Source organism: Panicum virgatum, chromosome 5K, assembly GCF_016808335.1.
Source record: "Panicum virgatum strain AP13 chromosome 5K, P.virgatum_v5, whole genome shotgun sequence".
In the NCBI taxonomy this organism is placed as follows: domain Eukaryota; kingdom Viridiplantae; phylum Streptophyta; class Magnoliopsida; order Poales; family Poaceae; genus Panicum; species Panicum virgatum.
This window is the reverse complement of record NC_053140.1, coordinates 5,811,360-5,878,209: the sequence shown is the minus strand read 5'-3', so window position 1 is coordinate 5,878,209 and position 66,850 is coordinate 5,811,360. Positions and strand designations below refer to the sequence as shown.

General features: G+C 44.5%; 8 protein-coding genes and 1 non-coding gene across 16 annotated transcripts; 5 read left to right on the top strand and 4 right to left on the bottom strand.

Annotated features, from left to right (window-relative positions):
- The first annotated feature begins 14,863 nt into the window (after positions 1-14,863).
- Positions 14,864-17,321, top strand: LOC120710454 (probable staphylococcal-like nuclease CAN1). Its single transcript, XM_039996137.1, has 7 exons — positions 14,864-15,147; positions 15,610-15,702; positions 15,784-15,971; positions 16,053-16,112; positions 16,196-16,355; positions 16,743-16,811; positions 16,948-17,321. Exons 1-7 carry the CDS (start codon positions 14,980-14,982, stop codon positions 17,047-17,049), a joined length of 840 nt encoding a protein of 279 aa, XP_039852071.1. The 5' UTR covers positions 14,864-14,979; the 3' UTR covers positions 17,050-17,321.
- Positions 17,322-17,812: 491 nt separating this feature from the next.
- LOC120705892 lies at positions 17,813-21,083 on the top strand. Of its 4 annotated transcripts, none has more exons than XM_039990436.1 (6): positions 17,813-17,968; positions 18,302-18,596; positions 18,875-18,959; positions 20,006-20,060; positions 20,497-20,635; positions 20,712-21,083. In XM_039990436.1, exons 2-6 carry the CDS (start codon positions 18,345-18,347, stop codon positions 20,883-20,885), a joined length of 705 nt encoding a protein of 234 aa, XP_039846370.1. In that variant the 5' UTR covers positions 17,813-17,968; positions 18,302-18,344; the 3' UTR covers positions 20,886-21,083. The 4 variants fall into 4 exon arrangements, with proteins under 4 accessions (XP_039846370.1, XP_039846369.1, XP_039846367.1 ...); XM_039990435.1 differs by having other exon boundaries at positions 17,818-17,968; positions 18,292-18,596; XM_039990433.1 differs by having other exon boundaries at positions 17,828-17,968; positions 18,277-18,596.
- Positions 21,084-30,098: 9,015 nt separating this feature from the next.
- LOC120705891 (putative protein TPRXL) lies at positions 30,099-31,298 on the bottom strand. Its single transcript, XM_039990432.1, has one exon. It carries the CDS (start codon positions 31,234-31,236, stop codon positions 30,445-30,447), a length of 792 nt encoding a protein of 263 aa, XP_039846366.1. The 5' UTR covers positions 31,237-31,298; the 3' UTR covers positions 30,099-30,444.
- Positions 31,299-37,615: 6,317 nt separating this feature from the next.
- On the top strand, positions 37,616-37,697 carry TRNAS-UGA. The gene has a single exon. It is a non-coding gene; the product is annotated as a tRNA-Ser (tRNA).
- Positions 37,698-38,191: 494 nt separating this feature from the next.
- LOC120705890 (proactivator polypeptide-like 1) lies at positions 38,192-40,938 on the top strand. 5 transcript variants are annotated; one of them, XM_039990430.1, is made up of 6 exons: positions 38,192-38,478; positions 39,016-39,111; positions 39,451-39,611; positions 39,701-39,898; positions 40,004-40,063; positions 40,479-40,938. In XM_039990430.1, the coding sequence occupies exons 2-6, from the start codon at positions 39,021-39,023 to the stop codon at positions 40,626-40,628; spliced, it is 660 nt and encodes a 219-aa protein (XP_039846364.1). In that variant the 5' UTR covers positions 38,192-38,478; positions 39,016-39,020; the 3' UTR covers positions 40,629-40,938. The 5 variants fall into 5 exon arrangements, with proteins under 5 accessions (XP_039846364.1, XP_039846365.1, XP_039846362.1 ...); XM_039990431.1 differs by having other exon boundaries at positions 40,004-40,057; positions 40,476-40,928; XM_039990428.1 differs by having other exon boundaries at positions 38,235-38,478; positions 39,367-39,611; positions 40,004-40,057; positions 40,476-40,938.
- Positions 40,939-41,153: 215 nt separating this feature from the next.
- LOC120705888 (mini-chromosome maintenance complex-binding protein-like) lies at positions 41,154-45,340 on the bottom strand. Its single transcript, XM_039990424.1, has 14 exons — positions 45,062-45,340; positions 44,546-44,659; positions 44,357-44,464; positions 44,117-44,242; positions 43,981-44,028; positions 43,506-43,619; positions 43,243-43,401; positions 43,057-43,131; positions 42,830-42,943; positions 42,478-42,677; positions 42,189-42,324; positions 41,849-42,073; positions 41,636-41,703; positions 41,154-41,546 (listed from the first exon to the last, which is right to left on the bottom strand). The coding sequence occupies exons 1-14, from the start codon at positions 45,248-45,250 to the stop codon at positions 41,435-41,437; spliced, it is 1,788 nt and encodes a 595-aa protein (XP_039846358.1). The 5' UTR covers positions 45,251-45,340; the 3' UTR covers positions 41,154-41,434.
- Positions 45,341-45,721: 381 nt separating this feature from the next.
- Positions 45,722-49,559, bottom strand: LOC120705889 (UDP-xylose transporter 3-like). The gene is made up of 8 exons (XM_039990426.1): positions 49,386-49,559; positions 49,099-49,294; positions 48,290-48,474; positions 47,931-47,998; positions 47,726-47,858; positions 46,851-47,012; positions 46,488-46,760; positions 45,722-46,203 (listed from the first exon to the last, which is right to left on the bottom strand). Exons 2-8 carry the CDS (start codon positions 49,220-49,222, stop codon positions 46,078-46,080), a joined length of 1,071 nt encoding a protein of 356 aa, XP_039846360.1. The 5' UTR covers positions 49,223-49,294; positions 49,386-49,559; the 3' UTR covers positions 45,722-46,077.
- Positions 49,560-56,289: 6,730 nt separating this feature from the next.
- LOC120705887 lies at positions 56,290-57,471 on the top strand. The gene is made up of 3 exons (XM_039990423.1): positions 56,290-56,761; positions 56,856-56,984; positions 57,096-57,471. Exons 1-3 carry the CDS (start codon positions 56,399-56,401, stop codon positions 57,252-57,254), a joined length of 651 nt encoding a protein of 216 aa, XP_039846357.1. The 5' UTR covers positions 56,290-56,398; the 3' UTR covers positions 57,255-57,471.
- Positions 57,472-57,522: 51 nt separating this feature from the next.
- LOC120705886 lies at positions 57,523-66,803 on the bottom strand. Its single transcript, XM_039990422.1, has 21 exons — positions 66,748-66,803; positions 66,487-66,555; positions 66,221-66,243; positions 65,933-66,102; positions 65,659-65,763; positions 65,073-65,085; positions 64,862-64,992; positions 63,352-63,447; positions 62,833-62,887; positions 62,178-62,259; positions 61,610-61,808; positions 61,355-61,514; positions 61,235-61,272; positions 60,533-60,614; positions 60,350-60,454; positions 60,199-60,224; positions 58,833-60,105; positions 58,637-58,746; positions 58,409-58,560; positions 58,060-58,119; positions 57,523-57,926 (listed from the first exon to the last, which is right to left on the bottom strand). Exons 2-20 carry the CDS (start codon positions 66,526-66,528, stop codon positions 58,063-58,065), a joined length of 2,919 nt encoding a protein of 972 aa, XP_039846356.1. The 5' UTR covers positions 66,529-66,555; positions 66,748-66,803; the 3' UTR covers positions 57,523-57,926; positions 58,060-58,062.
- Between the last annotated feature and the right edge of the window lie 47 nt (positions 66,804-66,850).

Here is a 66,850-nt window from a genome sequence, read left to right as displayed (position 1 = left end):
TCGTTGGTAAAGGCTATGATTGCGGAGGCTTGTTTCGCTTTTCTCTTACTGAATTTTGTAATAAGTCGGTGAACCATATTTGTGGCAACGTTAGCGATGATGCGAGTGTTTGGCATTCACGTTTATGTCATGTTAATTTTGATTTGATGTCTCGGCTTTCCAGCATGTGTTTAATTACGAAATTCACCATTGCTATAGGTTCTAAGTGCCATAGTTGTGTGCAATCAAAGCAACCTCGGAAGCCTCACAAGGCTGATAAGGAGAGACACTTGGCACCTCTAGAACTCATACATTCTGATTTATGTGAGATAAATGGTGTGTTGACAAAAGGTGGGAAAAGATAATTCATGACGTTAATTGACGATGCGACTAGATTTTGCTATGTTTATTTATTGCGAACTAAGGACGAAGCGTTAGACTACTTTAAAATCTATAAAGCTGAAGTTGAGAATCAACTAGAGAGAAAGATCAAGCGTCTAAGGTCAGATCGTGGTGGTGAGTATTTTCCCAAAATATTTGATGAATTCTGTGAGGAGCATGAAATTATTCATGAGAGGACGCCTCCCTATTCTCCCGAATCAAACGGGATTGCCGAGAGGAAAAACTGCACGGTGACTGACTTGGTTAACTCCATATTAGACACAGCTGGTCTTTCTAAGGCATGGTGGGGGGAGGCTGTATTGACTTCGTGTCATGTCTTGAATAAAGTTCCAAACAAGAATCAAGATCAAACTCCATATGAGATGTGAAATAGGAGAAAACCGTCACTTTCTTATCTGCGCACGTGGGGGTGCTTAGCGAAACTTAATGTGCCTATTCCAAAGAAGCACAAGTTGGGACCTAAGACAGTGGATTGTGTCTCTCTAGGATATGCTCAGAGGAGTATTGCTTATAGATTCTTAGTGGTTAAATCTGAGATACCAGATGTGCATGTTGATACTATTATAAAATCTCGTGATGCAACATTTTTTGAGAATATTTTTCCTATGAAAGATATGCATAGCAATTCTAGATTTTCAACAGAGATAACTTCTCAACCTGCAGTACCTATCGAGTCTTCTGAACAATCCGATGAACATGAGCATGTCCTAGAGAAGGATGACAGTGAAGCTCCTAGAAGAAGCAAGAGACAAAGGATTGTAAAATCCTCTGGTGACGATTTCACTGTGTACCTTGTGGACAATACTCTCACGTCCATTGCAGAGGCATATGCATCTTCAGATGCAGATGATTGGAAAGAAGCAGTCCAAAGTGAGATGGACTCAATTCTTTCTAATGTAACATGGGAGCTCACTGAACGACCCTATGGTTGCAAGCTAGTAGGATGTAAGTGGATATTCAAGAAGAAGCTTAAGCCTGACGGTACTATTGATAAGTACAAGACTCAGCTTGTTGCTAAAGGGTACACACAAAAGGAAGGCGAAGACTTCTTTGATACTTATTCACCTGTCGCTAGATTGACCACTATTTGAGCATTAATTTCCTTGGCTGTCTCATATGGTCTTATCATTCATCAGATGGATGTTAAGACAGCTTTCCTAAATGGAGAGTTGGATGAGGAGATCTACATGGATCAGCCTGATGGATTTGTAATGAAAGGTCAAGAAAACAAGGTGTGTAAGCTTTTGAAGTCTTTGTATTGGTTGAAACAAGCACCTAAGCAATGGCATGAGAAGTTCGACAGAACTTTAACTTCTGCGGGCTTTGTCATTAATGAGGCTGATAGATGTGTGTACTATCGCTATGGTGGGGGTGGAGGAGTGATATTATGCTTGTATGTAGACGACATACTGATTTTTGGCACAAACATTGATGTGATCAATGTGGTCAAGTCCTTTCTTTCAAAGAGCTTTGATATGAAGGATCTAGGAGAAGCTGATGTTATCCTTAACATCAAGCTTATTAAGGTTGAGAATGAGATTACTCTTTCACAATCCCATTATGTGGAAAAAGTCTTGAGCCGTTTTGACTATATCGACAGCAAGCCTTCTCCAACACCTTATGACCCTAGTGTGATGTTGAGAAAGAACATGAAAATTGCCAAAGATCAATTGAGATATTCGCAGATTATTGGTTCACTCATGTACTTAGCTAGCGCAACGAGACCCGACATAACTTTTGCTGTGAGCAAATTGAGCAGGTTCATGTCAAACCCGGATACTAATCATTGCATGCACTTGAAAGGGTTATGCACTATCTAGCAGGTACTATGAGTTATGTGATTCACTATTCTGGGCACCCTGCTGTGCTTGAGGGATATAGTGATTCAAACTGGATATCTGACGCTGATGAGCTATATGCCACGAGTGGGTATGTGTTTACCCTTGGAGGTGGTGCGATATCATGGAGGTCTTGCAAACAGACCATTTTAACGTGGTCAACCATAGAAGCAAAACTTACTGCTTTGGACACAGCCACTGTTGAGGCAGAGTGGCTGCGTGAGCTCTTGATGGACTTGCCTGTGGTTGAGAAACCAGTGCCGGCCATCCTTATGAACTGTGACAATCAAATGGTGATAGTCAAAGTGAACAGTGATAAGGATAATGCAAAGTCATCAAGACATGTTAAAAGACGACTGAAGTCTGTCAGGAAGTTGAGAAACTCCGGAGTGATAAGTGTGACTTATATTCAAACAGACAAAAACCTGACAGATCTCTTTACAAAAGGATTATCACGGAATGTGATAGATAGTGCATCAAGGGAGATGGGTATGAGACACGTATAAGTTGCCACAGTGGTAACCCAATCTATGTGATCAGAGATCCTGTGAATTAGGACTTGGGGAGAACAAGCTGATGGTGAACTGAGGAGAGTAATGGTTAAACCCTCTCTAAGAAAAGATGCAATACTCTCAGTTGCTGTAAGGCAGGTTGGCTATTTGCCTTAATGTGTTTCTGTTTGCTCTAATGAGCAAAGGTGCTGTCCTACAGAGCATTCTTGAAAGAACACACCTATATGAGTCTGACTATCTAACGTCGCAGTCTGTGAGATTTGGGTGATCTCTAGTAAACTCATGAAGAGACCAGCGAGTACGATGTATATACTCCACCCGCGGAAAAGGCTACTGGCAGCCATGTACTGGTTATGACTTTGAGTGAAACTTGTTCGCACCAAACTTACAATTCAAGGCGTAGTCTATTGTTTAAGTTGTGGATAAGTGTAGCTTGGAGCTTTAGGTGAGAGTTCAACTTAACAGTCTCACTAAAACACTGGTATATCAAACAGTAGTAAGAAACAGGCAAAATCTATAAATGGGTATTTGAGATCTGGTGGGGGATTGTTAGATTTATGGGCTTGGCCCATATAAATAATCCTAATAAATCTCAAAGGCTCATTAGCGCTAAGAGGAGGTACACTATCTATTAGTCTCGTATTGCTAATGGACGAGGGTGTAAGAGATTTTTCTCCCTTTAAATATGGACCACCTCCCTCATGGAAAAAATGCACCATAGATCGTTATACGTGGAGTCCCCAAGGTTTGGGAATTCATAAGATCTAATCTGAGTTAGGGTTTTTCCTCCTCTCGTTGCTGCGCCGCCACCGTAGTCTTCTCCATCCCGAGCGCCGGCGTGCACCGGCGAACGGGAGAGTAGGTCTCCGGAACCGCTCGCTCTTGTGATCCTGCACTGGGAGAGGGCGAATAAGGTTTTTGGAAAGCGCTAAGCGCGACTGCTCATCTTTTTCGCCACGGCTCGTCCTCAGTCCAAGTCAGGAGCGGCGGCGTACCGTCGTCTGCAACGCCGGTTGCTGCGCTCCGTTCGAAGGACCGTCTTCGTCTCGTCTGCACCTTTCGTCTTCCCGGCGGCTCCCGCATAGTACGTATTTTGTGATCAGATCTGTTTCATAATCATATTTTCTGAGATCATATTTATGATATACGTACTTTCTAGTATGTTAGAGTCATGCATGCTAGATTTAATTCTCGTCATGATAAATTTAGTTCGAAATTTAAACTTAAAGTTGTCTATTTTTCCAACATTGTAGCCATGAGCAGCTGATTATTTTATTTGAGGTACGGTACGGTGCAGCCATTTTTTAGCACAGAACCATTAAACTGAACACCATCGTAGATTGTGCAGTGTCTGTATGTGTACGCGGAAGATCCTAATTGCAATTGGTTACTGTAATTCCTAATTGCAAATTGTATGGTCATATGGGATTAGTTGTACAATCGTAATAGCGCCATTGCTAATGCTGTGAGTCATGAGTAGAGAAAACTGAAGCCTGCATAATGTATTGTTTGGAACTTGGAAGTCCTGTTGTTGAACATTATCGATAATAGACTGTCTGAATGCCTTTGTTCTGTGATCATATACACATTTGCCCAGTGCTTCTTCTATGCTATCATAAACTACGGATCGAAAATTCAATCCATATTTGCCGATCCATGAGCCTTGTATTACCCTGACATGGTGCTTACACCGCAAAAAGAAGAGCAGCGGCGGCGCCTCCTCACTACAGAGAGAGCAGCTCTACGGGCATACGGGAACCATCCAAAACATCTGGCGCGCGGGAAGCGGAACGTTCTGGTCTGGCCCTGTGATCTCACGAGTGCCCTCCCTGAGGTCAAAGATGTAGAAATCGTTGGTCTCCCCGAAGAAGTCGAACGCAAAGTACACGCTCCGCCTCTTCAGACCATGCTCCCCGGCCGAGCACGAGGCTGCAAAGCTATGGGGACAAGACGAAATGCTCTGTCGCTGATGTCAGTCGCCTTGCACCATTATTTCAAGGATTAATTGGATCTATACCATTATAATTATCATGTTCCAGAGATATATCATTACTATTCGCGATATTGGGTTCATAACATTACAATTTCACACTTTCTGAAGATAAGTCATTACATAACCTTTTAATGTGTTTATAAAAAAATTAGGCCAAAATGCCCTCATCTTCAACCTCCCACCCCACCTCTTTTCTCTCCCATCCTCGATCGTTGGAGTGGCCTCGGGCCACAGCAGCCCCGCGCACTCGGCTCCTGCCCGGTGGCCGCGCACGCGCCGCCTTGTTGTGCCACTCAGGGCGGGAGTTCTTCCGCCGTCAGTGTAACGACCCGACCCAGGATAACGGCTAAGATCTACTTTACATGTTGAGTAGACCACATCTGCTAAATAACTCTCTTGCCCTTTCGTCCTCGCTTCGCGCAAAAGGTTCGAACCGGAGTTACTAGCTTCCCAGGTACCGGCTATTTAAGCTGGTTCGGCTCCCTCTCTACTTTCAGTTTGGGACAAAGGAGCTGAGCTCCGCGGTGCTACAGTAGCTTGCGCTACAGTAGCCCGCGCAGCCCAGTCGGCCCGTGGGCCGTGACAATCTCCCCCGTTAGAATTTGACGTCCTCGTCGAACCAGCTTACCCATACGGGACAAAAGGAGCAGGATCACCTTTCTTGGGCCACGTCCCATACGTCTAGTGCTACGATCCCATATGCCACCGTCCACATGCTGTTGGCATCTGTGTTTCCACGCGTCGACTCTCTTGGGCCACGTCCCATACGTCTAGTGCTACGATCCCATATGCCACCGTCCACATGCTGTTGGCATCTGTGTTTCCACGCGTCGACGTGCTCATGTACGCGCACTTCTACCCGTACGTGGCGTGAAACCGCGAGAGTATGGCTCTGATACCCCTGTAACGACCCGGCCCAGGATAACGGCTAAGATCTACTCTACACATTGAGTAGACCACACCTGCTAAATAACTCTCTTGCGCTTTCGTCCTCGCTTCGCGCAAAAAGTTCGAACCGGAGTTACTAGCTTCCCAGGGACCGGCTATTTAAGATGGTTCGGCTCCCTCTCTACTTTCAGTTTGGGACAAAGGAGCTGAGCTCCTCGGTGCTACAGTAGCTTGCGCTACAGTAGCCCGCGCAGCCCAGTCGGCCCGTGGGCTGTGACAGTCAGGGCATTGCTGGGCCTCATGTCCGAGGCCAGCGTCATCAACATCATCCCGTTGCTCCACCCCCTGCCCACAGAGAAAAACCGGACGATCTGGAGGCTCACACTGGAGATCCAGTCCCCGGTCCTCCAGCTCGCCAGCGGGCACCGCCGGGCGGGGGAGGAGCCGAGACCAGCCGCGCACAGACGACTTCATGGTGGACAACTGCAAGAACATCTACTTCGCAGGGCATGAGACGAGCGCGGCCACCGCGATGTGGTGCCTCATGCTCCTAACCACACATGTTGGGCTCTTGTGGCCTCTTGCTGTTGGCGTGGGATCGCTGCTCCTAACCTCCGCGCTGCCGGCTCGGACGCGGGGCTCCACACCGGTGGCGGAGTAGATTCGGCGGAGTATGAGCCGGACGCCTTGGAAGAGAGGAGATAGGGGATGAGAGGAAGAAAAGATCATGGACATTTTGGTCTATAAATTTTAAGAAATACATTGAAAGGGTACCTAATGGTGTATCTCTAGGAGGTGTCAAATTGTAATGGCATGCTCCCGATATCAGGAATAGTAATGGTGTATCTTCGAGACGTGACAATTTAATGGCATATATATCTAATTAACTCTTCTTTCAAACATTGTAACAATAGAAAAACTTTATATAACAGTAATATAGGTCCAATCTCAAGATGTTCAAACATTATGAACAAATGCCAGAAAACAAAATGCACTGATGCAGTCCACTACGCTCCTGTTCCACATACAAGCAATTACAAGCCAGAGCCCAGGGGCAAACAGCGCACTATGCATGCAAAATGTTTGGAGATAGTAGTGTCGCAATGACAGCCCAAAAGGTTTACACAATTTATTGCTTAAAAAAGTTGATGTCAGACTAGTAAACTTCATTTCTGTAACAGTAGGCATTCAATGATTCTGTGCGACAAACGACGATAGATCCGGTCAAAAGATTCAAAAACATCTTTGATCAGCTAACAGATCCAACAAAATAGAAACATTAAGAGGACATTAATTATTTAAATTATTCTTGGCTTCATAAATCGGGTTTCTTAAAACCTGCTCCCTCCTACTCGCACGGCTGCAACTCACGGAGCACTCCAGCCCTCCGACATCAACACGTAGATCAAAAAGAGCAGGAACCCCTCACATGCTCGGTTTCCATGCAAAACATACATCCAAATAAAAAAATACTCTATTTCACAAACTAATTATGTAAATTAAATTTTGATTACACTATTGTGTTTCTTGCATTGAGATCTTCAAAATTGAACTACACTTGACTATATTTAAATAAATTTTTTATAATTTTTTATTTATTCCAAAATAATTTCCTTTTCTAAAATATTTTATCTTGTTCCAAATTATTGTTTTTACTCTTGAAACAACTTTTATTTTTGACGGAATACATTCGGAACATTTCTTTCTGATGAATATTTTATTTTTGAATAATTTATATTCTTTAGGTGGAATAATATTTGTAATGAACCTGAGTCATGTTCTACGTATCATGTTTCTTTGCTTGCATCATCGGAAGTGTAATATGAGATGACTAAGAATAGTACCATTCCCAAACACAAGTTGACTTGCCTTTGATGTTTACTTTTGCAGGTGAGATGCATGTACATAAAGAGCACCAAGAGGAAGCCAACATATTATTCTAAGTTATTGCGGTCGAGGTATTTCCAACCATATATCATGCTACTGTGGAAGTTCTAATCAGAGTGTTTTTGTTTGTGATCTTTATTTATCTATGTTATATGCAAAAAAATCAGAATAATGTTATCTCTATGTGAACTATTGTCGCTACCATCAATAGGAATAATACCTTGATTCCTTAAATTTGCTCCGATGTATTAACCTTTTTGCCACATATATATGTGTTGCGCGTCTTGGGTTAACGAGTGGAATTATGTGCAAATGTTAGGTTGATCCGTTCCAAATTTATCATACCTCAACTTTGCATCTGTATTGAAAATTGAATCCATATGTATTTACTTATTCTTCTATATATTATATATAGCTAAAAATATTAAGAACGCGATAGGGCGCTCTTTACACACGGACAACCTTGGCGTGAGATTCCCCGCATCTCCTCCCTGCACGTAAAAGGAAACAAAGAAAAAATTCTGAGAGGAAAAGAGGAAAGCGCATGCAAAAGGGCACCGCTTTCTCTTTTTTTTTAAAAAAAATGTGTGCCGCTTTTGTCCACGACAGCAAGGCGGCTAGACAAATCCTTGGGTTCATGGGTCTCTCGCGGAGCCCCCCGCCAGTCCGCCAAGCCAGAGCCAGAGCAACAATAGCTTCCGGCCCACTAACATACTACCACTCACTGGTAATATACAGTACATGGTGCCTGCCTGCCACCACCGTCACTCCATCCCATCCGTCCATCCACCCATCCCGGCTCCGCCGATCATGGCTCAAGAATCCAACGGCTGCTGAGAACCAATGCCGGGGCACAGCAGCCCCAGGAGGAGGATGCGTGCCACATTGCCCTAGGACCGCAAGCGGACGTGTTTGCGCAGGTGATGTGCACAACACACGGGGCGAGATCGTCAGACCGGTGCAGGTTCGTGTTCCAGCACGTTGCCGTTCTCTGCCCATGCCCCAGCACAGGATAAGTCACGGTGGTCGGGACCACTAGGGATCCCCAACCACTGGGGCCGCAGGCGATCCGCTCGACCGACCCAAGTCTTGCGACTTGCGAGCCTGGCCGGCTCCACGAGTTGGAAAGCAGGCTCCGGCCCCAGTGAAGCTGTCGAGGACTGACTCGCCGCCCGCGGGTGTGCCGAAGCCGCCAGCTCGATCAGCTTGTCTACAATCGCACGACCACCAAAGCTAACGGTTCCTGTTCCTGAGAAGGACGGTCCTCCTCCTGCTATCCTGCACCAACTCCAGGTCCCCCCCCCACCCCTACCCCCAAACTCCACCATGTTCCATGGGAGCGCACAGGGAATCTTTGTCCCCATCTGCTAGTTGCATTAAGAGCATACTAGCGTAGCTGGTTATTGCATTGACTAGCAGCATAGAAACAAAAGACACTAGTGCCTTGAGAGTTGAGATCAGTGAATTGATTGGTGGGTGTAAGAAACTTTGTTATGTAACAGTGACACATAGCTATGGATGTTGACTAATTGCACAGGATCATATTTACAAGGATGTTGCTGCAGAAAGTATGCAAGGTAGCACATAAGAAAACACAAATACCTCCCTAAATTGACGGTTACCGACTTCTCAACTGCATCAACAGGTGTTAATGTAGTTAACAGTCTATAGTTAGCATCCTAATGACTTTGTGAAACAACACATCAACTATATTTGGGAGTGAATATTTTCTCTTTTATCTATTCATGCATAATCTTTATTTTGATTATCTTTGTTGTGTTTGTTACTAGCTACCTGCAATATTTTATGCTGTAGATGTTATCTATAACTTTTTTTCTATTACCCCCATTGGTTGTTTTGGAGCCATCTGATATATAGTTATATGGTTGTTTGATGTAAATTGTTCAATGATTAGTATTTTCCACCTGTTGAGAAATCGGTGATCTAAATTCGGCATCAACATGGGAAAATAACTTTCTACAAGGGAACTCAAACTTTTTTCACTATAACTTGATACAACATAAGACTCATATTATTTATGTGGTTACTCTATCATGATGTAACTACACTACATGGCTGCCATGTAGACCTTTTATCTTATGGTATGGCAAGAGGTGAGCGGAGTATCTTATTTATAGTGATCATGGTTGTGGTATTGGCACACATGTGGCAACTTCTATAATCTTCTTTATAAAATATCTAACTCTAGAATCTTCTCTCATTCTTATTCAACCATACAGAATATCTCATTCTAGAGCATTTCTATCTTGCTATGAATCATGGAAACTCCTCTCTCTTGCTATTTCAATTTTCTTATAGAATCTTCTCAAATATGCATTGTTATTTTGGATACCCCAAATCACCAACTGTTGTCATGCCACATAGGGTGATCAATACATGTCATCTTGCTAAGCCTCTCAGCACGGGCTCCAATGGACCCAACATTGAATGATGAATCCTAAGACCTTTCCACGGATAGAAAATACGGGAAAGCTGGGCAGAAAGATTAATCAGGTCTTGTGTAGTTTGTGAAAATTTTTAGGTTTTGGTACTATAACTTTCGTTGTTATTTGGCAATTAATGTCTAATTATAGACTAGTTAGGCTTAAAAGATTCATCTCGTCGTTTACAGTTAAATTGTGGAGTTATTTTTTCAACTGCATTGAATGCTCAATGAATATGTCCGGAGATTCGATGTGGAGTTATTTTTTCAACTGCATTGAATGCTCAATGAATATGTCCGGAGATTCGATGTGATGGGTAATGTAGAAAATTTTTTAGGAACTAAACATGGCCTCATTATATTGCACATTGCACATACTACAAAACTATGTGTTTTTTTATCAAAGCCCAAGTTAATGCACATGCAACCAACATCATACTGCGTCAGGAAGTTAAAATTCTTTGTCAGATGTATGCTCTTACCATTGGTATACAAAAACTTACAAAAGAAAAATTACAAAAGATGGTATCATTATTTAATAAACAGATTCCCTCAAATTTCCAAATTTTGGCATATACTACTCTTATGCTGCTACATTATCCAAACACATCATGCCATGAAACAGGTCATACAACTTGAAAGAAATTAAATAGCTTAATATTAGAAGAGCTAATACTAGGAGAGCCCCAATCAATATTTAAGAATGGCAAAAAAAATGTGCCACACTTCTCCATAGCTCGATGGCCCAAGCTCAAAGATAAGGATTTAGACTGGTTTGGGTAACTACCCTGCGTCCAGTACCGGTGATCGAGCTATGATTGCTTACAATGAGGTGCTTGCAAGCGGATTTGTGCAAGTGAGTTGAGACTGTTCAGAGAGCCAGAAAGAAGGCTGCCTAGCTCCACCATATATATATAGTTCCATGGGCTGGGCAACAATGACAAGAGAAGGGGTGCTTCATCCCTGGGGTCGACATCCCGACGAGGACGTCATTGCTAGAGCCTCCGGTTGGTTGTGTTACATCTTGTCATGAAGCAAAGTCTCGTTCGCCTGGACAGCAGTGCCACCTGATGTGGCCATGGTCGTGTCCGCCATCCCCTTGGCAGGACATGGCATGTGCATGGTTGCAGTGCAGTCGCTTCGATCGCTCGGGGTAGGCACCTCCACTCCATTGGTGAGTTAAACGCTACTCAACTGGGTCGGGAGGACGGAACTCATTTCACTTGGTTCTGGTAATGCACCATAGGCCCCACTAGCCCAGCGCCGCCCTCTGTCCTAGGCTAGGCCTGATGGCGAGATGGGTTACGACCCTTTCGGTCGTACTGATGGGGCGGGAGCAGACGTCATGGACGCCAAACCGCGTCGTCATGATTGTCTTTCTGACTAGGGACATTCGTTACTGGAAACCCGGTCCCTGATAGGTGCCCCTATCTCGCCTACCGCGAGCACGTATGTGCGTCACATTAGCCTGTGTATTTAATGCTCTCCTGAAAGGACCTTGGATGTCGCCTAGCGGAGCGAGGGGTGCATAGGCATTTCAACAAATTCCGCAATTTACAAAACTTAAACCAATATGTTAGCACACTGACCAGTCAAACCGGTCAGACCAGTCTAACACTTAGAATGCTGAGCAAAGTGACTAACCATTCAGACCGGTCTTCTATAGAACCTGCACAAATCATAGCTATTTCCACTCCTCGAACTCTAGCATAAATACAACTTGGTGTAAAGCTTCCACAGGTGATATCAAGTATATTTCAAGTCTCCGCGCACATAGAAACAACACACCAAAGTTGATCGATGCGGAATTGCAAATATAAAGCTAGAGCACAAGCAGTGAGGCAAACCACAAGGAGACACGAGGATTTGTTTTCCGAAGTTCAGATTCATCTCTGTGAATCCTATGTCTCTGTTGAGAAACTAGTTGGGTATGAGTCTCTTTCAACTCGACGCCCCCATCGGTTCAACTGTCAGTGTAATACGTTAGCAGATTCCCTGTGTTAGAACTCTAACGGCTACTATTTGGAACTAGAGAGATTGGTTAAACCGATGCCCTACCAGCAGTTTAACTGACGCTAAGTACTTTCTGCATAGTGGCAGGTAACTGCTATGAGGGCATTTCTAGCCTATTTAAGGAGACCCCCCCAGATCATTTATAATGTCTTTGATGCATTAAATACCTGAGGCCACCCCAGAGAAGAGACGGGAGTGCTTGAGCCATGAGATGAAGATCTAGAGCTTGAAAATCGATCTAAACAAGAACAAATCATCCATTTGAGTGTAGTAAGTGTGCTTGAGCTTAGGGCCAACTTAGTGTGGGTGAAGTGAAGGCTTAGGAGCTTGCTACTCTTGGTGTTTGACGCCAGCTAGATGGTCTTGGTGACCCAAAGTTTCTTGGTGAGCTCTTGGAGTTTGTGGGAGCCTCAAGAAGAGAAGATTGTACATGGTTTGAAGCTCGTTATTCCGGAGATGGAAAAAGAGCACTCTTAGTGGAGACTTGCTTCTACGTGGGGCAAGGAAGTTTAACCCTTAGTGAGTGCTCCAACGTGGATTGGGGAGGGGGGGGGGGCGTCAACTCCTCATCCGGTTGACTCGTGTCCTTTGCATTTACATTCAAGCAATTTCTTCGTTTATGCTTGTTTTTTGACTAGAACCTTTGCATGCTAGTGTGATATCTTGACTAGGTTATATTTTTGCTAGTGTAACTTCAACTAGGCAAAATGAGCATGTTAGTGTGGTTTACCTACCTAAGATCCTCTTGTTAGTGTGCTCTAGTTGTTGGGAATCAAATTCTTAGTTTGGACAACACTAGTGTTAGGTTAAAAAAGTTCCAATTCAACCCCCTTATTAGGCCACATCCTTTCAACAAACCACCGACATCATATCGCCTCAGGAAGTTAAAATCCTTTGTCGGATGTTATGCTCTTACCATCGGTATACTAACAATCACAAAAAATGGCATCATTATTTCATAAACAAATTTCACACATGACCAAAATTTGGCCATCACAAAATATAAATGAAGTATATAAGTAGAATTAGATAGTATCTTTCTATGCAAGGAGAGGATATTATTTTCACTGAACATGACATAATTACATTGGTGTGTGAATTTATTACCCAAATGACTCAAACCACACAAGAGCAAGTATTATAAGGTGATGTAAGTAGACTTTAAAAACTCTGCCACATCACTTTTGTGCTGAGTTAGAAGAGAGAGGAGGAGAGAGAAGAAAAGTGGGTTGTTAGCTTACAACCACCTGATGCACATGTTCCAAAGAACTCTGTGAGAGAAAAAGGTGAGCCTATATCAAAACCACTATACTTTGTAGACTGTTAGCTATAGCTGTGCATGATGTGGCAAAGTCATACGGCTCACTTGTAGACTGTATTATTAGCCAGGCTTTAAAGATTATTATTCACTAGCGGATAAACTGAGCGACAAAAGCATCACTCTATCTATTCTTTTCACACAGAAATAGCTTTACGGGACGACGGGAACCATCCAAAATGGTTTACGCGAGAGAACAGGGATGTCTTGGGTTGGAGCAGCAAGCTCACGAGTGCCTTCCTTGAGATCAAAGATGTGGAACTCGTTGCTGTCCCAGAGGAAGTCGTAGGCAAAGTACACGCACCCCTTCTTCAGGCCATGCTCCGTGGCAGGGCACGAGGCTGCGAAGTTTGCCGGGCCAAGAAGAAACACTCTGTCGCCAATGTCAGCCACCTTGCACCACTCGTGCTTGGCGAAGTCCATCCTATAGGCTGCGACCTCCTCGAGGCGCTCGAAGCTGCAACCCGGGTAGAAGAGGCAGACGAGGAACAGATCCCCGCAGGATTCCAGCAAGTAAGACAGGGTGACAACCTGCGGCGCGTCGCAGATGAACCTAGGCGTGGTTGCACGGAAGGTAGCGAGTTCCAGTCTCCAGATGCGGATGCGGACCGCGACGAGCGACGGCGAAGACTCCCAGCACGTTCGGCGACTCGAAGAAGTAGAACTTGCCGCGCACTGCGGCCATGTCTTGGATGTACCTCTTCTTGGGGGCGGCGCGAACGATCCCTGGGATTTCGTAGGTGCCCACGTCGTAAGACTGGGTGACCCACGCGCCGCCTCCTCTGACCTGGCAGAACAGCAGCTCCGGCTCCCCGAAGGTGTACACGAGGACGAGGCAGTCCGGAGAAGAGACGGCGTCGGAGAGCAGGCACCGGCAGCTCTCCGGCAGCGCCCTGTCCATCGCCGGCAGCGCGATCTTTGCCCCGGTCTGCGGGTTCCACAGCGAGCACCGGAGGGAGACGCTGTCCACCGCCAGCACCAGGCCGCAGGGAGTCTCCAGGCACGCGTGGCCGCGCATCTCGGGGACCTGGAAGGTGCGCGTGGACCCGTCGGCGGCCGAGAGCACGGTCTGGTAAATGTCCGGCGGGTCGCCGTGGTCGTAGTCGTACACCAGCAGCGGGAAAGATGACGCGACTGATGACAGCGGGCGGCTGGGATCCTCGTTGGGCGTCGACTCCATCCCGCAGTGCGCCGCCGCCAAGGATCAGCCGGAGGAGGAGGAGATTGCCAAGATCTAGGGCACGGAGCACCTCTCGCCTTGTTGGTTTTGGTTTCGCACTTCGGTTGTTTGGGAACCGGACGCCTCAACCTCTTCTTCTTGTCTTTAAATTGGGTGGGGAGGCTTTCTGTTAGTGCTGGACGTGATCCGATCGGAAAGGCAGTCCGAATCCGAATCGAGACCAGCCGATGTTGGGGAGATCCCGTCGCCTCGGCCCGGCGAAGCGGTGGGCCGTGGGCCGCCTCGGGATAGATGGGCTGAAATTGAAAGGGCTTTCTCTGTTTCCCTTCACCGTAACTCGTGAAGCCCATCACACCTGCGAGAGGCCCAAGAGAAGCCCATGTGAGGCCCAGAGCAAGAGGACTCGCCGCTGCCGGCCAACGCTGCCGCCAGTTCCGGCCAACCGCGCCGCCGAGCTCCCGCACGGCGCTGGCCTTGCCGCCTCCGCGCGAAGTCCCCAGCTCCCGGCCATCGCCTGGTGCCGCAGATGCCCGACGACATGAGCGCCTCTCCCGAGCGTCGCCGAGAGAGAAGGGGGTCGTTCCACGTCCGTACAAGCGTCGCGGGGAAGCGCGCGCCGCCGTCTCCGGTGCTTGTGTACTGCATCAGCGCCATTGCCCTTCTTGCGAGCATTGGTCGCACCCTAGCCCCAAAGGTATTGATTCGTTCGTTTCTTGCTTCCGAATCCGCACTACTTAACTGGTGAGCGTCTCTGACGGTGACGGTTAGCGTCGTAGGAGCTCCAACAGAGACTAATTTCTTCTGCAGCTCTCCTGCTTATTCTCGAAAAATAATCCCAACCAATTGTGTTTGTGTAGCACGCCGTTCTGTTGGTGAAGAGTGTAACATGATTTCTTCAGAAATTCATTGTGCATCGGCTCGTGACCTTGATGTTCATAGGCATTCAAGGACTCAGAGTGGCTAAATTCAGTAATAGTCAATAAATCTGCAATAAACTCGTATATGGCTTCCCATTTACTTCGGATGCATTCGTTGCTAATTGTTTCTTCAAGGTTACTAGCATGGTAGATACATCATCTGTAGAAATACTGTCAATGTGTTATGGTTCCAGCTATTTTAATTGGTGCTATCCTTATATTGGTAACCTGTATTGCAGGAGGAGCTCTGTCTTGGCTCATTTTGGTGCATTTCATTAACACCTGTTTCTTGCAAACCTCAAGGGATTAAGTATGAGCTGCACACTCTCCCTGTAAGATGTCCTTCTCTTTGTATATCCTTTGGCATATTGGTAAAGGCAAGTTGCTGACAGATGCACACGCTGGTTTCTTAGGTGGATGCTAAGGCTGTAACTGACGGTGACACAATTACCGTGTATGTTAACATGGCCAATCATCCCGAGTCTGGTAATGTGCCCCAGGAAGTGCAGAAAGCAGTCATTGAGCGGACCAAGGCATGGGTGGCCAAGAACTGCCAGCGAGCTAATGCTTTGCAGAAGATCATACTGGATGCAGGATATAGGTCATTTTAAGAAAATCACAACAATCGAGTACGCAATCCTTTTATGATGTGAGTCCTGATGCCTTTGAGTTCTGGGTGTAGGCAGGTTCCTAACATGAGAGGCGAACATGTTCTCGCAAAGAAGTACCAGATTAGGCTAAGGTTTCCCCTACTTGTTCTCAGTCAATGCTCAAGGGCTTGTTTCTAATTTGGACGGTAGCTACAATACTACAACTGCAATGCAGGGGGATCGATGCACCAGAGAGCTTGATGCCTTATGGCAAAGAGGCAAAAGAGGAGCTAGTGAGGCTGGTGCAGGGAAAAAGCTTGAAGATTTCCATATATGACAGTGACCGATATGGTCGATTAGTTGGAGATGTTGACTGCAATGGGGTTTCCGTGCAGGTAAGAAACTGCACTGATGTGCCTTTACAGTTCCTTCTAGAAATCTAGCAGTGGTAAGCTATCAATGTAGTGGACCAGCTTTTGCTCCCTTTGCTCTGTCTTTTCTTGAAGGTACTACCTACTCTACTCTTGTAATTTTATACTACATAGCTTACAACACCCCCACTTACCTTGATCTGGTTGTATTATACGAAAAGAAATGAAACATAGTGAAGTTCAAGAATGCAATGTGTGAGCGCTGGAACCAAATCATTTATAAGCTTTTGATGTAATTTCTGCAACAAAATGTTACATCGCCTCAGCACAGATCACTTGTATTCTAGCTTTAATCCTCAGCAACATTCAGACACCGGAATGAATTAATTTTATTATTTCTTTTTACAATAGGAACACATGCTGAAGAAAGGGCTTGCATGGCACTATACTGCTTATGATCGTCGGATGGAGCTCAGCAAGGTAACAACTAACAAGTACTCTTTTACTGCCCAATATGACGCAAAGGACAGTTTCATTCCACTCAGACTGAGAAGAGCATTCTCTGAACATTTCTGCAACCATGCGCATGAAGTTCCTGATGAACGGGCATTTTCAGTGGGAGAGTCAGGCACGAGCGAGCCGAACAGGATTGTGGGCATCACCAGATCCTGAGAAACCGTGGGAATGGAGGAAGAAGAAACGCATTGGGACAATGTGAAGCGGCTGTAGATTTCTGCTGCACGCAGTGGCCAGGAATTGCTAAATGATTTTACCCATTCGGAATTGTAGTCTGAAACATTAGTTCCGTCGCTGTAGTGTGCTATTGTTGCAAATTGTTAAATCGTTGTAAATTAGAGCACGTTTATTTGATTGACGTAAGCTCCAAATGGGGACTGAGACTGCTGTGATTAGTGTAGTAGAACCTGATTGAATTGTTGTAGGGTTTTTCCCCAGACAATTGATTGCTTAAGCTATCTCATGCCGTTTCAATTGATTGCTCCAAATGGAAAGGTGAAGACTTGTATTGAACTCACAAGTTTAGCAGAACTCTAGACATGACTTGTAAAAGTAGGTAAAACAGGTGGGAAGATAACTTAGTCCTTGTTTAGTTGCAAAATTCAAAATTCTAAAAATATCGAATGAGAATCTTGCATGCATGAAGTATTAAATCTAGACGAAATAAAAAACTAATTGCATAGTTTGTTTGTAAATTATGAGACAAATCTAATGAGACACTAAATTGCTACAGTAACCACATTCTAATGATGGATTAATTAGACTCATTAGATTTTTCTCGTAGACAAGTTCTGTAATTAGTTTTATAATTAGTCTATATTTAATACTTTAAATGTGAAAAGATTTTATTTTAAAATCTTTACCGATGCAACTAAACAAAGCTTTACTCTCAGTTATCCAAAAAAAACGCAAAGAATGAAAAAAAAAGCTGTAATTTCACTCTCATCGTGGGTTTCCGCGCAAATAAATAGCTCACGAGTGGCATAGTGACTACTGGGTACTCACATCGCATCCGTCAGTTACTTCTCCTTCCTCCAAACTAACCCAAGTTACCCCGCGCCGAGTGGCATTTTCCCTCCCTCTCCTCCTGTGCGGCCACCCCCCTTGGATTTCACTCTCAGGTAACTAGCAAACGGCCCGCACTCATCTCTGTTCTAATTTCTGTATGTTCCTTTGATCTGGAGGAGATTTGGTTGGAGAGATTTAGAGAAGCTCAACTGCGGCATAGCGATCGGATCTCGCCTTCTTTTTCCGCCGCCAGTTAGTTGTTAATGGTAATATTAGAAGCGAATCTGTATGGTCATATATATAGGTTTTCTTGCCTTTCCAGTTTGGCAACTGCACGGGCAGCGATGTTTTTTCTTTTGCATATAGTGGTCGTTTTTTTTGTATGGGGAGAAATATAAAACTCACTAGGATTTTTTGGCAGATGCTTTTGATTAAGCTTTGATTAGGTAAAGTAATTAAAAATTATCTCAGCTGCTATATCAACCAAGGATGCACAAAGCTGAATGTTTGATTAAGCATGGGAAGACTAAAGACGGGAGCTCTACAAGGAGCTTGGACTATTTAACCATGGAGCAGGCAGCACACGGGATATCTGATGGAATGTACACTTATAAGCATCGTTGTGAGGGAGGAGTTGATATCCATGACATCGTGGTCAAGAAGAGCAGATTCAGAATTCTTCTGTATCATATCGGCACAATCTGCCTTCTCATGACTGTTTGCCGCATCCTGTTGGCAAAGGTACGTAATGAAAAACACAACTCAATTGAAATAAATCAGTTGTGCATATATGTTGCTGAACTCCATTCTTTTCCTGAGTTTCTTAGCAATATAGGTTCAGATTTGAACCAGTGCAGCAATTTATGCCTGAAGTACAACCTTATTACACTTGCCATGTTTCTTGTTCGTGATGCTTTATTTTTGTTACTTGCTTATAAAGATTCAGTTGGTAAATAAAAACATTAGGTGTGCTGCTGATTGCACTATTTTTGATTGACTCATGGTTTTCATTGTTGCAGGAGACTTTAGGCCTTGGTTCCCTTTGGAGTATTTCCTTTGCTGGTGTAATTGCAAAATGGTTGCGATGTGATCCTGTGAAGAAAGGTGGGTGCTGAGGTTCTGTTCCGTACTACTCTGTTTCTCTGTGCACTAATGAATGCCTTGTAGTTAATTTCAGCTTAAGGCTCTGTTTGGATTTATGGTATTTTAGGAGTATTAGGGAAATACCACGGTTTTACAACATACCTTGGTGTTGAAATGAAAGGAGGTGTTCGGATGTCACAAATTTTGTAGTTTTGGAAACTACAGTATTGCTAATACCACAGTATTTTTGGAGTTTAGAAAACTTCACCTAGACTTTTTTTCTAGACAGAACTGGTGCTTGTGGTGTGCACAGTTTTTGTTGTGCACCCCTTTTCCGTTTATGTGCATACTCCATTTTATACCATCCACTGAGCCATCGCAGACTAAAAATTCTTAACCAGTATTGACATCTTCTCTCATTCTGCTGTGCATCTTTCCTCATCCCGTGTCTTTTTTCCCTTCTTCCGATCATTGTAATTATTTGATTAATTTGGTTCCAATCAATGCTTATCCTCCAGTCTAGATACTAGTACCACGAGTTCTGCTGTACGTCTATGATGAGTGATTGTAACTAACTGGAGATACAGTTAGTTTGAATGATGATAACATAGAGTATTGAAGATCAAAAGCTTAATGATACAGAATAAATAACACATGGAGAAGTTTAATCCAATCAAGAAGAATGCTCAGATTAGTAATGGAACACGTCAGCTCAACTCTTACATGGAGTGTATAGTCCAGAAAATGCTTATCACCTATACAGGAATATTCTAATGACCTTCTCTTAAATTATGAAATACTGCCACCAATACTACAATTAGCCAAAAACATAATTGTTTTTCTAAAATTAAGAAAAACTCTAGTTTTGAAATACTGTGGTGTTGAATGGCTTTGGTTTTATAAACTGTAGTATCTCAATACTATGGATTTTGGAAAATGCAATATCCAAAGTTCCAAACAGAGGCTAAGGTTGCAAAAGGGAATGAAGATTCTTGTTTCTCAGCATCCATGTTGAATGTAGAAAGTGAAATTACGTGCTCCTTATTAGATAGTTTAATTTTGTGCAGAGTCGTTGGTGATCATGCCGACTTTTGGGGTTCAATTAGAGCAACACTTTTGGAGGTATGGAGGAACCAGTCTGGAATTCAACATGGGTGCTTTCAAATTTATTCATGCTTTCAGTATTTATTGCTTGTCGAATGCTATTCCAAGAGAACCTGAGCAATTATGAAAAGATAGAGGGAAACAAATGCTTCATAAAGATAAAGGAAATAAGTGCTCCCTTTTGTTAACAGAAAGAAACGTAGACACATCTTTCTTGTTAGTACTTATCTTTGATAGGACTGAGCCCTGAAATGGATTTATTCATTTTTCTATAGCTGAAGTGATCAGCATAGACTTTGAGGCTTGCAGCATTTATATCTTTTAGATGGATTATAAGCTATAAGCTATAAAAAAATATAGCATTTATATCTTTTAGATGGATTATAAGCTATAAGCTATAAAAAAATATAGGTTTCATATTTTTCTTCTTCTTAACATGGAACTCGTATATCAGTGGTAGAGTTCATCGCAAATTTGTGCCCGCTGGCAAGATTCTAAGACCAGTGCTGAACGAGTGTGTGACCCCTTTCACTTTCTACTGGAGCTTGGCACTGCTTCTACGAGACGAATATGGCCTCATGCTTGTTTTCAAGGTAGATGTTGCTTGCTTTAAGCAAGTTCTCAAGCACACTTTATGGCGTCAATGGTCTGAAAGAGCTTACTTTGCAGAACTTGAATCCACCAGCTAAGATGTTGGTCCCAGTCTGGAAAGCATTATGTGCATTCGTGGACTCGAATACTTTGAGCGCTTCTGTATTACCTCAATTACACGATCCACATAAACATGCTGAACAGACGGGGGAAGTGTGCACTCCTGACTCTGACTGCACATTGAACATTTGATCCCTGAAGACTTTGATTACTGACAGCAGAATGTTCATGTTTCCATACAAATGACTGAAGACACAGAATATTACTACTTAAGCATCAGGAATTCCGTTACCCACTTGTACCTTTGTCCATCGTGTAATTCTGCCTTTTAATATTGACAGATTCATCTCCTGCGTATTCGAGAAAAAAAATATTCAGAGATTCATGTTCTGGCAGTTCGTTATACTGAAAAATCATTGGCTGGCACTCCTGCTGACATTAAAAAATAGTCACTTGCAGGCATCAGATCTGTTCTTGTGATTATCTTTTTCCTTGAGCTAGATGTGAAATTAAGAAGTTGACATACCGCACGGCTGCAACTGCACTGCAAATGTGCAATAACATAACGAAGCTAGCATCTTTATTTGGCCACACCTTAAGACTGTCCTATCAGGGACAACTACTTCAGCACAACTCTGAAGTCTTAACATATGCCATTTTAACTATTCTGTCCACGAGCATCAGTTTATGAAGCCAATAAATGCAGTGGATCTGAAGATCTGTACTTGCCAGTGTTCCAAAGAGCTCTTTCCAGTCGTCGTCATGCCAACCATGCCATCATCATCACAAAACACTACCGGAAAACCAATAACTGCCGAGTGTCGCGGCCTTTGCCGAGTGTCGCGGCCTTTGCCGAGTGCCAGACCACGGGCACTCGGCAAACACGTGGCACACGGCATGCCCTAACTTCGCTGAGAGCTAGCCGTCGGCAAAGTATGGCACTCGGCAACCATTGCTCTTTGCCGAGTGCCACCGGGCCCGCACTCGGCAAAGACCGCGCACGTGCCCAGCACGCGCGCACGCCGTGCGCCGGCCGTTAGGGTGGCTCACGGCGTTAAGTCTTTTTGCCGAGTGCCCGGGCTCCAGCACTCGGCAAATGTGGTTTTTTTTAGCTTTCAATTTTTTTTCTGTACTTAAATTTGAGAATGTAATGTCTAGTAACATAAATACTTTTATTGATTGGTTTACTATTTTCTATTAATTTATTTGTTTGCGGGGAATAATCGGTCGAAGTCAATTTAAAATTAGAAGTGGGTCAAAATTTCGAAATCAATGAATGGAAATTTGATATTGATGTACGTGAATCAAAACTGATGCCGTATGCGCGAAAGAACTTAAAAGTTGAAGCATCTTTACTCGGAAACTTGATCACAAGCGTGTGCACGGACGTTCGGAAAAAACCAAAAATAGCATACAATGTCTGAAAATCATGGGACTTGTGCAAATCTATTGGTTTCATGCGAGGATAGAGTGGAAAAAAATTGACAGCATTTCAGACACGTGACAATGTACGCCGCTTACAAGCAGGAGAATCTCCGGAGAAGTTTCAAAGAGATTTGTAGTATCCGATTTTGTGGTTGAAATGAAAGTCGCATATGATTTTCAACGTGAAACTTTTTATATAGAGAAATAACAATAAAATATGTGTCCTCTGAAAATTTAGTTAATTTTTTATTTCGTTATGTATATATAAAATTATTTTTGGGACACATTGAAAATCAATATATATATATATATATATATATATATATATATATATATATATATATATATATAGTTTCAACTTGATCTTTAAACACATGAAATAATAGGATTTTTTGCATGAAATCATGAACCATAAATTGTTACATTATTTTGGTAAATTATTTAGTTGATAGTCACTAAATTTTTGTTACATACCTCATCAAAACAAATTTGTTGATATAAATTAAATTTGACTTTAGAAACACATGAAATAACAAATTTTCTCGCATAAAATCAAGAAACTTGAAATACATATTGTTATAATTTGAGTTTGAAATAATTATGCATGAAATAATTTTTTTTTTGAATTCATGGTTTATCTGCATTCTAATTCACAGTTTATTGTAAAAAAAAATTTGCCGAGTGCCACCTGACCCGGCACTCGGCAAACCTATGAAAGAATTATTTTTTTAAAGGGCTTTGCCGAGTGCCAGATCGGAGGCACTCGGCAAAGCCGATGCAGCACTCGGCGAAGTTGGGGGTTCAGGACTTATCCCGGCGCCTTCCACACGCACGCACGCCACACACTTGACACACACACGCACGCTCACGCTGCCGCCGTCCCGCCGCCGGACCGCGCCCCCGCCCCGCCGCCGACCCGCGCCGCCCACGTTCCGCGCCAGGCCGCCGCCGTCGAGCCCCCGGCCCGCCGCCGACCCGCGCCGCCCCCGGAGCGCGCCCCCGCCGCCGACCCGAGCAGCGCCGTCGTCGCCCCAGCCCCGGCGTCTTGGCTTCGCCCTGGCCCCGTCGTCCCGCCCCGCCCCGACGACCCGCCCGGGCCCGCGTCGGCGCCGCCGCTGGTCCGTGCCGCCCCGAGCCGGGCCGCCGCTCGTCGCCGCCTCGGCCAGCGCTGTCCTGCGCCGCTCCGGCCGCGCCGCCCCCGGCAGTGGAGATGAGGTTCAAAATATTCAGGACTTACAATTACTAGAGTGACTACGTTTAGGCAGAGACAGTGAAGACGACGTTCCTCCTTCGGATTCTGCTGGTTATGTTGACATAGCTGATAGTGATGATGAGGATTACGATCCAGCTAATCCCGATTATGATGACTACTTCTAAAACATGTAGGACTCGCAATATTTAATATATATTATGTTAATTTGTAGTTATATTTTCTTTATTTTCATTTATTTGCAAGTATTGTTTATCCTGACTAATTCGTTCACTCCTTTTGATTTCAGGTAACTAAACAAAGATGTCAGGCGGTCACAAGATGACTTGGCTGAGCTCCTTGTACAGAGGCAGTGGTGGAGGAGGCGGTAGTGGGTCCGACGCACCCGAGGAGTTCGGGAGCCGTAGTGTTCACAAAGGTGGTGGAGGAGGGGGAGGGAAAAGGGAGACGGAGAGGGAGGGGTGGAGGAGGAGGTAGTGGGAGTGGTGGAGGAGGTAAGGTGAGGAGGGGGAGGAGGGAGAGGACCCCTCCTGTAGAGGAGGAGGAGGAGGAGAGGGTGGAGGACCAGGGGAGCGAGGAGGAGGAGGAGCACGTGGGGGGGGCGGGGAGGAGGACAAGGAGGAGGACGAGGAGGGGGCGGCAGGAGATGAGCGGGTGGTGTGGTTGCGTGGACCGTCGCAACTCCCGCGACGTCCGATACCTCTAGCGAGACGCCCGATGATTCGGCCACTAGAGCCTAAGTAAGTATGTTAGCACCTATTTATTATGCATTACATATATTTAAAATTGCAATACTAACTAAAATTTTACCTTAAACACTCTTGCAGGGGGTGGTTTTTTGTGCAGCCTGGTGAGCACAAACGGAAGCCCAATGGTATCTTGGGTCTTTTGTGCCGGCTGCACTTCCCCGGGCTCGTGATGCATGCCGGGGTGCTGGAGCCAGCATACACGTGGGACCACTACATGGCCAGTCCGGACGCTACTGATCGTGAAGGAACTTCACCACCAAAGCGAGGCGGGTGGCCGGGGAGTTGTGGGTAAGTCATCCTCACACTAAAATAGTTGAAATATCGTATTCTGTTTCAATTTTTGGAATAATGATTGCAATTATCATGTGGGTATATATGCAGGATTTCTACAGGTGCGAGGAAGGCTATGAGGCCCGGGAGAACGAGCTGGCTCACCAGGCTTGCTACAAGCTGGTGAAGGACATGCACTACGAGGTGCGTGTCCAGGCCGTCGTTGTGTACTGCGCCAAGTTCGAGAGGAGGAGTGTCAAGAAACCAGCCGCAAGGGACATCTTCCTCACGCGAGACCAGTACTTAAGGGTAAATAAATGCCATCTCTACTCATTTATCTTGTATTTGATATTACAATATGTCATGCACTTCATTACGTTTAGGTGCCTCCGAACTGGTGCGCAAACAAGGCCGAGTGCTGGTCTATGATGGTGGACAAGTGGATCAGCGAGGATTGGGCCCGCCAGCACGCCTTATGCCGGGAGCGCCTCTTGATGATGCCTGGTATGGCACATCATCAAGGGAGACTTAGCCTCGGTGAGTACAAGAATACTTGGGTAAGTTCACTAATTTCTTCATTCTTTCTAAAGCTATATTTTTAATTCTTACTAATCATCTTGTTGACTTCTTGGCAGTCGGAGTCTCATCCAGGCCAGTCTTGCAATGACTTCACGGCGTATGCCATGTCTCACATGGGCAGGCGACGTCGGACATGGCCTACAACCCGGCGGCTCCACCAGAGGCCTACACAAACCTAAGCATCCATGCGCGCATCAATGCGTACACGGAGGTGGGAAGAGCGCTCCACGGGGAGACTTGGGATCCGACCACCGCGCCACTCTCCGGAGAAGCCATCATGAGGGCGGGACAAGAGAAGAAGCACGGGCGGTACTTGATCGCCAACAGCTTGGTCGACACGGCGAGTACGCCCAGTCTCTCGCAGCTTAGGGCAAGTACCACCGACTCGACCCCGCCCATACGCCCACGGACTGAGACTTCAGTGGCCAGCGTGCACCAAAGACAGGTTAGTTTAGATTTAGTTGCCGTTCTATGATTAAAATGAAACTTTGCTTCGTATTATAACATGGAGGTTTAAATCTCGTAGGCCGAGATGGAGGCAAAGTTTGAGGAGGAGAGGAGGTGCCGAATGGAGATTGAGGCCAAGCTGGAGCAGGAGCGGAAGATGAGGGAGGAGCAGTCGGTTATGTTGCACAACATGGTCACCTGGATGCAAGGACTTGGCGCGTCGATGAACTATGCGACGCCGCCTCCTCCCTTCGCCTTACCAGCTCAGCCTTACTTTCCTGCAGGACCTTCTGACACTCCCGTGAGTATGCTTTGTTTGTAGATATTAATTATTATATTTTTATTATTCTTACTCAATTTATGTGTTTCTATTTGCAGAATCAGTTGTGGAACGCATCGAACGACCCTCCTCCGGACCAGAACTCGCCGGCGGCCCCGTGGCAATCTTGGCCACCCCCCTCCACCTGACCGTGAGTGATTTATAGTACCCTACTGGACTTGTTATGTGATGGACTTGTAGTACCCTTGTGAACTTGTGATGTGATGTGATGGACTTGTATTCGGACTCTATCTATGTGATGGACTTTCAGACTCGTTTTATGTGATGTGATAGACATTATCTTGTGTTATTTGTATCGATGCTATTGTCGCAATTGACAATTATATATTTGTAACTGCCTGTAATGATCCCTATATTTATATATATATTTGTTGTATTTATATCGAAAAACTGAGAAAAAAGAAGCAAAAAAAAAGAAAAATAGACCACTTTGCCGAGTGTTTAAGCCAATACACTCGACAAAGTGGCCTTCCACAGAACAGCACGACAGTACTTTGCCGAGTGCTAAAACCCTGGCACTCGGCAAAGTTTCAAACGTTTGCCGAGTACAAGGGTCCAGCACTCGGCAAAGCGGCCACGTGGCGCCACCCTGGGCCAGCACTTTGTCGAGTGCCAGACGCCGACACTCGGCAAAGTTTGAAACTTTGCCGAGTGTCCGCCGTTTGGCACTCGGCAAAGTGCCGGCTCAGGGTGGCGCCACGTGGCCGCTTTGCCGAGTGCCAAGGCTCTCGGCAAAGTCTTTGCCGAGTGCCCGAAATCCGACACTTGGTAAAGATCCCTTTGTCGTGGGAGACTTTGCCGAGTGGCGTTTGCCGAGTGTAACACTCGGCAAAGAGTTTGCCGAGTGCAAACTGACCTTTGCCGAGTGTAACCGGCACTCGGCAAAGCCAGTGAATCCAGTAGTGAAACATTCCAATTCAGGTCAGCTGCCTGAACCAGACAAATTCCTACTCCTAGATAAAATTTAAATTTAGGTCGCCATACCCATGTGTGGTGTAAAACAGCTACAAGTCATGAATTATTGCCCGTCTGGAACACAGGAATTTTAGCCGAATCTTACATGAGTTAGACTGTTTTCTGCGAAACTCTCCTAAAAATTCGCGTTGATGAATTTCTTCAGTTGCAGATAATGCCCTGAACATCCGTTGCTCAGTGACATGCTTCTACGACTTTCAGCTGCGAAGTGTCGGGTCACCGACACTGAGAGAGAATCCGACACACAGCTCCGTGTCACTGTCCATGTGGGCCCTACACGGGAGTGCATGAGTGTGACAACATGAAGGACAAGCGAGGAATAACACGAGAACAAAATGGCAATGATATGGTTGTGTCTCAGTGTCTGCATTGTTGCTCCTAGTCAAAAAGAAATTTTGATAAGGATCAGGCTTGTTTTCCATATGGCTAGGTTAGGTCAATTCCCCATTTTCTCCTCACTGCTCCAAGTGCTCGCCGTGGTTTCCATGTTGCACTATGCTTGGTGCGTAAGTGTCGGTACGGTGACCTGTGAGTAAAAGTCACTCTAAAAAGATTTGCAAATGGTGCATATCTCTGCAGTAATCCATGAAAATCGGGTGCCGTCAATAGCGTGTTCTGAAGATTCCGTTCTTGATCACTCACTTTCTCCTTCATTTTGTAGCTTTCGCCTGTCAAAGTGTCAATTTCTTTCCTCAACTTGGTGGGTTCAGCAAAAATGTTTTTCGATAACCCCTTCCAATTGCGTCACTGGATCTTAGTGCTCGCCCTTGCCGTCTCCATGTCCTTCCTCGTTGCGATCTGATTCCGTGCCGAGTTCAGAGCAGTGGGAGGAGCTGAGTGGCGCCGGGCGTCAACGCCAGCGTCGTCGTCCTCAACATGCGGCCGCAATAAAATTTGGACAGTGGGTGCGGCATCGGCGGCCATGGAACGTAGAAATCGCAACAGTCCAGAACTGTTCCCCGTGCTGGCATGATGCTGCGAAGAATCTCAAAATTTAAAGTTTCGAACTGTTATTTGATACAAGCACACAGTTCATCTTGTCGCTGCACAACTACTCTTGCAGCTCTGCATCTCCTGAATTCTGATTCGCAGTGCCCACTGCGGAGAACCTTCGCCACATCTCGTCCTCGATCAACAATTCGCGCACCACGAAAGAGAAGGGCGAGCTTGATCGCAAGCTTTTTTACCTTTCTCCACGAACGCAGCATCATCAGAGATCGACGCAACGGGACAGGTCACTCGGGAAGGGAAGGGAACAGCAACGCAGGCTGCTAGACGACCCATCGCATTCGGCGGTGCAGCCGTGGACGCCGGCCGGCGGCCGATTAACCAGGTAGTAGTAGTCATCAAAGCATCAGCGTGGATTTCGCGAGAAATTTGCAGGCGCAGGGTGACGATTTCCATGGACCGTGCGGCGGCTGAGTTGCTGCTGTCGGGCTTTGAAAATCTTTGCCTGGAGATCGGAGAGTCGCCATTACTCTGACGACGAAGGAGGAGGCCAAGCCTGAAAACAACGGGTACTGTCACTGCATTCGAGGCCAGGGGACCGGGATTCAGAGGAGGCCTTGGGTGGCCGTCTGCATCGGCATGACGGCATGGGTGTTGGGGTGCGGTTGTGCGGCAACTGCTCATGTCGCTGCCTGTCTTCTCAACCATAAACCACAGACTGATTACTGAACTGAAACATGTTTGGCAAGGTGCTAAGCTTCTTTTGGCTTTTATTTTTTTAACTTCCTTGGTTTGATCGGGACATGACAAAAGATGACGGTTCCGTTTGTTTTCGAAATGGCTTAAGGCTCAAGGAATTCGTAGCATGTATAGGGTTGTTGGATGAATCATATCAAACCTCACAAATTCACGTGAAACTCACTGAACTCGCACTGTAGCGATCTGTCATCATTTAGTTTCAGTTCTGAAGCTACTGACTACTACTGTACAGATCAAACCACCAACCGCGTGTGGATTCAACTATCTCACGCACGCAGTCACGCTTCATCTGAATCAACGGTAGTAATGCGGCACAGTAGCAAGCACAGTGGCGTTGCTTTTGCAGCAGATGACAGCTACAGAACGATGCAGGACCGGGATTAGTTGGGTGATCAGTACTTCTCGACGCGCTAGTGATTTGTTAGTGTTGATCGGAGTGCATTTGAGGCAGTCCTTGCGCTGCCCTGTGTAGCATGCAAGGTAGGATGAAATACTCCATCCGATCCAAAACAGATGATTACTATGTTTCTATTTATGAAAATGTACACTATCTCAAATGATAAGGATTACAAATCAGGAAAGTACTTTTCATGGTGGATCTAAGGACGCCGACTTTACATTTTCAATCGAAATGATTTTTTTTAAAATCTTTTGATGGCTAAAATTTAAAAGTTTGGCCCATAGGAATCTTAACACGACTCATATTTTGCACCGGAGTACCTCAAACTTGGTAGATCTTCACGTAAAAAAGGTGCTAGTGCTTTGTTTACTCAATCCAGTAAAATTAAACAAGATGAGCAGACTAACGGAAGGTTCGTTTAGGGTTAAACTAGCTCCAACACGGAATTCAATAGGGTGCATAAGTTTTTGTCAAGTGAGCTGGTTGGGGGCAAAGCGCATTGATTAGTGTCTTGTTCAAGGGTCCTTGGGGTGTCTCCTTCTCCTCCATCCGTGTCCTTGACGCCCCTCACATGGGGCAATCTATGGCGAAACAGTATGAAAATCTGCCTAGTTTCTGTAGCCTTTTTCTTCCTCTCCCAAGAAAATGCAGCACTGTAGCTCCCTGCAGGCCTCCCCCGCTGCTGGCTAAACCTACCTAGCTAGCTAGTAGCCTTTTTATATGTGTGTTCATCAGGCTATCGGGCATTGAATCCTGACGCTTTGTTTGCCTAAATTGTCCTGACGATGATTTAGGAGTACTTCTTCTGACCAACAAGTAATTCGAGTTTTTTTTTCTTTTGTTATTCAGAAACTGAGGGTGCCACTGGAGAAAATTGTGAGGAGAAATGGTTTAATTAGGATAACACATTGTTGTTGCTAAGAAACGTTTACGCAGAAGCCAGTGTTTACAGCTAATATCTAGTACGAGAAATACTTGCGTGTCAGTGTGCGAATCAGGACAGCTTAAACCCTGCTGTCTTGTTTTTTTTAATAAGATGCTGTCTTGTTCTTGGTAGCGCCATCTGGTTCCTCCTCCTAGGAACTAGTAAACACACACTCTTTGTCAGCTCAGTAGACAGGGAGACAGGACCGAGACTTCTACAAAAACAAGCATAGCATAAACAAAGAGCCGTGCATGGGGTCTCTCTCACACACACACACTCTGAAAGTAGAGAAAAAGGGGATCGATCGAACAATTTTTTTCTTCTCTCCATAACACGAGGATCGATCGAACAATTTTTTTTCTCTTCATAACATGAGGATTGAGAAGAACTGACCGACAAGGCAGGCCAACGAGTTTGAGATAGCAAAAGCAGCCTACACATACACGGATACACCACACATGATTTGCAAGTGGATCTGAAATCACATAGCCATGCTATGCTCATTACATTATTGTTTAATTTACACACTGTTACAAACTTAATTCACCTCATATAATACTTTGATAAGCACCATTTTAGATTTTTTTTCAACAATACTCCTGTTCGTGAAAGAGACATCATGGCACACCGTTAAACATGCAGAGTAATCAAGCTCCAGCAGCTCTCCAAGCAACAGCGACAGCGTGCATGACACGCGCCATGGCCATGCTGGTTAACGAGAGCATCACACCTGTGCTGATGCGGTTGCGGTTGCAGCAGCGGGGCCATGGCCGTGGCCGTGGCCGTGCCCGCCGACGGACGCCAGCGCGCTCTTCACCGTCATGGCGACGCGGCAGCCCTTGAAGGCCCTGAAACTCTCGTGCCGCACGCTGAAGCACGTCGGCGCCGCCGGCCGCTCGTCCTCGCTGCTGTCGGCGGCGTCCGCGGCCGAGAACGCGTACACCCGGCTCCGCATCGACGAGCAGGCGGCGGGCGACTGCGCGCTGCGGAACGACAGCGACGACGCCGAGGAGGCGGATGAGGAGAACGCCGACGACGACGAGGAGGAACAGGAAGACGCGGTGGGGGAGCCGGAGGACGAGGACCTGCTGGATCGCCTGTGCAGGATGATCTTGGGCAGGATGGCGCTGAAGATGCTGATGTACTGCTTGGAGTGCTTCTTGCCGGCGGCCGAGGTGGCGGCGGCGGCGGAGGAGGAGGACTTGTGGTGCCTGTGGGTGGCCTGCTGCCTGGCGGTGTAGTAGGACGGCGGCGGCGTGAGCGGCGGCAGGGTGGCCGTGGAGACGGCGTCGTTCTTGGGCGTGCCCGGCTGCGACTCCCACAGGAAGGGCACGGACCCCGCCGACGCGACGCCGTAGTAGACCCGGAAGGACGGCGCGGCGGCGGAGCTCTCCCTGGTGAACAGCTTGGAGAAGACCTTGCTCCCTCTCTGCTTCAGCTCGAGAGGCTCCTCCTTGTCCTTGCTGGTGATGGACGCCATGGATGCGGATGCAGATGCAGAGAGAGATGCAGCCATGCAGGTAGGTAGCAGGGAGGAGAATAAAAGAAAACACAGCGAGGTCAGGTCAGGGTGTGCAGCAGGTCTGCAAGTGCTTTTATGCACCTCCAGTGGTCAGAGACCACAGGGGTAGTAGTTAATTATAACGGCTCATTATCCGCTAATCACCGATCAGATCCCAGTAAGCAAGAGCTGACTTTTGACTTGATTATTGTGATTAACCCGCTGGAATTTACTGAAGAAAAATACTACCGTGCAATGTGAGGGAGTAGGATCAGCAACGGCACCAACATACAACTCTGCTGCTGGTACAGATTCAGAGTTGCAACAACCATTCCTGCCTGCTTCAAAAAGAAAAAAAAAAACATTCCTGCCCAAAACAAAACAGAAAAAATACTGACAGGAGGGACAGGAACTGTGGCATTGCAGTGTACATATCCGGACCGACAATCCTCTGCCATCTCTGTTCCTTTCCTTCTCTCTAATCCCCTCTCAATAATAATAACTGAGCTTCATTTGTAAAGAAAAGCACGATTATATACTCCCTCCATTTTTATTTATATGTTGTATTAGATTTTGCTACGGTACACCCATTACCTCCTAGGAGGTAAGATAACAAAAAAATCTGAGCCAATTTCAAGAGAGACAAAATAATTAATTAAAGCTGATAATTGCTATAATAAGCGTCTCATCTGCATGCATGCATGCAGTTTGTTTTAGATTGGTTGTAACCGACAACAACAAATGCACATTTCTTGGAAGGCTGCCTTGAGATAATTTTGGATCGGGGAAATTAAGTGGGAGATGCCTGTTATATTTTTTTTTTGAAAGCGCTAGTGCATCATCAGAATCAGAGGTGATGTTGTATACGGAGTCTTCAAATTTCATCGAAATTTTGAGATGGACTCCACCTCATGTTGGGGAGGGGCCCGGGGTGTAAAAACATGTCACGTTACCTCATTTTGGGGAAGGGGGGGGGGGGGGTTTACACGTTTCATGTACGTCCATGAAGAAAAAAAATAGTATTATTACAACTGACCCATTTCATATCTATTATAAGATCTATTACATATTTAGATCACACGGCATGCCACTTTTTTTTTCTAGCAAATCCATGTCAAAAGATATGATTATCAAAATGTCATGTAACGAGATGGCAAAAGAAGAAGAAAAAAGTAAATTTACATGCAATGTGCTCATGGGTATGTTACGTGATTGGAGGGGGAAATGTTTCTTTTCTCAATCTAATTCCCATAGCCGGCACATCAGGTGGGAAAAAAAACAGGAATCTGAGATCTCAACTTTTTTTTCCCACTGGGAGGGGCAACGAATCATGCATGCAATATATGGTAGATCTAATTCTCTATTTTCTAATTAAAATCTATAAAATAAATATTAAAAGTATTACCTCCTAAGAGGTAATATGACATTAGATCAACGGTCCACATTCATTTCGGTGTACCGTAGCAAAGCCCCCTAGATTTTTCCAAGTCAAACTTAACTAACTTTTATCAAGTATATAAAAAATAGCAACAATTATACTTCATGGTGGATTCATTGAAACAAATTTTGTATTGTAAATGTTATTGCTTGTTTCTCTGTAAATTTGATCAAAGTTTGCCATATTTGACTTATGACAAATCTAATACGATATGTAAACAAAAACAGAGGGAGTAGAGTAGGTAACCATATGTACAAGAACCCGTTCTTAGTGAAAATACTTTCACATACAAGCTAAAAGTAACTCTCTCTTGTTTACAAGCTTTTGAACCCAAAAATCATTGGTATTAGTCCGAGCCAAGCCACAAAGCAAATGGATTTGATTGGTCCTCCTCTGTCTGCAATGCATGCTACTGCACTAGCACGCATCATGGATCACCATCCTCATCAGTCGCGCATTGATTGCACATCTGCATCTACGCGTCTACGTGAAGACGAGAAAAAAAAATCATCAAATAAATCAATCCATGCAATGCACCAGCAGCCCCCATCCGCGCCATAAATCCCCACATTTTTGGCCCCCAGAAGCTTGATTTGGACGTTAGTAATTATGTTGGGTTGATTCTTCTTTTCCTTAGCACCGCATATATCTTTTCATTGTCACACGCCCCACCCCCCAACTAAAATAGTAAAAAATATATAGCTCGAATAAATGACGCTTTGAGTTGTCTTAATTCAAGTACTTAATTTAGAGGCTGTGTTGATGTTCAAAATATCACTTATTTGTGACCAGAACGAGCAGATTTTAATTTTCTTGAAGCCGGTGTAGCTTCGTGTTAATATTACTCGCTCTCAACATATATAATGATGATGATGATTTTTTCGGCAAAAAAAAAATCAAGAAAAGGATCCTTCATTATTCCATCTTTTTCTCCCCCGCTGGTAGTGGTAGATGAAACGATCATCACGTTTTTAATTTGTTTTTGTCAAGGGCTCAATGTGTGGTCACCTCAGCCCACATACACATCATATTTGCATGGCGGAGGTCCCTGCAATGCAAGGTTGCCCTCGTCCTCTTTATCACGAGTTTGGAGCCATGTGGATCGGTCAAATTAAGGAATAAAACCGGAAGTTTGAACTTGGTTTTCAAGCTGCTTTCAAGTGGCAAATGCTCAAATTCAATAATTCGCAGCAGCAGCAGCAGCTAGCTAGGAGATGCTCCACTTGAATAAACGCGGGCATCCGTGGGACCCACGCGAACTTAAACCCGGGGCCACCAAGAGCCTAATGATGCGGTTAGCCGTTAATGAAGTGGGGTTTGGGCAGCAGGACATGCATGGCACTGTGTAAGAGTTAACGATGCCAGCATGCAGGTCATTAGTTTAGCGAGCAGAGACCCTGATGAAAACCTGCCAAGTTTTGGGTGTGGTACGCAGCGGGTTGCTGGACTCGTCACCAAACGGCCTGCAGGCTTTGAATGCAGTCGCTGGGCAGGGGCCGGCCTCGGCTCCATCGAGGACGACGCCACCAGGACGGTAAATTTTTATTCGGAGTTTTACGTGCCATAGCCCATTGCATTGATACAGTAATTGGTCAAAGGGCTGCAGCTTTTCTGGGACGTTGGGTTTGGCTGGTCAGTACAGTACGTGGTCTGCACTCTAGGCCTATCTAGCTCGCTAGGGCTTGCTCCTGCTGTACGAGGAGTAGAAGACGATCATCAGAAGGGCTGTACGGAGTACTGATGCACGTAATGGTTGTTGCTTATTCTTCAGAATTACTAGGAATCTGTTATATGGACCTTGTTTATTTCCTTCAAAATTTCAAAACTTTACAAGATTTCTCATCACATCGAATCTTTTAACGCATGCATGAAGTATTAAATGTAGCTAAACAAAATAACTAATTACACAGTTTTTCTATAATTTGCGAGACAAATCTTTTGAGCCTATAGTTAACTCATAATGGGACAATAATTATCAAATACAAATGAAAATGCTATAGTAATTTACGCCAAAAATTTTATGCATCTAAATAAGCCATGTTCAGAAAAAAGAATTAGGAAACTGATAGTATTGTTCAGTTCATCAGCCTGGCTCTAAATTTGCAGGTTGATTAGCCAGAGAGTATGTAGCTGACCGGCAGTCGGATGCGACAGCCAGAGCGTGGTTACGCAAAATTTCCCCAAATCGAAACTACCCCTGGAATCGTATCCTAGGTTGGCGCGAGCTCCGGGTCCAGCGTCGGCGTGCGCGTCCAGACGCCGCGGGCGAGTCGTGATGCAGGCCTCCTCGATGCAGCCTCGATGGCCGATTGCCAATCGAGGTCGCCCACACGTTAAAGATCAGCTCGATCCAGCCGCAAATCCAAGGGCCCCGGCACGTGCCCCGGGCGTTGGAGTGCACACCAGACACCAGAACGCATCAAGTTCAGGCCGCCCGGCCCGCCGCCGGAGAAAGGGTTTAGTTCGTGATGGGGTGGATGCGAGTTTTTTTTGTTTGAAGGCTATCATCTGGGTATAGCTGTAGAATCTATTTATACATATATTCATATCCACTCTACGCACGCACACCTCACTCACACCATACATGTACAAACAAACCTACAACTACACTCAGATACGAAGATCGCGTCTTTCTTGAGATCACCAAAATCTTATCTGGGTACAGCTGTAGAATCTATTTATACATATATTCATATCCACTCTACACACGCACACCTCACTCACACCACACATGTACAAACAAACCTACAACTACACTCAGATACGAAGATCGCGTCTTTCTTGAGATCACCAAAATCTTATGACTTCGTAGGCGACGTGCACGTCACATTTCCATTGTGACTCCACGCGTGACAGGCAAATTCCAAGCAGAGACTACACAATAGGGAACAACACTGTTCCCGGTGGGACAATCACGCATTCGAGCGCTCGAACCGTGACCGGCGGCCTCCACTCCCGGAGGTCACGCCAACCGAGCTACAGCTCGGTCCCCGGGTCGATGCGAGTTGGTTCGTCGTCTGAGACGACGATGGCGTGTCGGAACAGTGGTGTACTGTACTATGTCTGTGTGCTACCACCGCCTCGTTCTTCTGATCTTCTTCTCATCCTCTGCGTCGTACGTTCTCCTGCCGCGTGCAGGGGGCAGCAGCAGCCGGCGGCGAGCTAGGATGGATAGGGCGGTGCCGTGGCGTGCTGCCATCGTGCTGCCGGCCGGCGCCATGAATGCGAAACCGACTCCAGTTATCGTCTCGGGTCGGGGGAGGGATGAGAGGAAGGAGGAAGGCCGGGCGCCCGGGCCGGGGCGCCAGCGTCGGTTGCCTGCCTAGCTACGAGGGATGGGAGGGACCTGTGGATTCAGAGTCTTTTACCTACGTGCCATTATAATAAATAGTATTTATCTATATATTATTAAAAAATTCGTTCGCACATGGATATCATCCGTCCAACTTTCTTTACCCTGCATGTCCCCTCCATGTCATTCCGTCGACCTTTCATGTGGGCCTAGCCAGTGAAAATATGCAAAATACTCTCTCTCTCTCCCAGTCCCGATTAAGAGGTGGAGATCCTCAGAGATCCCCTCTCTCTGTCTCTGGGCTCGACGCCGCCACGCTCCTACCCGCCAATGCTGCCCGGTTGCCGCGCGCCTGCGCTGCTGCTCCGGCCGCCGCACGCCGCGACGGCGTCGAGTCCGGGCAGCTGGCAGCAGCGGCGCTTGGGGCGCAGCGCGGCGGAGTAGAGTCGCGGCGGGGTGGAGCTCGGCGGGGTGCGGCGTGGCGGAGCGTCGGCAGCGCGTGGGCCCATGCGCACCTGGGCAGCCGCGGAGCATCGCGCGGCAGGATGGAGTGCAGCAGACCCCCGGCTCGGCTGGGCGGAGCGCGGCTGCAGGGGCATGCGGCGGGGCAGAGCAGCACGGCGCGTCAGGCGGAGCAGCACGGCGCACGGTGGGCGGAGCAGCACGGCGCGCAGTGGGTGGAGCTCGGCGGAGCAGCACGCGGCGACAGGCTGCGGCGGCCACCAGCACCTGCGCAACGGAACAGCGGCCCTTCCCTCCGGCGATTCATTCAAAGCGAAAGGAAACCAGACTTGCACTTTTTTCAGGCGATGCGAGGCCAACCAGGAGGGAGCGACCGGCCGACGGGGAACGCGCGTGCGCGCCATCCGCCATGGACTCGTGCTCCTGCTACGCCGCACCGCATATGAAGGTGGAGGCCTGTCGTCTGCACCGCGGCATCCAGCGGAGACAAGGAAGATGCATTAATAAGCATGGAAGGAAAGGTTGGAAGGACCATCGGCTGCCATGGATAGGACATAGGAGCTCTGGACGCGAGGTTGAGGCGTTGAGCCATGAGTGCATGGCGGCCAATTTTCTCCACCTCTTAATCGGATTGGCAAAGAGTGGAGGGGGGTATTTTGCATATTTTCATTGGCTAGGCCCACATGTCAGGACAGCTAACGGTGAAATTTGGATGGAAAGTTGATGGAATGGCGCGGAGGGCAAAAAAAATAGTTCGGCCGATAGTATACAGGTGCAAGCGGATTTTTTAACGGTACACAAATAAAAACCATTTTTTATAATGATACGTAGGTTAAAGACTCCGGATTCAATGGGTGACATGACATGAATACCGTAGCTGCGCCGCGCCTGCCAGCCGCCCATCCCCGGCCTGTTCCTCTCCTGATATTGGATCGGAGGCGGATACAGCTACAGTTTTCTACCGCTAGTGCATTAACGCCGCTGCCTGACACCTCGTACTCGTATCGTATATTCGTATTCGTATTGTACACCTAGAGACGGAGACGGGCTTTGCATTTTTGTAGGCCGTCGTCATTTTTTTCCTGGCCCGCTCTATCGAGTGGCCAGGCCCATGGATCTCCACAGAACCTTTCCTCGGTCTGCCAAGGCCCAAAATACCTTTTATATTTATATTAATTATTGTTTCCTCGAAGGCATCGAGAGTCGATATGTCCGAGTGGTTAAGGAGACAGACTTGAAATCTGTTGGGCTACGCCCGCGCAGGTTCGAACCCTGCTGTCGACGTAAAATTTTTTCCCCTCATCCAAAGAAATTTACGGGTTATTTTTTATCTCCACAACTTCTATTTTTGTTTTTACCCTAGACTAGATGCCTTGTCATCTCTTCTATTTTTGGTGGCCGGACAGTATTCGTCTGGTGGGCCCTGCCATTACGCAAATGATACTATCTCTGTCATCTAATGACGGAATATTCCTTGTTGGCGTCTAAACTAATGAGCAAAAACACTAAAAGAACTGGCATCTTCAAACGCAGATGGGATTGTTAAAAGCCAAAAAAAATCCCATTACATGACACCTGCATATTGCAGTCCTGTATTATTAAACCCTGCCTTGCAACGGAAAAACGAGATGCTTTTCATTATCAAATAAGTCAATGCTTCAGGAGTACTAATCCAACGGAGAAATCCATTACCCAAAAGAAAAATTAAGAAGTTCGTTAAACTAAAAGAAATTTCAAGTACTGTATATTTGATGCACTACTGTCCTTTTCACCTCATCTTTTCTTTTCCTTTCCTGCAACGAGTTCAAGCTTACCTTGTAAGAGAAGATTATTCCTTTCTTGCTCCACCTAGCCATAGCAGAAGCAAAGTCTTCCCAGTACCCACCCACTAGTCTAATCTCACATGCTGATGCATCCTCCTAATCTAATCTCTTGAATCTTTAAAAACAAAAGAAAACCAGTAGTGATAAATAATTACATGAGGCCCCAAGCTTGCTCCTCTCCTCCATCCCATTCCAATTCCAAGAACGGGGCAGTGGAGGAGAGGAGAGCCCAACTCAACGAGGTGAGCCGCATCTTGAATCTTTTTTTTTTTGGGGCGCATCTTGAATCCCTCATCCACGCTAGCTTGTTCTTTGCTACCGCCCATCGGTCTTCGTCTGCTTTGTCCAATTCGACCCCTGTTCTTGAATCCGTGGACATTCGATTCTTCGGAAAGGAAAGCTACGTGGGGGAGAAAAGGAGTAGGGAACAAACGGAGCGTAATGCTTTGCCGGGCCGCCGGGGTAGTAGCTTAGATGGCAGGGTGCGAGCTGAATCTGGTGGATTTGGTGCTCTGCTCGGAGTGTGGATGGAGAGGGATAGCCCATGCTTCTGTTCCCAAGTTACATAACTCTGCGAGCCGAGTTCTTCCGTTACGATGGGCTGACTGAATCTGAAACCTTTTACTGATTTAGTGGGAGAAGGCTAGGGTCTTATTTCAGGATTCCTGTTTTTAGAGAGAAGCTTGAGTTACCCAGTTTTTCTGCATCTATCAACTACTTTAACTGATTTCACTAGGATAGCATTCTTGTGTTTATGTAAACTGACAAGTGGTAAGCAGGTACGATGCGTTCAATAACGGGACTAGTGTTTGTGCTTGCACTGGCTATAGCCTTATCAAACGAGGTTGCAGGGAGCAGAGAGTTTAATATCTTGGGTAAGTTTTCATTTTAATTATTTTTCTTCTATTGACTTTTTATTTGTTCCATAGCAATGGTGTTTCTGAATCCTGCAGTGTCACTTCTCCTTCAGATATCAGAGCTAGTGGTAGTCACAACTAGCTAGTTTATCTAAATTCTGTATTCATTTAACAACTTTGTATTTTCATTTGTAGTTATTTATTGAAAACTGTTATGCCTAAGCCATCAATTATACTCACCAAAGCTTCAGCTTAGCTGCTATTCTCTTATAGAAATTCAAGCTTCAGAAGGGTTGCCCTTTAGATCTGTCCCTTCTGCTATATTGAATTCAGCTCAGGATGGCTTGCCTGTTGCAGCCAAGGGACCAGGACTAACTGCAGCCAGTGGGAAACTGTGTCAATTATGTGAGCGGTACTCAACTGAGGCATTGCTCTACCTCAAACAAAATGAAACCCAGACAGAGATTCTTAGCATTCTACACCATGAATGTGCAAGCCTTGCTCCTCTGAAACAGCAGGTATGGATAACTTGTGACTCCTGCTTTGGGTAGCACATTTTTCAGTTGTTTTAAATCCATCGGTGTGTTGATGATTAACTCTGTTGCAGTGCATCACGTTGGTCGACTACTACGTACCCCTTTTCTTCTTGGAGGTTTCAATGCTTACCCCTGAAAAGTTCTGTGAATCTGTTCACCTCTGCACGAATGGAATGAAGATTAGCCTACCCACTCGGGAGGGTATTTGCGGTTTATGCCACCACGTTCTTGTTGAAGCTCTTGTCATGCTTAAAGACCCGAACACACAGGTAGTAGCTGTATTTTTACTCCCTGTTACCAACGTTCTCTGTATCGTACTGCTTCGTACATTGTACAGAATGTAATGCCTTTCTATGTTTGCCGTAATCTTGCAGCTTGAGGTAATCGACCTACTCCTCAATACATGCAGCAAGGCACAGAACTATGAACAGCAGGTGAGCTAAGTTAGAAAAAAAAACTCAGTTATATTGAATATGAATGCATCATCCTTTATTAATTGGTACGGAGTATCAGACAACAACAATCAGTGTGAATTGACAAACCTTGAATCGAATAAACCCTACAATTGCTGCTGTATTTTTCTGTTTTCTCCGTTGTGCCTAAGCATGTACCAAGTTCAAATGCCTTAGCAGTATCATCTTCTCGATTACTTTCAATTCAATAACTACAGAATTGTTTCTGTAATTAGGTTATTCCCTGCACCTTACAGCTTCGTATCAATTAAATGGTATTACAAAGCAAGGGTTTTCTTCTTTGAATTATGACATTTGTGTCAGTTTGCAAACACTAGTGCTAGCTCTATTCCTCAGTTCTTCATAACAATCTTCCTTCCATGATTTCTCCGTCCAGTGCAAGCATCTGGTCCTCAAGTATATCCCGCTGGTTCTGGTCAAGGGCCAGAAGTTCCTCGAGACGACTGATGTCTGCACTGTAATACATGCATGCAAAACAGGCACGCAATTATCAATGGAGGGCATGCCTCTATCTGCCACTCTGTGAAGATATGAATCAGAACAAGGTTTATCTATCTAGGAAATCAAATTGGACAGAAAAGATGAATATCAGAAGACTATTGGAGCTCTTTTTCTCTATTTGTCGAAACACTATTGATTGGTGAAAATTCGTGTCAAAACTTTGGTGTAAATTTGGAGCCTTGTCCACTGATATATGTAAACTATATTGCAACCGAGCACCTGCAACCATCTCGAGCATCGGATTGAGAAGTTGTAGGGGACGATCACATTGAATGTATTATCTATTGTTTGTAACTACCGAGATTTAATTCAGTGTTGCTGCCAACTGTTCTGTATTTTGTTGGGAAAAGGTTACTCTACAAGTTACCAAAAACTTTAGTTTGTTTGATATATTAAAAATGAGATTTAACATGCAGAAAAGATCCATTGCACTGACCTTAATAAACATTGATCTTCACTTATGAAACCAAAATACCAAACTATAATGCATTTAATTTCTTGTAGAGTTAAAGACAGGTTTGGTTTACTTCAAAATCTCCAGTATGTTAGGTGGTCCATTAAGATCAATTTAGCATTACAGTTCCGATAGTTCTGAAGTTAAAATTACAGATCTGGCAGTGACATGCCAGTGGTTCCCAGAGAACTTCAAATTTGATCAAGAGACCGCATGATGCGAACTTGAGAATAACTCATCACATAGTTTGCATAGGATCATACTTGTTATAGAAATCCCTTGATCCAAGTTTTGATGCACACAACCTAGTACTATACACAACAGCATACCACCACAGCAAGTGGTGTAGAAACAAATGCTAACATGGCGTCATCTCATTACAATCTTTGCTTTCTAAGCCTCTCAAGCTCCTTCACCATCTGCCAGTGCTCCAAAGAAAGACTCTTCTCGCCGAAGCTTGAGGCTATTATTTGTGCCATTGTTAGCCATCTGCAGATCAGAGGAAGTGAAGTCAGCTCATCGAGTCATAAGCTTCCCTGCCGAACTGTGGCATTTTCAACTATGGCGTGAACACAGACCTGCTAAGTTCAGAACAGCCCAAGCTCCTATCATCGCGCATGGCACTGACCATTTCATCTTGAATCATCTGCAATAAGATGTGCAAACATGCAATTCAATAACCATGTCATGAAAAATGGCTTAGTTTGGAAGTTCAGAATATGTCTTTTGCAAACATGTTCAAAGGTTTGAAGATCAATGAATTGCTAGATAGAGGATGAAGGGGTGCTTACCTGGTAAGTCTCAGGTTCAGTGGACTGAGGAAGAGACCTAACTGTGGCCAAATACCATCTCCAATTCTCAAGTTCCTCAGAACCTTCATTAATCGTGGGAACGGAGGATGGACGAAAAGGCACTACCAAGTCTGAAGGAAGGATGTTTGATTTTCCCTCAGAGAGAGTAAGTAGCTGCACATCAGTTGGCATATCCAGCTTGTAGTACTCAAAATCATAGTCGACCTGCAAATAAATTCAAAGAAACTTACATGTTGATAATCAATTCACCTTAACTTATAGCCAGCAATGACAGTGATCCTGGTGCTAGAATCAGGCTCAATATTGTAAGGATTATTACCTTCTGTGACTCCATCAAATTCTTGAGCAGCATGGTATTTTCCACACCTTTAGATGTCAGTGATCCTGTCTGTAAGAGAGTCTCGTCAAAGGTCAGGTGAGAGCCTTGAGGTAGTTGCAGAACTCCTGTGACCAACCTACAACAAATATTAGGGTATGTACAGGTTACACTTTAGCTTAACTGAAAGTTCAAAGAATATTACTAGTTAATTATTTATAAACCATATATAATCACATATAATATCCCAGTAGCTATATACAGTTGATAGGGAAAGCTAGACGTCACATACCTTCCTGACTTGTCCTTTCTAGGTTGAAGTGTGGCTGTGTTCAGGTACTCAATTGACATAGGGATGGTTTGCGAATATGGCACCAATTTCTGGATCAAAGAATACATTTGATTCCCAAATATGGAAGCACTTTCCCTATTAAAGCCAGTGAAATTCAACGAGAGTCTGCCAACAGTAACCACATCCACTCTATTGCGAAGCTGCATGGAGATTAAGGAGCAAAAAATTATTTAATGTGAATTTGCCTTCGCAAGAATCAATTTAAGAAGGAAAGTGTAGTTTAACTCTTAGATTCAATCCAGACTTTTAGAGATTCTTATAATTAGAGAAGTTAATTAGTGAGACAACATACTCTGGATAGAAGATGCAACAGCAAACACTGGGCTGCAAGTTCATCATTTCCTAACACCAGAGTAAGATGTGAGAGCAAAGATTGTCGAATGCCTTTTAGTATGCTAGGTGAAGGCTGCATGACCAAAACAAATAACAGAATTAGAGCTTTTAAAAAAAAGAACAGAATTAGCCCTATTAGCAAGCGGATAAAAGCAGGTGAAACTAGCAAATCCAGGTGATATCTACCTCAACAACAGGAGACCTTGAAATAAAATCATGAGGTGATAATTTTCTCCATACCAAACAATGAAGACGAGGCACCTATACAATCATTTGAAGGAATAAAAACATAAGGCAAAAAACTGGAGCAAAAAATCAAACCAACATTTTTCCCAGTTATACATGAAATCAGGCACTATGTAATATGCATACCTTGCTCGGAGGCAATTGAACTGTTACATCTTCTATGAGGTCTAACATTATGTCATCTGAGTTATCACTAGGAGTAGCAAGTTCTGGATCAAATGTATATACACCAAAGAACTCAATAACATCATTTAGCTTCACCTGACTATCAGGCATGTCATAGACCTGCAACGAACATATGAAGGTGTCAACAATAAATAACACCAAACTGAACAAAAAGAAATGTATTTTTTTTGTTTATTGTACTTGCAAAATTTCTAGGTCTTCACCTTCACTAGACATGAAAAGGAGCTTCCAGGTATGTGATGATCGCCACCATTCATCTCTGGCACACCATCTGCCACTTCAGTTGAACTGGATGAGACATGAACATCATCTTCCTTCTGCAAAGAAGAGGCGGTCAGGTCAGATTAATAGCCAGATAATTTATTTTTTCATAAGGTTAGAAAGAAACTAAGCAGTTCAAGTAGATATTCATGAATCAATCAGGTTATCAGCCATCCTATCTTATTAGCATACCCTTCTATCTTCAGAGTGAAAACAGACCAGGATGACATAGATAGGGAAACACTGAGATGAAGCTCACAAACACTAAACTATGCAAGAATACATCGAACATTTATGGGACTCTGGTGCGTGCACATGACATATAAGAAAGCAATTATCAAATGCTTCCTTAGTAAAAAAACAATAATTTGGTATTTTCCCTAGTGAAACTGAAAGCAAATTATTGACAACTCTCACCGCTTTCTTGCAGAGCAAAGGAGACTCTTCATGCCCATTTTCTGAAACCTGATGAAATAAAGACATTATATGTCAATAGTGTGTATTAGGAACAATAACTGTGTTTTTATTTGCAGGAACCATGTACAAAACATACATCCATGTCATCATTATCTCCATCTCTCTTCCTTTTCTCTCTTAATTCAGTTGCCAAGCAGCTTGACATCCTGCGCACATCAGGTCCTGGTGAAGACTCTAGTGTCCAAGAATTTTGTCCAGGCGCCTGCAATAAACCAATCACAAATCCAGATTAATTCCATGTCCATGTGCTGGTCATTTAAACAAGGAACTTTTCGGGTTACAGAATGAAAAACAATGCCTGGAAGAAGTGACATACAGGCACACAATGGAAGAGATGGCGCTCCCAAAGATGGAAATCACAAGGATGTGGCATTGAGAACGGTGGGAAATCAGTGAACTTGTTTGTCCTCCAAGTTGACCCATCCTACACGGATGACACATTATAATAAGCATAAGAAGCACTAACGGCAGCCTTAACAAGAGTTTATGAGACTCAGTCAAGTACCTTGAATGCACCAATGTAGTACTCATTCCCAAGCATATCCTGAACCATTCCCCGGTATCGTACAAGGGTGTTTGGTTTGACCAGTCCAAGATTTGAAGCATTCAGCACCGGAACCTGGAAATATTTTTTCCTTGACATCAGCCATTAGAAGCCTCAATGAGACACAATATGTGTGCAGCGGCAGCAGAAAGGAGCCCCTTCTCCAACTATGAGTCTATGACATGAGAAGTGACAGCATAGGTTCCTAATACACTTAATTGCACCCACAACAGTAAATCTAGTAAACAAATCCTAAATTGCAAAGCATTTTTATAATCTTCCTTCAAAACTCATCAAGTCATTTTTTCTATATATGCAGATGGTCGACACGAGTCATCAAACATGATGCAACTTATGCGAATAGTCTATCTGTATCTTGAATCACCAACAAATTGATATTAAGTAAACCTGTGTAAAGTAACAAAAAACACGAACACACATAAATCAAGACAGAGAGAGCAAGGACTGATCTTTCACCTTGTCGACTCCGTCTTCCTCGAACAGAAAGGAGCGGAAGAGCTCGCAGGCACCCCAGTCCTTGCCCCGGAACGCCGCCACTGGATCGCTTCCTCCGGACTCCGCGGCGGCGGCGGCCGCCGCTCGCTCGAAGGTGGCGCGCACCGCGCCCAGTGGATTCCCGACAAGGTCGTACTGCGGGCCCACCATCTCCTCCCTCTCTCTTCTTCTCTCGCCTTGGGGTTTTGGACTTGGAAGTGGGGAGCAATTGCGGGGAGGTGGGCAGGCGAGGGGAGGAGAGGAGAGGGGTGGGGTGTTAAATGGCTGGGGGTTTCCCGCCATTGGTGGCGGCGCTTCCCGCCGTTTCTTACCCTTCTTCCCGCCATCGCTGTAGGGCTGGGCACGTCTCTTGGGCCAAAATGGGCCCATTTTTTCTTCCTCAGAAGAAAGAAAATGGGCCGTAATACCTCATATGGGCCAAAGCGAGCCCAGTTTTCTGCATACTTGAAGAAAGGAATTGGGCCTCGATTCCTCCAATCCATCGTGGTGGAACACTGGGGAAAGCAAACGCAACGGCGGGATCTATATACATTTTGGCGTCTCAACCTCAAGATAAACTTCCACAGAACAAGACGCTAAGCATCTATGAATCTCAGCAAAAAAATCATTTTAAACGAACTCTCAGCTAAACCCAACTCTTTGATAGTACAAAAGAATGAAAACTACGTGTTGCTTCATGCCCAGCTACAAAGTTACAGCATGTGGCGCATTCAGAACATACGAAAATACAACAGAAATCCCCTGTGCAGCTAGCTCTCATGTCTAGCTTTCAGGCAGATCAATCGTTTGGAGCAGAGGAAGCAGTAGTATCCTCTCACGAGTGAGATCCATTTACTAACAACGCATATAATATAAGACAGAAAAAAAAGAAGGCCAAAAATGGAACAGGAACAGGGTTGCCTTCCAACCCTAGTATCTGCCTACTAAGCTGAATTCTGTATAACACCATATGCTAACAACAGAGCAATTTTCATTCTTCACACCCTCGAGTACTTTGAGCTCCACATTGGTACCTTCAGGGGTTCATCGTCAGTGGTGCTGCCCCCGTTTTCAGCAGTGCTTAAAGAGTCTGAGATCAATGGGTTTGACTCGCTCTCCTTCACCTGCAATGTTGATGATGTACAGCTTCTTGTCAAGAAAATTACTAGAAGTTACCAACAGCCACAAGAATAGATAGCAGTTAAAAATTCTGCACAATGAAAAGAATCTGACAAAAGATTAATCGGACAAAGAATAAAGATTCACAAAGCTTCATCAGACAGTATTCATGTTAATCCTTAAGCCACCAGATTAAAAGATACTCAGTTTTGAGTTACACAAAATGTTATCTGCTCCAAATGAATGAATGATACTGTCCATGGAATTCAGCTAACAATGGAGAACGTACCTGAATGACTTGCGGAGAGACTTCTGCAGGTTTTTGCTGAGTCTCTCTAGTGCAGAAGTATGAATACAAAACCATACCAATCACAGCAATTAGGATTCCAAGTATATTTCTCCAGCTAAACGGATCATGAAGCAGAACATAGCCGAAGGTGAGAACCAAGCATGTTTTCAGATGCCCAAGAACTTGGTAGGTTACAGGAGATGTCTTCCCAATCACAAAGAAGGTGCTGAAGTTTACTGAGACTGAAATCAGGCATGACAACACGATGAAAAACTGCAAAGACGATAGAAGAAAACCTCGAATCAGATGAAATAGCAAAAATTAACTTAAATTGCCAAAGGCTAATTTAATGTTTATGCTTACTAGAACTTGAGTTGTGTAATCGAAAGCAAAGACATTTTTGTTAGTCAAAAATCCATCAAGGAATGGACCGATAAGGAACAAGGTCAATGCTTGGTACGGGCATGATTGGTACAGAAGCTGGGTTGAAGAAACCTTGAACTTCTTCTGTATTGTATTTGTCATCTGATAGCTTGTTAAGGTCTCAAGTTATACATCATAGAACACTCTAATAATCAAATTAAAGGGTGCTTTAGTGCTGATAGCCCCTTTTTTCTGAGAAAATGCTGGAATATGCAAATCACCACATAAAAATGAATTGACCCACGAAAATAGAGGGTAAGTTAAAATCTGTCATAGAATATGTGTCTCAATTAAAATTTACTATTTCTATCTATTCGAAATATATCTTAAGACTCTTATGATATAATTAAGTATATCTATTATAAGGAATATTGACTATTGTATTTTTTAGTTTACAAAGATTTTGTATAGAATACTATTTTTTTAGAAAACTTTTTATGGATATAAAAAAAATGAATGGAATAGATAATAAGAAAATTGCAAAAAAGGGGAACTAATTAAAAATATTTGATTTTTCTTTTCCCATTCTCATCGCTTTTCTATCCTTCTACTTTTTAAATTAAAGTCAAAAGTGATGAGTAGATGGCAGCTACCATAGTATGGCACACAACTGTTCTTACAAGCATCGGAATGATAATGTAAACAAGACACATCTGGTCAACGGTACTAAATAATACAGTAGAGGTAGAAGTAGCTTCTCTTGTTTAATATTAGCACTTTGCCTTTTATGTAATATTAACAACCTCAAAGCATGTTGCAAGATTTATGCTCAGTTTGCTGTTTGCGGATGATATGATGACACAATGAAAGGATACAATTTGAGCAATACAGGTTGTGATGATTGCCAGCAGGGACAGTACAGATCCCACTGCGTTGAGTTGCAGATCAGTCACTGTTGCGACACCAACACCAACAAGGAGCACGCTAAGGGAGAGCTTGATATTCCGACTGAAGAGTAAAGCCGGTAAAAAGATCAGAAGATATATTTTTCAAGCTACATAAAGCACGTGACATACAAACCTAAATTTCTTCCTGAAGAAAAGGGTCTCCAATATAACAGTGCAGGGAATAATAGCCAGCTTTGTCATCTGAACATGAATATTATTTCAAGATTAACTCAGTGGAGCCATAAATATGAAAGATGGAGTGAAACTTATGTCATCAAACTGAAAACATGTTCCTAAGATGTTCTTTTTGCCCCATTGTGATGTACCAGTACCGATGACAGTACATCAGGATACACGGTTAACAGTTATCTAGTTTATATACAAGCAACCATGGCTTTCCAGATAAGGAAAATAGTGCCAATCCACTGAATTAACTCTTAGATATAGATTAATAAAAATTTAAAAATAGAAGAAAGCAAAAGTAATCTATACCTGATAGAAACCAACAGAATTGAAACCTAAACTCAAGTTGAGAAGTCCAATTGAGATGCCATTGAGCACTCCGAAACCCATGACAGTCCTTGCATCAAAAGGTTTATGCTCAAAGAGCTTCATACATAATGCCACATGGAGAGAGCAGAACGTAACCAGGAGATGCCAGCTTGTCAAAGTTGTGGCTGCAAAACAAATACCACAGTGGATTAATATTTGGAGTAAGACCTACCATATTCGCTATTATTATCTGTTTATACGAACTATCATTTTGCAACACGTGCTGATACAAAGGTATCCATATACTTCAATGTGATTGAATTCCAATACAAAAATCAAACAGAATATATCTATGTGTAATCAATTGCGAAAGTACGATATAACTACTAAAGAGTAAAGAGAACATTTTGGTATCAGTTAAGCTGACTCTAGCTCCTTTTCTGCGGCATTACCAATTCCAATAATTCACCTTAGCTCTATCATTTAAGCTGCTCATCCATTTTCCAATAACACTATACCAACTCAGAAGAGCAAATATCCATCCCACAGATATTCCCCTCGACGCACAAGCTAATTTGTCCTACTGAAATTGTCAAATCTCTCGCATAACTAAGCCCCTCATGAGAATTCATATACGCTGTGCAGCAGCAATTTCCATCCCCACTGCTCACAGACCAAGCCTGCGCTAAATCTTGACCTCGCGTCTCAGCAAAGGGCACACAAGAAAAAAAAACCCGGAAGCATCCAAGAACCAAGCAGTAGCTGACTAGCAAGGAGCTAAGCGTCACAGGCAAGATTGGATCTCATACCAAAGTTGAAGCCGAGGGAGCTCATGAGAGCCTTGTTGCAGATGACGATGGAGACCGAGGACACCACCGAGAGGCTGAGCGCCCCCACCGTCCCCAGCTGGAACTTCTCCCCCGCCACCCCCATCTGCACCGCCGCACCAGGAAACCAAGCAGAGGAGGAGAACCAGAACCACCGAACCACGCCGCCGACCAGCACCTGCGCAACACAAAGATCACATTTCCATCGAGCAAGTGCAGCAAGAACACCAGGAAGCATCCAAGAGCCGGCCTTTCCCTGTCAAAACTACCTCTTTGTTCCCAGGAAACAGAATTCGAGCAAGCAGGAGCTGGATCTGGGCGACGAGCTCGTGAATCTGAGAGCAGAACTGGCAATGGCGCGGGGACCTAAGAGGCAAGCTGTGGCCGGATCGGGTGAGCTTTGGCTCCGCGGCTGCTTGAGCTGCTGCGTTCTGGCCTCCTCCCCTCCCTTCCCCTCTCCTGCTCACCGTAGACGGAGACGGGAGTTTTATACCGAAGATGGTCGTTTCGGGTTGGTGGTGGCTGAGGGGCATATGTGCAATTGTTAGTTTTTTCAGGGGTGATCAAGGCATTCTATCAGGGTCCATTGGATTTGGAATAATGTGATTGTGTCCACGTGTTTAATAAGACTCGTAATTTTCTGCGTTTGGTATATTGTTCGGTTAGGTGTTTGGTGACACTGTTTAGTGGACTCGAGTATGACTTGGCAAGGTTCAATGTAGTTTCAAATATCTCCAATACTACTTTATCAAAAAAAAAAAGTTTTAGTGGTTTGCATCGTACAATTCGATTGATAATCACTTGATCTTTCCCGTCAAAAACAAATCTCTTGTTGTGGGAGAATTCTAGTGTGCTTCTTATATGTTAATGGGGGTCATGATCTCCCATTTGCTCTAGTATTTTAGTGTGGGTATTTGCATGTTGTCTTAGTGGTTAGCACTAGTGGCCATCCTGGTTCATATACTATATTAATCAAGTCCTTACATTCTCAACAAATAGCAAACAGGCCCACGATTTACCCTCTTCCCAATGGTCGCCATTCGGGTAGAACCGGCGAAGCAACTTGTCACATGAAGCGTATCAAGAGCGAACAGTTATAAGAGCCCACGCCCATAAATAGGCAAATAGCGACCAAGAAAATAGGTCCAATCTTTGTTTTTCTTTGCGCAGATGATGAAAAACCCTTCCTAATCCACTAATTTATAGTAGGGCAACGGACTGTCATCATCAACTTGAAAATGACGGCGGAACAGTTTGAGACGACCAGGGTTAAAAAACAAAATTACAGTCACGGTCCACTCTTATCCCTTGAGTCCTTGACACTTCCACTGCTGCAGAAATTTACGGGCCGGCCCATTGATCTCAAGGCTTGGCTGCAGTTCTGCATCCTGTCGATCAAAACCTTTTGGCTGTGTGTTTAGTTCCGCGAAAAATTTTCAAAATTTTTCATTGACGCACATCACATCGAATCTTACGATACATGCATGGAATATTAAATATAGTTAAAAAATATAACTAATTGCACAGTTTTATTGTAAATGACGAGACGAATCTTTTGAGACTAATTACTCCATAGTTGGACAATAGTTGCCAAATAAAATCGAAACGTGCTACACCAACTTTTTCGCGAACTAAACACACCCTGGTCGCTTTCGTGAAAAGCTTGCAATGTTTCTTTTCTTTTTCTTTGTTTTTTGCAGTACAGATTTTATGTGCCGGGGTTTATGGAGAACAGACAGGAGTGCGTCTGCTGCTCCTCTTTTCGCCACGGCACACGGGGGCACAGTCGCACAGTCGATCAGCGTGAAATTCAGGGCCTCTGGGGCCAAGGGCTCCGACAGCCGATCGCTCCGATCTTGCGTCTTCGCGGGAATCTCGAGGCAGGTGTCCGTACGAGAGCGTACCGCTCATGTCAGAAAAGAAAGTAATATTTCTTCAAGAAAGAAAGAGTACGGTGGGCAAACACGATAACAAAAAATGCCACGCTGGGAAGATCGTCTTCCTCCCTCCGCCTCGTCGCGTTGCTTCGAAACAAAGCTGATGGTGTTTTTCTCCCTCCCTCTGTCTCTCTCTCCTCTCCGTCCGTTTGGTTTGGCCGTGTGGATAAGGGGCAGGAGGGTTAGGTGGCGCGGCATTGTCGCTGCGCGACCCTGCGCGGATTACTTTGGAATTAGCTTAATAACTGGCTAATTATACAAAGCGCGCGGCACGGGATGGAGCCAACAGCAAGTCGCTGCTGGTTGGGTTGGGATGGCCTCCACCTTCCCATTCCCCTGCTTCCTCCTCCTCCCATGCACGATCTCGGAGTCGCTTTCGGAGGCGCCGAACCCACCGACACTGACTCTCAACGTCTCTCTCACTCCACAATCCACATGCATGCCCATTCGCTGCCCACAGTAGTGTTGACACTGACACCATCCAATCCAATCCAATGACAGTCCTTACTGAGTCCTTATAAAAAGAAATCCAATGCAACCCGGCAATCCGAGCGAGAGAGATGTATGTACTCCTAGCTGGGGTCTGGGATTCCGATTCCTGAATATAGCGGATCCTGCGTCTGGACGCTCTCTCTGAAACTCGCAAATTGAAGCTAATTAAATCCGAGCATTTCGAGCACTGTTCTTTCGGTTATTTTGTCGCCAGCATGCACGAGCTAGTGGATCGTCACTGAATGCTGAGCTGCCGCTGGCCGCCGGGTGCCGTCAGCATCAGCATGCTCGGACGACTGCTCTTAGCGTAAGATGCCGCTCGCTACCAGAGCTGATCGATAATGGAGGAGTCATCACTCGGCAGCAGCCGTCGTTCCAATCCCGGCCCGTATATATTCCCCCGTCCCGTCGGCTTCCATCCTTCTTCGCTTCACCAATGCTTGCAACGAGAGTTAAAAAAAAATGCTTGCAACGACCAAGGCGACGACGGGCCATCGGAGGTGGGGTTGCCGGCAGCAGCTATAGGCTATAGCCCTGGCCGGCCCCCTAGCTATCGCTAGGCCCGGCCGGTGGGTGACCTTTATGTTACGGGCCCCCACCGCGCACCGTCCTTTCCAAACACCACCAAAGTTTTTCTTTTTTCTTCGTATAATTCTCTGTCCTTTTCCTTTTTTTTTCATTTGAAATCAACGTTTGATTTCGTCACCTGTAGTTCTGCACATAGAGTTCAGGAGAAGAAGAAAAAAGTGACTGCGGCGTGGATCGTTCCTTCCACGGTTTCGTTCAGAGCAGCTTGGAATCCATGGAAAGCGCTGTGTGTATGAGTTAGTATGAGTTATGACCACGCTGCTTGTGAATTCGGCTTCTTTTTTCTTCGCTCATTCATGTGGACTGCTTGACTCTCTGCATGCGCACCTTCCAAACCAAGCGACCGAAGAATCAATACTGCAGCGCGGCGGCGGCGGCTTCAGACACGCCGACACGGATCCGATCATCCGAAGCTAGTAGTAGAACGAACGTGTATGGGTGGTAGGTCGTCCGTTTTTCAACTCCTCGTCCCTCGCCGCCGACAACTTGTCTCGCTAATGCTCACGCACGGCCCGGGATCGGAGATCCGTTAGGCCAGTCTATCTGGTTCAGAGGTCGACGACGGGGTCAGCAGCCAGTCGTGTCTTGTGTTGTGGGACATGGGTGCGCCTGACCCGTGCGGCGTTTTTCAGGTTCTGGCAGGCAGTTCGGCGCGTGAACGCCGCTCTAAGATTTTAGGTGTACGCCGTGATCTTCGCGGCAGCATGGACATCTAGTCCACATCCTTCTACTTAAGGTAGCGTCCGCGGACGAGTAAGACAATTATATTGCACCAAAGACTCATCTAAATTATTTGGAGAGATGTTTAAATAGCTACGAAATTAACTCTACCCAAATCACCAGTGTGTACCGCTTGAAAATTGGTTAATAGGTTGTAACGAACATGGCACCATTTATGCCATTTCGAGTGATTTTGGTGATCGAATGACAACGCAATTAATGGGACTAATGGTTTGTTAAGTGAACATTTCTAGAACCCAGAGATGAAGTAAAAAGGCCATACAAAGCAAAACACGAAGAAAGAACTCAAAGAAACGCTGAATTGGATGAGTTCTACTGAAACCAGTAGCACCGGAAGAACCGATGCCCATAGCATCGGTGCATCCGATGGTTGTCAGAAGATCCGACGGCCTGGCTTTGGTGCAGGACTGAGCACCTTTGGAGATCAAGTGAAGAAAGGAGTTAAGCACCGGTTGAACCGACGACGTCAAGCTAGGCATCAGTGTATTGGATGTACTATGTTCCAGAGACGATGTCAAGCACGCAGGAGCCAAGCCTTCAGCACCGGTTGAACCGGCGGTCCATCGGAGCAAGCGTCGGTGTAATGACGTCAGTAAGGAGCAACGGCTATCTGCGGATCAAGTGTCACCGGAAGAACCGACGCCTAAGCATCGGTTCAACCGATGGTCCCTGAAGGTGCTGCGGCCGTGTCAGAGAAACCAACGGCTAGTTCAGAGCGCAGAGTGACCGGAAGAACCGATGCACTATACACCGGATGTTCCGATGCCTACGCAGAAAGCTGCTAACGGCTACAAACGGCTAGTTCGACTTGGAGGCCTATATATATGAGCTCCCCCTGCTATTTGAAGATTGCTGGAGTTGCTGGACATCCCACTCACACCCAAGAACACCTCCAAGCCATCCAAGAGCATAAAGATCAAATTCTTAGTCCTTAACACAAGCTTTGTGAGTGTTAGTGCTAGATTAGCTCTTGAGTGAGTGATCAAGCAAGGTTTAGATCCTTGTGCTGTGGTTCTAGAGTAAACCATCCTTGTATCTTGGTGTGCCGGCCATCCTTGGAGCTTTGGTGGCTCGCCGGCAAGTCAACGACCCTCCGGCTTGGTGTGGAGCGGCGTCGACGATATTGTGCAGGGGACGGAGACCCCTCCTTCGTGGGCAATCTCCCTTAGTGAAGATCGGGATGAAGGTGACCATGATTGTGTTCACGGAAGAGACTTGATTGCCAGGAAGCGATACTCTTCGTGAGTGCTTCAACAATGTGAACGTAGGGGCGCCTTTGTGGCAATCCGAACCACGGGATAAATTCTCGTATCGAGAGTTCGCTTCCTCTCATCCCTCTCTTTAAGTTTCCGCATTTCATATTGCAACTTGTGTGCCTTTGCCTTCTTAGTATAGTATCTTGTTAGGATTGACTATAGGTTGCAAAACTTTTTTGGATGAGGGTTACACACTAAGGTGAACCATAGTTGCACATCTAGGTAGTTTGATTTAGTTTAAGTTTTGTGCAAACTAGTTGGAGCTATAGGTTAAGATTTTTAGAGTGGCTAATTCACCTCCTCCCCCTCTTAGGTTAGAGCACCCGATCGCTTTCATAGGTACAAGCAAGAAATAAAGATATTTGATTTTTATTGAGGTTTGATGATTTAGTGTACGTGTAATGGTTTAATTTTTGAAAAATAATTTACATCAATTGTATATGTTATCTTCAGGGAAGCGTATTGGACCGTGGTTGTAGTTCTTGCAAGGCGAAATAGCCAAAATCGTCCCTCAACTATCGCTCAAGGCTCAATTTCATCCATGGACTTTAAAAACGTCCACTTTAGTCCCTGAACTATGATGACGTGGCGTGCCATCATGGACCGCCAAGTCAGCGCCCAGTCTTCATATGATGAAAAATATCATTTATACCCTCCAGCCAGCTAAACTCAGATTCGCTCATAGCCCCAGGCCCGGAAATCCCCGTTGCAATACTGCATTTGTGACCCATCAAGAACAAATTCACCCATTGAAATGAAAATCTAACAGTCAATACCTCATCATCTCCCATGTTAATTCCACCCTACAGATCCAATTTTGTTGTCAAATTCCATCATATGATGACTGGGCGCTGACTTGGCAGTCCACAGTGGCACGCCACATCGTCAGGAGGACGAAATTGACTCGTTTAGCATAGTTCAGAGATTAAAGTGGATGTTTTCAAAGTCTAGGGATGAAATTGAGCCTTGAGCAATGTTGATGGATGATTTTGGCTATTTCGCCTTCTTGCAATGTGAGGACGGAGATTTGTTTGACGAATAAGATGTTTGAGGCCGTCCATTTAAATATTTTTTTAATCGCCAATGGATATACAAGCAGTAATAGACTTTGCTACTAAATTCAACCTTCAGTGTATGCACTTATTACTCTATTATTTATGATTAATTTGTGAGCAGAAAATAAAACTCAACCTTGGGATTTTCCAAAAAGAGAAGACACCACCAAATTGCATGCTCCTGCACGCTGCGCTCCTTACGCCTTTTCATGCTTCGCTTTACATCGGACGGTCGAGATCTCCAGACACGGTCCTGTGATCCTGTCGGGTCACGCTAATTTACGGGCAACTGTACGGGAGGCTCCAGTACGGTCGATTTTCCGACAACATTTTTTTTTGTTTTTAGAAACTTTTTTGTCGTTTTCTGAGAAAAATAAACTCAGACATTTTTTTATGAGCCAAAAAAAATTTCAAGTGAAAATTTGGTGGGCAGAAAAAATTTCAAAGAACAAATTGGTGAGATAAAAAAATTTACTAGAAAAATTTTGACAGAGAGAAGTTTATCAAATGAAAGAAACAAAAAATGTACATCAAAAAAAATTGTATGCAAAAGAAAAAAAACTAGATCTGGGCAGGGGACGGCGCTGGTGGCGAGCGCCGCCGCCCCCTGCCGGCGCTCCGCGCCTCGCGCCACGCCTGCCCGCCGCCGCCGGCCCGCCCCGCCGCCTCCCCGCCGCCGGAGCAAACCCTAGAAACGCCCAAACACACAGATCTGGGATTAGAAATGGCGGAGTGGGCGGGGGCTGCGGATGGCAATACCTCCTTGTTGGCGATCTCGGACTTGTAGGGGAGGACAAAGTTGACGGTGAGTTTGGTGGGGATGGTGGCCGGCGTGGGAGGGCGTGGCTGCATTAGGGAGATGGGCGTCTTGGGGAGCTCGAGGTTGGGGGCGACCTTCTTCCACGCCTCCACGAACGTGGAGTCCTCGGCGGCCTCCGCCGCCGGAGCTGCTGCGCCGCGCGGCTCGCTGCGATGGAGCGAGCAAAGTAAGGTTGGGGGCAGAGAAAAAAAAAGAGACAAGGGAAGGGGAAAATTTCTCTGGAGAAGGAAGGGGGCAGTGGGTGATGTGGGGGTCGACCTAAGTTTCGAAACTTAGGTTACCCGTAAACTCAGCATTGTGGATCCTGTCGCCATCGCCGATTAGCCTCTCGACCGTTGCCACAGGAAGCAGAGCCACGGCGTGCCGGAACGATCCTCCCCCTCCCTCGTCCTCATGGCGTCGCCGCCGCCGGGGTCTCCGGCGTGGTCGGTGGCCGTTCGCCTGAGGCACCGCTGGGGGCTGGACATCCGCGCCGCAGCGGAGAACGTGCTCCCCGGATGGGGCCGCGGCGGGGAGCGCCTGTCCCTGCTGCTCCGCTTCCGCCGCTGCCTCATCCTCACCGTCACCTCCCAATGCGGCGCACGCCCTGCGGCGGCCACGCAGCCCGGGGCGCCGCCGCGCGGCTGCAAGATCCTCCGCTTCCTGCGCAGCAGGTGGGAGCGGCTGCCGCGGGGCGCCACCATCTCCATCTGGCGGCGCAAGAAGCATTCCCCGGCGCGCGTCGCCGCCGCCGCGCCGCGGGGCCGACGGGCTCAGGTGATCCCATCCCTGGTATTCTCGGCAAGGCAATCTCCTGTCCCATCCAATTCAGGCTTGGTCTGACACTTCTTGGCTTCTTGTGTGGCTGCAGCAGAGACGAATGCCGACGCGGCCCGGCTTCCTGGCAATGTCATGGCCGCCGACGTCGCCGGCGGCGCTGCGATTCGCCGTCGCCGCCGTCGCGGTGGTCGTCGCATCCATCTTGGTGTTCCGCACCACGGTATGCCATTATGCACTTCTTGCTGCGTATGATCAGATCAAGCTACGCATCGCTATCTGCAAACAGTTCCACGAATTGAGGCATGCCTGAACTCCGATTCTCTGAACCCAGAGGTGCATCGGCTGCTGGAACTGGAGAGGACGCAACGGCGAACGGATTGCCCGCTGGGCGAAGTTCTTGGAGCTGATGGAGCATTCTCCTCCCTACCACAAGTACAAGCGGCTGCTTGGCGTGCCCAAGCGAGGAATGGAGTGGATCTTCAGCAAGTAGAGCTCTGATTCACCCAGGTCAGATGAGATGGAAGGCGGCTGGGTTAGTAGGGTTCCTGACACGCGCAGCCTAAGTTAATTTAATGTTCGTGTTATAGATGGTGATTGGGGTTTGTACAATCAAATAGGCTGATCTGATTTTTGAGGAACAAACTGGTTATAGCGACTTCGTTTTGGTCTGATTGTGTCTTTACAATACCAACTCAACAGTTTGCACATTTCAGGGGGGAAAAAGCTTTCCAAAGGGGGATCTGCCAGTGTGAAAGTTGTTGAAGTTCAGAATAGAAAATCTCTGGTACATTTTGTTTGCAAAATCGAATAGGCTATTCACATTTCTGTAGCTTCTGAGGAACTTTACTTAATGTTCAGAAATCTAATAGATTAACACTGTATAACATCAGACAACCCTCCCAGAGTTACTAGCAGACAAAAATTCACAGATCTCGACTCCACAGGTGTATGATGAGTCGAGCTTGTTGTGACAACCAACACTACGAAACTAATGGGTGAATGAAACATTAGTATTTTCGAACAGACAATATCAAAGAGCGAGGTGAACTTAAAATGAGCATATGGACATGGAGGAGCCCATAAGGCACAGGTAGGTGCTTGATCCTGCGTTTATGGGAGTCAAATGAGTTCCTTCCTCCCCCTACATCGTCATTTCTTCCCCCTGATGATGACAGGTTCAAATCAGTAGCAGGGATGAATGTTGGATACACTTTTCAACTTCTTATTTCATGACTCGCACTAAATTCACTTAAAACACGGGAAGACTGAAAATGGATAGTCTTTCTACTGTTTACCTGTTAGACGCTTTTCGGAAGGGCATGAGGTCCATCCTCCACTATCCTAAATCGCGTATCCTGTATAAGAAGCATATTGAAACTTCATTATGTGGAGAAAGAGTTCGAGCAGAATATGATATTCATAAAAGGTTATTATGCAACAACATTTGATAAGTTTGCCACTAGGATTATGCATAAAAAAAGTTGCACATCACCAAAGTATATTTTTAATTTTGTAACACTTCCAACCATTTCCAAAATAACGCAACAGAACAGCATCCTTAGGACACATGTAATTCAGAATCTTCTAAAAGTAATAGGAAAAAGAGCAGCACGAAATTGTTACGACCTAGTTGATCTACATTACCTTTTCTAGCTTGTCCTTCATTGGTGTAGGCACCAATATCTTCTGAACACAAAGCCGCCGGAGAACACGTTGTTCAAGCATAAACTGATACTGAACATCACTGTTGTCTGGCGATACACTTGCTATGATCTTCTTCTCAATCCCCACCTCCTCTAGATAGCAGAAAACATATTGATATGATGACATGGCTTTTTGAGAGAGAAAGCTATGAGGAAATGAGCAACGAACCTCCAATGAAAGGAGACTGGAACATAGCATTTAGTTTAGAATGATCTCCAACATCATGAATCTTGCTTCTCAAATGCATTGGAGCTTTGAAGTCCACACCAGGATTGTCTCTAGTAGTGGACAATGAGAAAGCCTCCAGTAAATCTATGAAACATACAGCAATTAGAAAAAGAAAATTGAGGGGCACAGTACTTACAGCTTTTCTCCTGTTACAGGTCTAACATCAGTTTGAACTTGGAACAATTCTGCTGAGGTTTCCTGAAGACAGCTTAAGTTTGCAGGAATTTGTGTTGCTGCTGAAGTTTCCTTCTGTGCTTCAGAACAATTGGACACTTCTGAGCCATTAGAACTTGTTTCAGTTCCATTCATCTCATTTTTGTGATCTGCAGAGATCCGACGTGTTTCTGTCAACAGCCTAGTATCTGGTTTCTCAGACGCCTCAATCTTGACTTCATTCTTATCGCTATTTTTTCTAGCAAGCAGACCACTAAACTCAAGGTCATCCCGAAAAGTGTTATTACTAACATGGCTACCCCCCCAAAATGTGTTTGATTCTGACTCCTGGAAATTAAAACCAGGACTGAACCCATGCCTGAATGAACCCTTGCCAGAAGGCTGTGAGCATGTACTGTGTCCACCGACAGTATTTCTTACAGAACTCACTGCTTTCTCAGCAGCGAAGGAATCTGCGCTTCGATTGCTGAAAGTTGGAAACTTATCTTCTTGCTTCCTGTCCACCTTCTGTCCAAAGAAAGTGCTCATATCAATGTCACTCTGAAGATCCTTGGTCCGGAACAGGTTTGATAATTCAATTTTATCACCAAAAACATCTGAAACAGGCTGCTGCATGTGAATGCCATCTTCAAAAATGGCATTGTCAGGTCCATGAGAAACAGGACGAACTTTTGAAGCAGATCTCTTTTCAGTTGACTCAGTTTGATACATGCTCAAATCTGGAGAAGCATGGAAAGAAGATTTATCTTTGGGCATTACGGTGCAACTTGATTGGTTAGTTAGTCCAGTGTTACCCTTCGGCTGGAAATTAGAAGAACCCCAATTGGAAAATTTCTCCTTAAGTGATAAACGACAGCTCGGCTCTTGAGTTCTTGGCTGCTCAGTAACACTTTCTGGACAATAATTTGTTCCAAGTATCTTCTGATCCGTTGTTCCTTTTCTACCCACCTTTTCTGGATTGTTAAATAGTGACTTCCCATGAAGATGTGCATCCATATCTGGAATATCTAGCTTATCCAAGCTTATATGAAACTCATCCTTCTGGTTCATCTCATTCTTTACTGATGGTGATGGTTTCTTCATTGCTTTTCTACCCACCTTTTCTGGACTGTTAAATAGGGACCTCCCATGAAGATGTGCATCCATATCTGGAATATCCAGCTTATCCAAGCTTATATGAAACTCATCCTTCTGGTTCATCTTATTCTTTACTGATGGCGATGGTTTCTTCATTGCTTTAAACCCAAAAAAGGGAGAAAGGTCAAGACATGCACCCCATAAAGAGCCATTGATGAAGATAAAAGAAGTCAAGAGTAAAAATTACTGACCTGCAGCAGACGAGCATGATTCTTCACTGCAAAGAACAATTTTGAAGGGTTCAGCAAGAAATTCCTAATAATTTCGAACGACATAAAAACATTTAAGTAACCAGGAGCCTAGAACCTATTCATACACAAATACAAGTAGATCCTCCAATACCTTATTGGGCTCCTCCTTTTCTCTGAATCATCTACGGTGTCGAAAGACCAAGCAGAAGCACCAAAAGTGCCATTTGAGTTGAAGATTTTCTTACTTGGTGGGTGCCTGACAAAAATGACAGAAGGCTCAGAACCATTGTATAAATGTAATAATGTAATGTGCATGTGGCTTTAGTATGCTTACCTTTCCCATTTGAGAAGTCCAGTGCCCTCACCATCATCCATCAATGAATGATCATAAAACATGTCATATGATGATGGAATTCCTAGGACGAACATTGCAATTAAGAAACACAAAGATCTCAGAGCAGAAAAAAGGACAGTCATGATTTAATGACAGTAAGACAAGTGTACAAAGAAAGCATCCTGCTAGGCTGACCTAGTCCACAATGTAACAGATAAAAGGAAGAGAACACACCACAAATTCCATGTATCTCATAGATGTCAGAAGAAAAGCAGAACTACATGAATGCTGAGCACCATTTTATAAGTCTGCTAGGTGGCTGATGAACTAAGAACAGATGAAGCAACTTTCCAACCAAAGTTTGGCACCTTGTGCACAAATCCAGTCATTTCAGATATCACAAGAAAAGCAGAATGGCATGATTGTGGAAACACTGTTTTACAAGCCTAGGTGAGCTTGTCACTGATGAACTAAGTAGATGTAAAGCAGGTTTCAAAACCAAGTTGGGCAACATGCCAGTGATCAGTAATGTTCTAATAGGATTGGGAGTCCGGGAGATATGAAATCACGATCACTTCAGCATCATAGAATAAGTGCACCCTAGCTACAAATTAACACAGAATGTCCACTGTTTTTTTTGTTACAGAGATGTCACTGAACTGTGAGGTATTGGAAACAAAGAAAGATAGACAGAATTCTAACCTGCATTCTTAATTCCTGTGCTAGATCTTGTTGAGTTTCTGCAGGAAAAAAAACTATATTATTTGTGCCTGCTAGAACATGTTAGGCCTATTAGTCAAACCTATGTATATGTGGAGTAACCTTCGCTCTGGAGAGTATCCGTCTTTAAATCCATAGCCACTTGTATCAAAATGTTCCTCTCTTTGATTAGGAAAATGATCCTGTGAATTAAATTGATCTATCCTCCAGAGTCTATCAGAATCCTCATCAACAAGATTGCCATCTGATCTCACATGCTTTGCTGTCCAGAACAAAAAATTAGAATAATGAATATAAAGTGTAATATTTTCAGATCACTCATGAGACCTGATAGGAAGATGGCACAGAAGAACTTACATTGCCATTCCTTTTTAGGTTGAGGTTCATAAAACATGTTTTCATCCTCAAGATAGATGTCAGCATTATGGTTCTCAGATGAATCCGGGAAATAGCAGCTAAACTGTTTCCTCCTTTCATAGCCTGATTCATTTAATGTACTGCCCATTTTGGCTGATAGTCTTCGCTCCTTCAACATATTGATACTATTCATAGAATCCTGTTACAAAAGCGATACATAAATTATTTTTTTTTCTAAAAATGGTATGATTCAATTAACACATCTAGCTATGATAAGAAAATTGGCTGTAAATTTTTTCATGATGTATAATGAAAAACGTCAGTCATATAAGTTGTATAAGGAGAAGTTTTCTCCGATAAGTGCACCGAAAATTTCGAGGTAAACAAACAGTAGAAAATAATAAAATGAAACACTGACAACTCAAATTGGATCCACCTTAATTACTAAAACAACATTTTTTCTATAATTAAACGTCCCTTCAAATTCTTGTCTGCCCATATTTTCTCCTTTTTATTAAAAAAAAGTTGGGATCTCGGTTTCAAGGAGTAAGGAATCTGAAATTCTCACCAATGCCTCTGTGACATCAAAGGGGATAGAGCGTTTTGTTTTATGTGTGGACCGCATGGCCTTTGGAGGCAAAGGTAAAACCCTGCATTGCCACATTGAATGCAAAATAGGTTAGATTTGCATGTAGCACTGAACCTGTGTGAAAGCCACAGGCATGACTTGTATCACAAGAGAAGAAAGTTTGTTGTTCTCAAAAAATTGTGCTTTACCTTGGCTATAGTCAAGGTGGACAAACTGGACCATTTAGACAAGAGCCTATCTGAACTGGACTAGGTGACTGTTATTCTAGGTCTCAAAGGCAAGATAATGACTACTAATGATTAATGAACTTGATTGCTGCAACACGAACGAGCCTCCGAGGATAGTATCTAAACTTCTAAAGTGCAAGAATTTTTTTCCCGTGAGGTATGTAAAATAGGACTCTTTCCATGATTATGGCACTGTTTGCACCTATGGTTACTTTGTTTTATAGAAGTCTCAACCAACCAGGTAGCCATTGTCCATTTAGAAATACCAATTAACATAAATAAGTGTGTATACTACCATTTCTGTAAAATTAAAAAATGTCATTATCTAAACTTCATCACACACTTTATAGCTCAAATATTCATATGGGACATATATTAAATTAATAGTTCAAGCTTTATCACTCAACCTATTGATTGGCCTCGGTGAATGGGGAGGTGTTTCCATCTTGATATGACCAAGACCTGAAACAGAAGCAGATGAATGTCTAATGAACCACTATAGCATGTTGTTAAAAGAGACGAGAGACAGCGAACTAAGGTGATCACCAACAACAGGCAGACTACAGAGCTCACACAAACTTCACAGACAAACACATACACATCTGCTATCAAATTCTACTACGATCTGAACATAAGGATGCAATTAATGTGCAAATCCTCTGAGAAAATACATGTAACAACAAATCAGTAATATTAAAAAAAATACAAGTCCAGAATTTGAGGTTTTGCTGTGCAGTGATCTGCAAGTCTGCACAGCATGTCTTCGTGTAAGCACAGACGAACTGCTCATTTTCAACTGATACAAAACTAGTTATTATAGTAAGCCACGAAACAGATCATACAAAATAAGCCATTAAACAAATAATGATTATGCTGGAATCTAGACAATAAGATGAATATGAACTCAATGTTATCGAAACATGCACCTTTAACAGAAAATGAAGCATGAAGCTCACGGGCAGGTCGAGTGGTAGACTTATTATTTGATCCCTCATAACTGACCAAATCAAGAAGTGAAATTTCTGCAAGTAAAAATCATAGCCAAACATGAGTTTCTCAGCTATACAACTTATGAATGGATACAGTTTATTTTATGTTTATAGATCAAGTCCTTAATAACACAGCACCAGACATCAGCTGCTCCTCCTCTAGTTCCAAGCAATAACAGCTGACCAAATTAAGCATTTCTATTAAGTCTTACTACCTTCCATCAGAAATGTATGTCATTTTAGGTGCAAGTCCTGCTATCCAATTAGGCTTGAGCGATTCCTCTACTACCGAAGCGAGGGAGGCTCGAAGCAGCCATCTCCAACTAGTTGGTTGAATTCTTTCCCAAAACACAAGCTTCACAAGGTAGGGACAATCAATCCATAGTTACGGGAATAACGGACCAGACGGAAACTAAGTTCCCACTTTGGCCCGCTTGCTTTGTTTGGAAATGGTTCCCCTATTCCTTCTTATTTTAACTCATTGTATTCCATATGGAATAAGAGGAGAAGTCACTGAATTCTTAGCACTCAGGGGGGCTAGTTAGAACAATTTTTAGAAAAATCTCTCTCTATATAGAAAAAAAGATTTAGAAAAAAAGGATAAACGCGATGCCAGCGCCATAAACTCGATAACCAGCACCGCGGAGTCAATAAATTCAACTAAATAGAATCCTAAAACACCTCTGGTTCTTCTGGCATATTTGATGAGACCGGTTCTTTTTATGATCCTTTGTAGGGTTTATCTCGGAAGAGAATGCTATGAAGCCTGACTTTCTAATCATCACCTGTTTCAATGGAAAGCTCGGTTGCCAACCTGTACACTCTTTTTTGTTGGTTAAACTAAATAGGGAAATAGTTGGTTGAATTCTTTAATCGACAGGTACACTCTGATCATCGGCTCAAAATCGATCTGCCACTTTTTAACATACTTTTTCGTATTTCCGGTACACCCAATGGATTATTTGATCCATATTTCTACTTGTCAAACTATTTTAACTTTGTACAAGTTCCAACTTAGGATTGCCAGTTATTCTGGTTTCTTATTGCAACATCCCAATTTGTCTTGTCGAGTTGGCAACTGCCCATGGGCAGAACTATTTCCTTCTTAAGGATATGCGGCTCTACTATGTGTTCTTGAAGAAAAAGGTTTTAAAACTTTGACCATGAATACACAGAGAATTACATAGATTCATAGAATAAGATGTACTTTGCTGTATTCATCACAAAAAGTGGTTTTATAATATATATAGTCATCTTTAATAGAAATGCCATATTCTTATAGAAATGGCTAATCAAAGTGTTGTTTTGTAGTTGTAGAGCATCCCAATGTCCTAAATGTCATACAATTGTGATTAGAGGGATTATTATTTTGATAATGCACAGACTTGATAAGTAGCTCAATCAGTAGGGACAAGAGAAATGATTAGTAGTAGTGAAAAATCATCACCACTTTGGCATTCCAGATTTTGAATTTGCTTCCTGGTGCTATAGTTTGTAGGTGGGGATATTTTACAAGCAAGTTCTTCATGAGAATTTACAGCTGCTGTAACACCTTGATGACCAAAGGGTGATGACAATCTGCCAATGCAAAAGATGTCAATCCCATAAAACAAGACGAATCCAGGCACATTCTTACTATGCTCTGTGGAGATACCGACCTTGGCTGAGAGCCTGCAGAATAGAAGAAATGATAATTTATGATAAACTGTACTGTAACATTTTCTTCTTAATATATTGATGTGCAGCTCTCCTGTGTGTTCGAGAGAAAAAAAAACTGTACTGTAATAAAAGGGCTAATTACACACTTCACAAATTAATACTATCGTCAAAGCCCATTCTTCTTTTAGCAGCCACATATTGGACAGAAGAACACATATATTTACAACTACCTCAAGTTCAAATTGGATGTCATTCTAAACTTGGGAAGCTAACCTTTTGAAAATAGGCCATGAATATTGTAAAAAAAACAGATACGGCATCAGACATTTAACATTTTTAGTACCTTTTACCACCATGTGATTACTGACTAGGGAAAAGTGATGATCAAAATTATGCTTGGAAGGCTACAATAGATTCCTAAGCGACAAGTAAAAGGTACTGGAGGGAGTACCTAGACTGTTAATTTTGTGGATATTTATGGTACTATGGTCATCTCCATGTGCCTAGGTAGAAAATTGAAATGCCATTTGCGCAATTACTTTTGATGAGTTTCCTTGACTGATGTACAGGAGACTGCACCCTTACCTGCTTCCTTCATGTTGCTATTGCATAAAGAAGTGATCTTTATTGCCTCTGTAGGGGGACCATCTGAAAGAGTGCAATCCACCTGTTGTATAGCACCATCTGCATCTGGCATGATAGTAAAACAATCATCATAAGAAAAATCTGCCAAGGTTGACATTACTTGTTTTACTTGTCCAGAAATTACAGATAATATGCAGTAGGGTAATACGATTGAACCACGGAAAAATAAAGCTCAAACTGAAACGTCAATAATCAAAACATATAGGAACCTCACTTGTGGATTCATTATAATGACTAATTGGAGTTGCCAGATTGTTGATGTTTAGAACATCAAGTGATCGAGGCTCCTGATCACGTGAAGCTTGACCTCCTGCTACATTATCCTGGTTCTGTAGCTCTGGCCTCTGCTGTTGCCGTCTCTTTTGTTCAAAGTACTGCCTTTGTCTGCCGAGCATTGTTTGATCAAGGATGGCTCACTCAGTTTCATCAACATAAAACGAATATGACTAGCACCACAGCATACACTTTTACTAACGTAAATCAGTGAAAGCACCAAAGTTACCTGCTCTGTGTTGACTTCCTGGACTGCTCATTTCAGGTCCAGACAATGCAGAACCCAGAGCCACCCAAACATAACCAAATGTTAGCAGCATGTCACAATTTGTTAAAACACAGCTACACGCAATCACCATTCTAGAGTTTGAATCCCAGCCATAAACCACCGTTGCAAAAGTGAAGCACAAAACAGTCGAAATCATGCTCGTTGCCCAAATCACATGCCGTGAAGCACAACACGAACAAAATTTAAGGTAGAGATTGGATACTCACGGCGTACACCGTCCGCCTCGAACCGCCCATCCATTGCAGCATTACGCAAATTAAGAGTGATTCCCCCAACTGCGAAATCGAAATGAGGAGCAAGCTCAGAACCAGGGGCCGGCATGGGTGTACACCCATTTTTGACAAAAAAATTCGAATCAAGTATAATACGTATCGTAATTGGGTCGATCCGAATACAAATAGCATACGTTAGGGTTTGGGGGTGCTCCGTTTCGTACAGCAGAAAGGGAAGAGAAGGGGCGAGCATACCTGGTGGGTGCTCGTCGCCGGCGGAGACGTGGCGAAGGGCGCCGCCGCGGCCGCGAGAGAGAGAGAGAGAGAGAGAGAGAGAGAGAGGTTTTTTTTTTCTTTC

What these genes read in the sequence shown, in the direction of transcription:
- LOC120710454 (XM_039996137.1), top strand. Translation starts at nt 14,980, where the DNA reads ATGCCCGACGACATGAGCGCCTCTCCCGAGCGTCGCCGAGAGAGAAGG. An exon ending in ATGAGCTGCACACTCTCCCT is followed by an intron (nt 15,703 to 15,783) that starts GTAAGATGTCCT and finishes CTGGTTTCTTAG; the next exon opens with GTGGATGCTAAGGCTGTAAC. An exon ending in GTCGGATGGAGCTCAGCAAG is followed by an intron (nt 16,812 to 16,947) that starts GTAACAACTAAC and finishes GGGCATTTTCAG; the next exon opens with TGGGAGAGTCAGGCACGAGC.
- LOC120705892 (XM_039990436.1), top strand. Translation starts at nt 18,345, where the DNA reads ATGCACAAAGCTGAATGTTTGATTAAGCATGGGAAGACTAAAGACGGG. An exon ending in GCCGCATCCTGTTGGCAAAG is followed by an intron (nt 18,597 to 18,874) that starts GTACGTAATGAA and finishes TCATTGTTGCAG; the next exon opens with GAGACTTTAGGCCTTGGTTC. An exon ending in GCCTCATGCTTGTTTTCAAG is followed by an intron (nt 20,636 to 20,711) that starts GTAGATGTTGCT and finishes CTTACTTTGCAG; the next exon opens with AACTTGAATCCACCAGCTAA.
- LOC120705891 (XM_039990432.1), bottom strand. Translation starts at nt 31,236, where the DNA reads ATGGCTGCATCTCTCTCTGCATCTGCATCCGCATCCATGGCGTCCATC.
- LOC120705890 (XM_039990427.1), top strand. Translation starts at nt 39,021, where the DNA reads ATGCGTTCAATAACGGGACTAGTGTTTGTGCTTGCACTGGCTATAGCC. An exon ending in TTGCTCCTCTGAAACAGCAG is followed by an intron (nt 39,612 to 39,700) that starts GTATGGATAACT and finishes ACTCTGTTGCAG; the next exon opens with TGCATCACGTTGGTCGACTA. An exon ending in TTAAAGACCCGAACACACAG is followed by an intron (nt 39,899 to 40,003) that starts GTAGTAGCTGTA and finishes GTAATCTTGCAG; the next exon opens with CTTGAGGTAATCGACCTACT.
- LOC120705888 (XM_039990424.1), bottom strand. Translation starts at nt 45,250, where the DNA reads ATGGTGGGCCCGCAGTACGACCTTGTCGGGAATCCACTGGGCGCGGTG. An exon ending in AGGAAGACGGAGTCGACAAG is followed by an intron (nt 44,660 to 45,061) that starts GTGAAAGATCAG and finishes AAATATTTCCAG; the next exon opens with GTTCCGGTGCTGAATGCTTC. An exon ending in GGCTGTTCTGAACTTAGCAG is followed by an intron (nt 41,547 to 41,635) that starts GTCTGTGTTCAC and finishes TCTGATCTGCAG; the next exon opens with ATGGCTAACAATGGCACAAA.
- LOC120705889 (XM_039990426.1), bottom strand. Translation starts at nt 49,222, where the DNA reads ATGGGGGTGGCGGGGGAGAAGTTCCAGCTGGGGACGGTGGGGGCGCTC. An exon ending in ATTCTGTTGGTTTCTATCAG is followed by an intron (nt 47,999 to 48,289) that starts GTATAGATTACT and finishes ATTCATGTTCAG; the next exon opens with ATGACAAAGCTGGCTATTAT. An exon ending in TTCTTCAGGAAGAAATTTAG is followed by an intron (nt 47,859 to 47,930) that starts GTTTGTATGTCA and finishes TTTACTCTTCAG; the next exon opens with TCGGAATATCAAGCTCTCCC.
- LOC120705887 (XM_039990423.1), top strand. Translation starts at nt 56,399, where the DNA reads ATGGCGTCGCCGCCGCCGGGGTCTCCGGCGTGGTCGGTGGCCGTTCGC. An exon ending in CGCGGGGCCGACGGGCTCAG is followed by an intron (nt 56,762 to 56,855) that starts GTGATCCCATCC and finishes GTGTGGCTGCAG; the next exon opens with CAGAGACGAATGCCGACGCG. An exon ending in TCTTGGTGTTCCGCACCACG is followed by an intron (nt 56,985 to 57,095) that starts GTATGCCATTAT and finishes CTCTGAACCCAG; the next exon opens with AGGTGCATCGGCTGCTGGAA.
- LOC120705886 (XM_039990422.1), bottom strand. Translation starts at nt 66,528, where the DNA reads ATGCTGCAATGGATGGGCGGTTCGAGGCGGACGGTGTACGCC. An exon ending in AGGAAGTCAACACAGAGCAG is followed by an intron (nt 66,103 to 66,220) that starts GTAACTTTGGTG and finishes AATGCTCGGCAG; the next exon opens with ACAAAGGCAGTACTTTGAAC. An exon ending in GGACTTCTCAAATGGGAAAG is followed by an intron (nt 60,455 to 60,532) that starts GTAAGCATACTA and finishes CATTTTTGTCAG; the next exon opens with GCACCCACCAAGTAAGAAAA.